The sequence below is a fragment of the Euprymna scolopes genome, chromosome 24 (genome assembly GCF_053919585.1).
Source record: "Euprymna scolopes isolate OS-2025 chromosome 24, ASM5391958v1, whole genome shotgun sequence".
In the NCBI taxonomy this organism is placed as follows: domain Eukaryota; kingdom Metazoa; phylum Mollusca; class Cephalopoda; order Sepiida; family Sepiolidae; genus Euprymna; species Euprymna scolopes.
This window is the reverse complement of record NC_136505.1, coordinates 21,332,680-21,404,768: the sequence shown is the minus strand read 5'-3', so window position 1 is coordinate 21,404,768 and position 72,089 is coordinate 21,332,680.

Below are 72,089 nucleotides of genomic sequence, written 5' to 3'. Positions count from 1 at the left end.
ATTATCGGCTTGATGTGTGTTGGGTCACTAATGATGCTCACATTGAACATCTGTGAACATTCTATGAAAACTTTGAGATTACAAGCTTTTTGAATATATCAGATGTGTTTTTATATCCTTAATAGTTCTCGAAATATTCAATGTCCAAATTGAGCCCAAGACTTTTGGATCACCCTGTATAATCATCATGAGTTATACTCAATAAACAAACAATCAGCGGCAGCAATAAAACCTGATATTTTCAAATGGTCGTCCATCTGATACTGACCATATTCAACGTTGCTTAACTTCGTTGAGTCAATAAGAATCAGTGTGTTAATTGACGGATAAAATCAGTGCATCTCAAGAATGGTTGCATTCTTGGTTTAATCAATTTGTGAAAACAATTTTCTGAAGTAATGTGAAATTTTTAATTCTAAATATTAACTTCTAAATGCTGAATTGAAAAAGTTCATTTAAATGTTGGCTTCGTTTCTATCTTCGTCCTTTTTCGTCAGATTTAAATAGCATTTTGTAGGTGATGATTTTTTACCATAATTCTTTTAGGAATCAGAACGAATCACAGAAAGCCACAATCAATATTCATGTTTTTTTCTACCACTTTATTATATTCTTTCATTTAGTGAGGACAGAAATAATTTAAACAAATAAAACAAAATATGCTTTTAAATAATTGGAAAAAGAAAATAGATTTATTGAAAAAATGCCAAAAAAAAAAAAAAGAGGATTTTTTTCTCTAAAAATGGTAGTTCCTTCTGATACCCTATAGCCATTTTCATCTTGTTGGAAAGCCATGGAGTAAGGAAGAGAGGGAGGGGTGATAATGATTAGTCATTTTGATGTTTTTATTTTATTTTTCTCATTATTTTTGCCGTTTGCAAAAAGCCTTTCAGCACAATTTCAAAGTTCAACAAAATGTGCAACACATTTTATGTCAAAATTAATTATAAATCTAATAAAAATGTGTTTTTTTTCTGTGCATTTTTTGTTATTTTATTAACAGTGTTGCACAAGCAACACTTTCCAAGCCCATTACCAAGATTTCGAAATTGAAAAAAAAAAAAAAAATTTATGCCGATGGAATATTCTTCTTTAAATCAAAAGGTACCATGCCTTTTGACCACACATCTCCATCATCATTCACCATAGGAAGTTCTTGCAACACACTCATATCTTTGGCAACACCTTGTTCTTTTGGCGACATTGTCCTCGTTTTAATTATGAGGTCCTCTTTAGTTCAGGAATATTTTAGGAGTTGTATTGATAAGCATTATCTTTACAATAACTCAGAAAGGGAGAAGGATGAGGTCGAAAAGTTGGGACTAGCTGATCACATATCGAAAGAAAAAGAAACTCACTTCCCTTTATGGAACGAGGTCAAAATAATTGACAGGGATGCAAGATGGAGAGTTAGACGATTATAAGAAGCGGCACATATGCTTAAAATAAAAGAAATAAAAATTACTAAGCTAACCGAGTATACATATCAGCAGTGTATAGCAACCTCTAATCATAAAGAAAAACAAAATTCGTACAACCCCTCCTTAAAATTTCAACAATAAAAGAGATAATCCTCTGTCAAACATTATTAAAGTTACCTCCCTTTGTCAACCACATGTTTTCACATATACGAAACCACAGCGAAAAAAAAAAACAAGTTACTGGTTCCGTAGATGGTTTTGTATTCTTGGAGTTGGTTTTCTTCTTTCTTTTTGAAGATGGCGACCAACATGCCTAACGAAGGTCGGAGGCAACACTGACCGAAACACTGCAAAAATAACACTCAAGATAAGAACAATAGTCCAATCAAAATAATCAATACAACTCAGTAAGTGGTTTTAGATAAAATCTGGTTAGTTAGGGATTACACATTTTACTGATGTGACGGTCATCAAAGTAAAAAAAAAATGAAAATAGCGGCGAGTACCCTTGCAAGCTCTAAAAAAAAAAAAATAAAATAAAAAATAGATAGTAAGCAGTCAGGCAGGCTTGAACCTGTAAAACTAAAAGGAAAAAGAAGTGTAAAAAAAAAAGTTTAGTCGCCATGCCCACCATGACATACGATACCGCAGCCGTTCAAAATAAGCTTAGTCACTGCAAGATATATGATGACCTTGAAAAAATGTTGACGAAAAACTGACCCCTCCTTGCAAAGAACAGCCCAGTTAACCAGCAAGAGTTTTTAGCCAATTTACGGATATTTGTCATTTGAGAGACTAATATTTCAAACGATACCAATTTTGTCAGTGTTCGTCACGTGTGTCGAAAGTTTTTGGCAGAGATACAAACCTACGCAAACACATTTTGCCTTTTATATTATAGAAGATTATTTATGGGTGGCACTTTTTGAAAATTATATTTTTACTGTTTTTTTTCACACCAAACAAAGCACAGAACCACTTGAATGTAAGGGCTACTATTTGGGACAAAAATTTCAGGGGTACTATGTAGAGAGTTGAGTAGCAAGATGTCTGTTCACATTGCACTTGAACTTCTGTTCAGTCAGGGAATCAGATACCCGGAAGGGGATTTCAAAATCTAGCAGTTCGAGAAAAGAAACTAAGTAAAAGACTTGCTGGCATTTAAGGATCTCTACACTGTAAGGGTGGGATTTTGCTGCTTGTCGGGTTATGTTGAATAATCTAAAATGAATGTTACTTTGATTTCTGTCTGCCTGCATCACTCATCTCTTGAGTTTGAAAGTTGATGTTTAAGAAGTAAATAATTGTTAAGATAACATTAGTCTCTCTCCAGTGACATCTTTTCTCCAAATAAAATCTTTAAGAAAACACTGAGCATTTCCTCTGTGTTTTTTCTTCATGATTAGTTAAGCATATTATAAATAATCATTGTGGTTTTATCAAGCTCATCAGTTGCCTCTAGATAACTGGTTAGGTCGATTGGTGTGTTTTAAAGCTCATTTGTTTTCTATCCTAACTATATTAACATTAAAACCACTACTTATTTAATTTCGATATAACACTATGAAATATGTTTCGGGGGGAGAGAGGGAAATAATTCACCAGGGAAAATAATTGTGGTTAATTCCTCTACATCTCCATATTTGGTCATTAGTCTTAACATGCTTATAAAATTAGGTCGCGTGAATGAAAATCGATATCTTGCGTGAAATCATCACCGTGAACCTTATTTTAGAATACATTTGTTTGCCTCCATTGTTTCGTACTTTCGACATTCTTCGTAAGTCTCACTTTCATTATTTTAATCCTTAAGTCCTCACATTCCGTTAGTGATGTTTCTGACAAAAGGGGAAGAATTGCTATTTCCTGGTTGGAATATATCTCACACTTATCATAAACTAGTTTTTAACCTTGAAGTATTATTTATTTAGTGTTTTTTATTTAAAACTCCTTATATCAAGTGGCTTGCTGTTTTGTCTGGAGCGATTTCCATAAAAAAAAAAGGCAGAAAATTCATTACAGGATTTAGTTTTAAGATTTAAGGAGTTTTTTTTTTTATTCAAAATAAATTCTGTGCTATTCCTATAAGAAGAAATAAATATTTTTTTTGTTTAAAATTAAATGAAGAAATTAGTTAATCTAGAATTTTCTGTTCTTATATACAAGGACTTTGCAAAACTTAGTTTTTCTTTGGTATAAGAAAAAAAATCGCAAGTTTTAATTTTGTCTTTTCAATTTTAATCCAAGCGTGGATATGAATTCTGTTTTTGTTTTCAATCTAGAAAAAAAGTGGATTCTGCTTAAATCACTTGAAGCGTTAATGAGTGTGAGTTCAAATTAAAAAAAAAAAAATTATAAATAAAATTTGTGATGTATCACAAATTGCTAGAGCCGTATCCCTCTTTTTTTTTTTTTTTTGCTATTTGCCTGAATTTAATTTCTCTTTCCCCCTCTTTCTCTTGCTTTGTATTATTTTCGCTTATTTCTCTATTCCTGTTTCTGTATCTATTTTGTCCTTGCCTTCCTTTTCCTTCGCCTGACAGTTCTCTCTAAAAACTGAAAATATTAATTTTGCTGTGAAGGCTAAGACTTCAATTAATTCATAATGTGGACTGGATTATTTTTGTTTCATCAAAAGATGCCTTTCTTTCTTACCCCGACTCCAATAAGCACTCATTGTATTTCTCTTAAATTGTTTTTAGTTTTAATAGTTGCATCTTTTTATCATGCTTACCCATTAGTCCTCACGTTCCATGAATGATGTCTCTGACAAAAGGGGAAGAATTACTTTTTTCTTGGTTGGAATGTATATAACATTTATCGTTAGTTTTTGACCTTGAATTATTTCTTTTTTTGCTCCTTATGTCAAGGATCGATTTCCATTATGAAAAATTAATGTTATATATATATATATATATATATATATATATATATATATATATATATATATATATATATATATAGTACAGTTCAAACACTAACAAACACACTTAAATCTTAACTTGCACATATTTTATAAACAGCTTTTAATAAACGAATATTCTTCAATACAAAGTTGTAATTTTCTTATAACCGTCATGCAAAATGCGCCCTGCCCAACTAACCAACTGCATGGAACCCATTCTTAATCTTTAAGGTCAAATCTTTTCATAACCTGTTTCTTTGTTGGTTGAGTTAAGACAGGAAATAAAAGTTGATGAAATATTAGATTAAAACTGTTATTAATTCACATTTTTATAAAACATCTCTTCTCTACATAGTAATAGAAATATTTTATATGTACAAGTTCGGTACGGGTGAAATGAATGCCGATGTTCAAAATGTATAAACATTTTGACCCCTCCCTTTACTTTAAAATTCACCAAAAAATCAGGAAATTAACCAATTTTAATGAAATTTTCAGTATTTATCAAATAATGATCGCGGAATATTATGAACGTATTATTTTTATTTAAATCTTAGTGGAAATGTATTATTTTGTTTAACCAAAAAATACCTTTACTAAAGTTATTGTTTTCAGTTGTAAATAAAAAACGCAAGATTTTATTTTTGCTTTTTTTATATAAATAAAGCATCGTAATTTGTAACAATTAAAAAAAAAGAAATTTTTTTACAGAAACATTACGAAAAAAGCCCTAAAGTCCGTATTAATGAATTCGATATAACTCGAAGAAAAATGAATTTCTCGAACTACCGATATTACCATTGAATTAAGCATTGTTTATTGAATATTTTCACACAAAACAATTATAATAGCAAAAAATATTTCTACTTTTTTTTTTAAATTACAGATTTCACATAATTTTTATATGCAAGATTTTAATAATTTCCTTGCTCGCAAGAACGTGAAACTTTCGGCGTAACATAATTCTTATATAATCTCAAACAATAATTAAAAAAATTTAAAAACAGGAACATAAAAAATAATTAAATTAAGAAATGATAAAAATTGATACAAACGTTCAGAATAGGAATGTATGGATGACTGTCTGGGAAAAAAAAAAGAAATCTGACACCCCTACCTCCTTTTACTATCATGACTTCATTTTGAAACAGGGTTTTGATTCACTGAAATTTTGGGCTTTCCTATACTTATGTTTATAAACAGTTATCGGTTGTGTTTTGCCGAACGACATAATTACTTGCTTTTTGAGGGCTAATTAAGCTGTATTTTGTAAAAACAAGTTGTTTTTTTTTAATTTAATTCAATATATTAAGGACTTTACTTTACTAATAATCTTTGAAATAGACCCAGAAAACTAATATTTATCTTTTAAAGGATTTTTACAATGAATTTATTAAGCTTCAAAATTTAGCTGAATTGGTTAGCTCGCCGTGAAAACATTTTCATAACGATTTTTTTTCACGTGTACAAATATTTTTTCCTTTAAGAAATTAACTTTAGTTTTTAATCTTTCAAATACAATCAAAAAGTAGTCGGAAACCAACAAAAAAATTCTGATAAATCGGCTTTCAGAACTAGGTCCCCCTATTTTTGCCCGCCTATTTTTGTCTGTACCTAGTACAAGTTGATTTACACCGCAATAACTCCTTTCACAAGGACCCGATCTTAAGTAAACCACCATATAGGTTTTCCAGTCAAATGAACAATAATAAGCAAGGGATATCACTCTAAAAACAGACCTTATTTAGAAATAAAGGGAGATAACTTATCACATGATGTGTCACAAGGTAAGCAATGTTTCTCCTTGGGAGAAATTAGATCGGTGGCAATTTGAAAATAGCAACGACTTATATACACTGCCAATATACGTTTAGGTTTATGAAATGGTCTTTTTTTTTATTTATTTTGTTTTGATTAAATTTTCACCCCAAGCAAGGCATATTGCCACGTTGTTGTAGGGGGCTACTATCAGGGACATAGGCATCAGGGGTACTGTGTAGGGAGTTGGGCAGCAAGATGTCGGTTCACGGTGCACTTGATTTTCTGCATGTCAGTACAGTTGGGGAAGCAGGGACCCGGCAAGGAATTCCAAAGTCTAGCTGTCCTGGGGAAGAAATTACTGGAGTAGAAGGCTCTCTTACATCTAGGGATCTCTACTGTGAAGGGGTGAGATTTAGCTGATTGTCGGGTTTGTCAGGGATACTTACGTCGAGAGGGCACAAGTGCTTGCAGTTCATCAGAGCATTCACCATTAAAGTACTTATAGAAAAGGCAGAGGGATGCAACATTTCGTCGATGGGACAGGGGCTGAAGTTTAGATGACAGTTCAGGACCTATCAGATTGGCGACTCTCTTTTGAACCTTGTCTAGGAGCGAGAGACTAGTGGCAGGTGCACCAGACCAAATATGGCAACAATACTCAATACATGGGCGAATGGTGGCCTTATAGAAGTATAGGATACTTTCGGGCATTAGTATCTTTCTAGCATGGTAGAGAGAGCCTACCTTCTTCGCAGCGGTCCTGGTGATACTCTCGATGTAATTGTTCCAACTCATGTTTCCTGAGAGCGTTAGGCCGAGGAGTTTAAATGATTTACTTTCAGATAAAGAGTCACTAGCCATTGCTATTGGTGTTAGAGAAGGTTTCTTGTAATTATTGAAGGAAACGAGTTTACTCTTGGCAGCATTGAATGTGACCATTCATTTATGTCCCCATTCCACTGTAGATCAGAGGTCATCCTCTAGTGTTTCTGCCATTTCTTTAGATATGTGTTCATTTGTTTTCCTGTTGTGCCTGTTATAAAGTGTGGTGTCATTAGCATATATACCCATCTCACAGGCAATTTTGTCAGGTAGGTTATTTATGAATATTAAGAATAACAGAGGTCCCAGGATAGACCCCTGAGGCACTCCCGCATTTATATTGTATTGTTTAGATGTACGACTGTTGAGGACAACCTGGATTTTTCTCTTATCTAAGAAGGATTTAATTATGTCATGTATTCTACCAGTGATACCATATGATCTGATTTTCCTTAGAAGACCTTCATGCCATACCCTGTCAAAAGCCTTAGATATATCTAGAGCTACTGTTCTACCCTCCCCCGCTTTGTCCAGTGACTGGTATATATGTTCTGAGATTACAGTTAGGATGTCTGCTGTTGAACGGGCTTGTCTAAATCCATATTGTTGGTCAGTCAGAAGTTTAGCATCTGTAAGGTAATGGACTAGAGCTTGGTTAATTATTGTCTCAAATATTTTCATAACACTTCCTACATTCACCATGGCAATATTCACTGAAGCTTTAAGACTCTAAACATTTCATGGAACAGCAATAAAAGCTGGCCATAAGATACAGAATTACTCTAGAAACTTATTTGAGTAATCACTACAGGAGATTAGATGCAAGTTCAGGTGTTAAGTTGGAAGCCAGCACACTAAAAACTATATTTTGCAATCTCACATGATTAGGGAAAAACTAACCCTTCTTGAAGAAAGTAAAGCCTGGGAGGGTTGATCTCAACCCAACAACAGCAAAGTCACTGTCAAAGGGATTACGTACATTAAATCTGTTGCCAAGGTCGCTGGAAAAATGATGGGATCCTTCTATCAATCCAGTAGAAATCTCACTGCTGATGCAATTCTCTACATATAGAAAAGCCAAGGATGGAGTATTATTGCCACATCTGGGCAGGAGCTGCTAGAAATACCTTACCCTACCTTGACAGATGTAGAGTTGAATGTAATAATCAAAGAAGAAAGCGCCCACATGTATGTGCATTATGTGGCTATACGACTTACCTTCAGGTGGGATCTGAGAGAGAGAGAGAGAGAGAGAGAGAGATTAAAGATGGTGGCCGTGGCTTTATAAGGTGTGGTATCATGGAATCACACAAGACCACACCGCTCACTGCACACATATGCAAATAGAATAGAGACAGCGTTTTTAATAAAATGCATGCTGGCAGAGGTGAGCAGGGGAATGCATGCTGGAAGTTGAGAGAGAAAGTTGACAGTGATGAACAGTTATGAATTCTTAACTTTTTATTTATTTTATTTTTTGCTGTTTACCAGCCCAGTTAACTGCAAGCTATTTCGGCATGATGGGAGACAAGTTCGATCTTAAATTAATTCCAGAATTCGATGGCTCAACCCTGGTACTTGAGTGGGTGGGGAAGGTGGAACTACCTTGCCTGTTGTTTAGCATGAAGAGTATTGAACACGTGGTTCCTCTACGTCTGTCCGGCGGCGCTTTTGCGGTATATCAACAGCTTAATCCTGAGGACCCCCCCCCCCCCCAGGATTATGAAAGGATCAAGGCAGCACTATACACGGCGCTTGATATGGACTCCATCACAGTTTGGGAGAAATTTGAGGCAAGAACCTTTCATCTCGGTGAAACTATCAATGTTTACCTGGTCAAGTTGACAAAGCTGACGGTGTTGTTTGGTGGGCTTCCTGAGTGAGCCTTGGCATACAAATTTCTGGCAGGGCTCCCAACCAGAACAAAGCAACTCCTGCGAGCTAGCTCAAGCATAGCTTCGTTGTCCCTTAATTTTTTTCTTTTTTTTTTTGCTGTTTACCAGCCTATTTAACTGCAATAGAGTTCAAAATAGACTTCATAGCCTAGTAGCGGATGCCCTTTTCTCTTCTCTGCAATCTCTTTCTCACAGAAGAGACATTGCGAGACTATATCGTTATTTTCATGGCAAGTGCTCGTCTGAGTTCGAATCTCGCAGTCCCTCTTCACTAAACTTTCATAAGAAACACTCGTCTAGTTGAAACTACTAGCAATAATTTCCCCCACTCTTTATCCAGGCCTAAACCTAAACATAAATTCCACAAACAAAGCTTCTTTCTTAGAACTGCACACTTGCAGAACTCTCTTCCATTTGCCTGCTTTCCAGCTGACTATAATATAGTCGTCTTCAAGTCCAATGTAAACAAATTCTTGATGAGCTGTTCGCCTTAAGTAATCCAATTTACCAAATTTCCAATACTAACAATTTCTATGATATTGTCCCATTGACTACTGTACACTCTTTAACACTTATCCTCGAGTGGCCTCCAAGCCTTGATAAGTGGTGACTCCTATGTAAAAAAAAAAATTATCCCAAAAATAATGCTTATGCTTTGATAAAAGTAATGACATAGCTGTAAAGATCCACGGCATAGTGGATAAGGTATTTGGTAAAATTCAGTTGTATGCCTTTTCTCTTCCCTGCAACCTCTTTCCCACAGAAGAGACATTGTGAGCCTTTCTCTGCTTTATTGTTATTTTCATGGGAGATGCTCATCTGAGCTTCAATCTATGGTCCACCCCCCGCCAAACTTTCACGAAAAACACTCGTCTAGGTAGAACCACCACCAATAGTTTCCCACACTCTTTATCTGTACCTAAACCTAAACGTAGATTCCATGAGCGGAGCTTCTTTTTTAGAACTGTATGCCTGTGAAACTCTCTTCCGTTGGCCTGCTTTCCAGCTGACTACAATATGATTGCTTTCAAGTCCAATGTAAACAAGTTCTTGACGAATCGTCCCCCTATGTAATCCAACTTACAAAAATTCCACTACTTATGTTTACTGCACTATAATCACATTGACTTATGTATACCCATAATCCTTAACTTCGGGTGGCCTCCGGGCCTTGATAAGTGGTGATTCCTTTGTAAAAAAAAAAAGTTACACTTTTCCGGAGGTTAATGGTTCAGTCCTCAGTGTGGGTGACACTCAAAATACAACTGCGAATTACTTAAAACTTCTGTCATGGCTGGAGGAACGAGAGCATGTTACCTCCAATAAATTGAATAAAGGGCTTTGTTAAAAAATCCATGCAGATTCCAGAGTTCGACAAGAAGATCCCAGAGATGGATAAGATACAATGACGAAAATGTTGTGAAAATAGCACTCAACATGAGAACAATAGTCGAAAGAATCCAAATAATACGAATAATCAATCCTCATCTAAAAATAAAATTAGAAACATGACATGTCAGGCTTTAAATGTTATTAAAACTAATGTAAGCAGTAAGCTTTCTTCTTTTTCTTCTGTACTTGATCCAACAGTGCTCCTCACTAAAGTAAATGCACGTATAAATATTTTCATACTAATGTATTTATTTTCTACTAAGGGGACCTGTGGAAATTCCACAGCCGACTCTTTCATACGCAATATATTGATGTTGTCATTCTGTGGATGTTCATCGTACATAGAGACACTGATTTTATTGTACCTATTTACAATGCCTTCCCACGGGACAGAGTTAGACACCAGGGTCGTTTTTTAACGTGGAGAAAAGGTACAAAAATAAAAATTGTCTCAATCGTGAAGGACTGTTCCTCCACCGAAAGAGAACAAGAAATAGAAGTGCAGCATCTGAAGAACAGATACTACACACTGATTTTATTGTAGCTCTTTTGTGAAAAGCTAGCAGAGACACCCAGCGTAACCCGGTCGTAAAATATGCTTAAATATATTTTAATTGATGCAGATTTCATAAATAACAGATTCAATTTTCTATCCATTCTGATATATTATAAAGTTGTGATTTCAAAATTTTAAAAACATATCCATATGGCTTGGGTGCATCAGCTTGAATCAAAACCGAAACCACAACTTATGAAGAAACACACACACACACACACACACACACACACACACACACACACACACACACACACTATCTAACTTGAGTTCCTTCAGCTATAATAGAAACCGAAATCAAAACAAAGAAATCTTCGTAAAATTATTTATTACAAGAAATAGGTCATAACAATTAAACGACAGCCACTCAGAAGAGAAAAGATGTAAACATGACACACAAAATAACACACACGCTATCGTATTAATATATAGATCTTTACTGTATGTATAACTGATGCTACCAGATAAGGCTGTCTGAAGATATTGGCTTCCTGAGACGAAATGCACTTAACATTGATGCTTTTTGTTTTTCTACTTCCTTTTGCAAAACTTAATTATGTCCTGCAAAACCAAAAACAACAACCAAACTTTCCCTCTTTTCCTTCTTCATATTTCCCCGTTCTCTTTCTGTTCCCCTCCTCACTTCCTGACTGGTTTCCTAACTTAAAATGTACCAAACATTAATACTGTAACCCTTTTTCCTCTCACATTGCAAAACTCATTCATGTTCTGCAGGGCAGGGAACAAAAACGATAAAATCCACTATAAAACAACCAAACCAAACACAATAAATTAGCGATTGAAGTTACAAGGAGCTTGAAGAATAAAAACCTTCTACAAAATAACTGGATGCAACATGAATACTATTTCCAAAATAACTGCATTTGCTATTAAATAACCCAAAAAGCGTTGATATGCCGTAAAACAAAACAACCAAACCAAATCAAGCCAAGCCAAACCAAACTGCTGTATCAAATATTCATTCTTCATAGAACTTATAGGCTGTGGGCAGTCGTTAGGCTTCAGGTCTTTTTGCATGGCTTTAAACTTCCTTGTTTGCTTTCTCCCGTATGTGTAAGCCCTTAAGGAAATTAAGGTAACTCTTCTTCAACACGACGCCCACCGCTCTCATCATGACCACCGGCAAATCTCAGCTTCAATGTTCTCTCTCAGCTGTCAAATATTCAACTGCCTCCATTCGTTCTTCTTAAAGTAACCGCTCTCATATGCAAATGAATGATATCTGTAATAAAAAAAATCTTACTATAAAAAGTTCTTTTTAGAATGAAACATCCAGTTCCAACATACGAAACGATTCCTGTGCTTCGCTTATAGAATAGGTAACACTTAATTGTACTTTTATATTTTCAACCACAGAAATGTTACATTTTCCAGTAAGTTACAGAATAGATAATCAGAAGCAAAGAAAAATATTTTATCATATCAATGCATTCGTATTATTGGGATACTTTCGATTGCTGTTCTCATCTTGAGTGTTATTTTCATGTAACCTTCGACCTTCCTCACTTGCATTGTAAATAGTAGATATTACTATATGCATTTATATATGTTAAGTAGATAGTAATATAGACATAGAGTAATAAATAAATAGTAATATATACATATACTAATAAGTAGATAATAATTTATATATATAGTAATAAATAGATTATACATATTTAGTGATGAATAGATAATATATACATATATACTAATAAATAGATAATATATACATATATACTAATAAATAGATACTAATTTATACATATATATAGTAAAAATATGTAATACTAAACATTGATATATAAATATATAAGTAATACGTATTTACATCTAGAAACAAAATAGGTTTAAGACTTAAAATTCGCACTAGAATTGTCTTTTAATTGTCATGCCATATTTCCCTTGATAAAATTCCGTTTTAAAGCTACATTCTTCTGGAGGTTGAAGGCTTAATCCTAAAAAAAAAATACAATCGCGAATTGCTTAAAACTTCTACCCAATCATGGCTGACAGAAGGAGAGCATGTTACCGCTGGGGATTAATAAATGGTTCCTATAGAAAAATTCCAGCGTTCGACAAGATACATCTGAAAATGAGCAAAGGTTATGTTAACCGAAAATGTGAAAATAACGCTCAGGACGAAAAGAGTAATCTAAAGAATCCAAAAAGCATGAATAATCTTCAATTTTCGTACAATAATTAAGGGGAAGTAACTCTTATGACATTAACAATCTCTATCTCTTATCAATTACGCAGCATATTCTCCAAACAATTAACCTTTGATTTGTAACAGGTTCGGATTAGAAATGGCATCAAGCTGTGAAACGCTGATTCTCCCTATGACTCTTCTGAGTTGATTTTTCCATGATGACAGGAATGTTATGGGGCGATTCACTTTATACCCACAAAGTTAAAATTAAATTAAGCGCATGCGTCATCATCCAAAAACGAGAGCATTAGAGATTACCGTTTCACAGCTGATAATACTGAGATGCTATAAAAGAAGTGGCTTTGTATTGTCTCTGAAATTGGTTAAGACAAAACATCTTGTTCAGAGGGGGGGGGGAGAGAGAGAGAAAGAGAGAGAGAGAGAGAGAACTAAGAAGAAACAAGACATTTCTATCTTTATAAAGTGCCTGCATATACTCGGCGTTTCCAGGTCAAAACAATATACATCATATATGATCTGCTATGACGTCATATATGACGTTTTGTGAACACAAACAAACATATGACATCATCATATGATATGTATATAAAATAAATGAATATCATAATCTATGATGATATCAAATATAATTTTATGTCATGACCATATGTAATGATGTCATATATGGTAACGGCATCATGACTAAATATATCATATGACATCATATGCTATGACGTATGTAAACAAAGGAATTCAAAACTAATTAACCGATCATTATAATCTCTCACACTTGACAGTATGCTTTATGAGGGAAAAGAGAACGCCAAAAAAATATGTATAAATATGTTTATATATATTTATATTACACGTGGCAGCACGGTCCTGAACAAGTTCGTCCAAGCAATCCCGAACACCCCCGACGATTCAGCACAACATGATCCATTGACTCAACACAATCTTGAACAGCACTGTCATCAACACGACACAATCCCGAACAACATCGTTAAATTGACATGCCACGACACAATCATGAACGCAGTAACACAGAGCAATCTTTTTCAACTGCTCCCGAATGACCCATCAGCTTATTTTTTTTATAGGCGTTGGGCGAAACTCAATTTTCGCTTTGGAGTAAGATGGATGTAGCTTATTAGTAGACTTTTGATTTGCAATCGAAAGTTCCCGGGTTTACTTTTTGCCGCAGGTAGGCCAGACTCATATACTGGTGCACAATTCTTGCGTGCTTCCGCGTATGCTCATTACAAACAGTAATCTTTTATAATTTATAATGATTGGTTAATTAGTTTAAAAGTGAATATTTTGCATACGAATTTGAAAACATCTGTTATAATAAAGTCGTATTCTTGTCTGCTTGTTTGTTGTCAAACTAAATATAGCCCACTTTATGATCATTTATGCTTAACAGTAGTCTTGAATAATTTATAAAGTGAGCTATATTAAGTTTAATTTATTTTAATTATTAATAATTATATAATATCTATTAGTTTTTTTTGGTTTTATTTTACAAAAATCGAATACATTTAAATTTTTATGAGGTACTTCAAGTATTTTTACATTCTTTGCCTTTCTCCAAATTACAATTTCTTAAAGATATTGTAAACATTTTCCAGTTCATAATTATCAGATTTACATTAAGTTTTATCTATAGTTAATAAACAAAATTCTTTTGATGGCAGTTTGTTCTTAAGACCCCTTAAACCTTAAATTTAAAACACTGTCCTGGAGTCAGAATTAATGGATTTTAATCAGAATTAGAATAAGGATTCCAAACATAAGGTTTAATATCATTATTTGTTTAATTTAATATTAATAAGACTACATGAAAGTTCTACTAAACTAATTTGGTTAAAATTAATTTTACTCGCCCTTGAACGAATATTCTACTAGAATATATATATATATATATATATATATATGTTTGAAAATTTTTCGGGGGATACAGAATTTAATAATGGCTAAATACAGACCAATCAACATAATGATTTAAAATATAAAAAATGAAAATAAAAATTAGCTAACCATGTTCTGAATAACACGTATGGTTCTGCGATTTGCGACCACCTTATAAATAACCATGCGTGTGCTACGAATTTCAATGCTGACATGTTTACGATCTTGAGTAAGTCGCACTCCCCTATCATTTAAAAATTCTAGAGACTATTTTTATTAAGTCTTTGAGACTTTCTTGTTGCAAGCAACAAGAAAATCTTTTAGGATTTAATTTAGTCTCGATGTAATTTTTCCCCCGTTTATTTTTCTCCTCCCCCCGCCATATTCATGACTTTTTTTATCATATTTTCCTCGATTTAGCTCTGTTGAGCGAGGAACGAAACCTGGTTAGCTAACCTTTATTTTCATTTTTTATTTTTTAAAATCATTATGTTGATTGGTATGTATTTAGCCAATATATATATATATTTATTTATATATATATATGTGTGTGTGTGTGTGTGTGTGTGTGTGTGTGTGTGTGTGTGTGTGTGTGTGTATAAAGAGAGAACGACAGACAGATAAACACACATATATATATAAAGAGAGGGATATACATATATTTTTATCTTTCTCTTTATATATATAGAGAGAGAGGGAGAGGGAGAAGAACAGAGAGGAAAAGGAACAGAGAGAGAGAGAGAGGGAGAGAGAGACGGGGGAGAGAATTTCGTTAGAAATAGTACATATTCTTAGAAAAGTCTGAGAATTAATTCACTTTCCACTATATTGCAATTCAAACATTTAGGAACTGAAGTGACTTTCAGGACGAATTTAAATTCATTTCGAAGTACTGCTGCATCATATTCATGTAACTCCGCGAGTTCTTATGCTGACTAGATCAAATATGGTTGCTATGGTAACAGAGTAACACATTACATAATGAAACTATGCACTCGAAATATTTCCAATGATTAAACATTGTGTTAAAGTAATTGTGCTGATGCGGTGGCTGAATGCGGTTAACCCATGGAAGCAACCCAGACGTTACTTGATCCAATATAATCTGGATGCCGCTCTCTTCATCGTCCATTGATCTCATCAATTATGATTGCTATGCTCGCTAAACTGACAAAGTCCAAATTGCCCAAAATGAGATGAGTCTTTTAATCGCTTCTGGCAATGAAAAGTGGAACGGAATAATGGTAAATAAAGACAATAAAACACACACGGACATCATCAACAGTGACAAGGCAGGCGATCGAAAATCGAGACGCAAATAAAGTCCAGGAAATCAATTATAAGGCATTATGAAGAATCACAAAATAAACTAAACCAAAGAAGCAGTCAAATGCACTGTTGATATTTCTATGTTATTGTCTGGTGGCTTTATCTGAACTCGACATGGAACCACATGTGACCAGCTTAGATTCTGCACTTCTGATCTGGAAACTGTCTTGGAGAGAAATAGAAAAACACTGACATATTAACTTTTCATAAGACATTATTAAATTTACAAATCGATTTCTCCAATATTTGGATTCCGATGTTTATTCTGAAAAACATTCCATTATCTATACTGTCAGTGTTTGTGTATATTGTTGATAATGTTCATTATTTATGCATGTTGATATTTTTGTTTGGAGGTTCACTTGATATACTCAGCGGTCTTTAGGTTTATTATTCATGAAAAGCAAACGAAATTTTGTATTCTCTCTGTAGAGCTTCGCTACATACTTGAAAACAGAATTTCCACCCGGAAGGTGGCTGTGGGGGCCATTGTGCAAATACATATGTGAATTAGCACCTTATCTCCAAGGCCATTGTTTTTTTTTTCGTTTTCACATACAGCATTTAGTATATCCGAATAGTCACCCATTTAGAGGGGTTCACCTTCGTCTAATTCAGTGATCTAATGAAAACTGATGTGTCAATGATTATGTTATTTATTCATTTTGCTTGTTTATCCATATATAGATACAATTGTAATAACTTAACCTTATGAGTCTGTAGAGAGGAAGTACCTTTCGTGGCAACCATAACTAAACTGTGTCAATCGCTTTATTGCAGATTAGTAAAATATCAATATTTCACTAAATACACATCACAAAATAAAAAAATGAAAATTGTACCATTAAAGGGCTGCTTTAAGGTTAGTTATTTCCCAAAATTTTATTGAAATTCATGCGATATTCACAAAAGTATGGCATTTTATTTATTATCAAAGAAATTTTACCGTCCATCGCTTTGTTGCAGATCTCTTAAAATGCCAAAAAAAAAAAAAAATCAGGCGATTAAAGGTTATCAAAAAACAAAGGATAGTTGCTGGACTCACAGAAGGATTGTCCATCAAAAATTTAACCACGGAGCTGGAAAGGGATCCAAGAACCTTGGGCTCATTCTTGAACAACCCGTACACCAAATCTAGAAAAATAAGGGCACCAGGAGAAACCTTTCAGATCGTGATATTCAGAAAATTCGTAGGGAAATCAACTGAAACACAAACAGCACCAGTGCTTCCGTTTTTGAAAAAGCAGGCAAGCCGGATATAATGTGTTGAATGAGACTGCAAGGAAGATCAAACTCCTTCCAAGGCCTCCATTGAGCAAACAACATAAAGACAAACGAATGGCTTGGATACAGAATTACATGAAAAAGGATTTCCAACAGATCCTATTTAGAGATGAGCCCCATGCTACTCTTGACGGTCCAGATAGATGGACCAAAGTTCAAAACCCGAATGGAACTCTGGCCCCTTACAGAGTTCATCGCCAACAAAGAGGGGGAGGCATCATGTTTTGGGCGGGAATCAATGGGGATAAGTTGGTTGGACCATGCCGAGTGCCAGAGGGTGTAAAACTCACCAGCAACACGTACACAGGCTTTTTGGATAATCATTTGTCGACATGACTAGATGACGTGACTAGACTTACCATTGTTACATCGCTTTCAGATGCTTTTTATTCATGACAATGTACCATCCCATTCTGCTAGGGACGACTGCAGCCTTCCTTGAATCTATGAACATGAGCAGACAACCGTGTTCTCCAGACCTTAACCCCATTGAATATCCCTGGTCAATATTAAAAAGATGAGTTTATGAGGGAGGAAAGCAAATTACTTCAAAGTATGCCTTGTGGAGCTACATAGTTGATGTTGCTAGAGCCATAACTCCTTTTAAGATCAAGCAATTGACTTCCTCGGGGAACAAAAGGTTGTTTAAAGTTATTTAAAATGGTGGATACGTCGTTAAATAATTAATTTATATGAGATATAGGATATGCTTTTGTTTATTATTCTTTGACAGAAAAATATAATAAAAAGTAAAGTTTGCAAGATAAGACGTTGTATTTTTGTCCTAAAACAACATTTTAAGAGACCTACAATAAAGCGATGGACAATGGAAATTCCTCGATAAAGAATTAAATGTCATAACTTCGTGAATATCGCATGAATCTGAATAAAAATTTTGGAAATAACTAACCTTAAAGCAGTCGTTTGGTGGTATAATTTTCATTTCGTTGTGACGTATATTTAGTAAAATATTGATATTTTACTAATCTGCAATAAAGCGATTGACACAGTATAGTCTTTATAAATACAACCTAGCAATATAATGCACAAAATAAAACTAATCAATTTATTAAAAGTTTATTGCACTAGATTTGCTGGAAAACTTTGCAGCTTGCATTCTTTGATAACATGAAGTTGCACTGTCCCAATGAGTGGAGAATTGTTAAGTGTATAGGTCTGCTGAGTTGTATTGTTATCCAGCCTAGAAGATGCCTTTAACAAGTTTCATTCTCCCGTGTGTGCCGAAGTTCTCCACGTAAGCACACGGATAAAGGTTCGTTTGTTGCTTTTGTTTTACGGCATATCAATTCTTTTTTGAGTTAGTAAATGCCGAATCTAGTAATTTTAGAAGTTTTTATGCTTCAAGATCTTTTCTTTTTCCCCCAAATATTTATTCATGGAGCTTGGTTTGGTAGTTTTTTTTATGTTTTACGCTATATCAACTCTTTTCAGGTTATTTAATGCCAACCCCAGTGATTTTGGAAAAGTTTATGCTCCAAGTTATTTATATCTTCAAATATTTATTCATGGTGTTCCGTTTGATTGTTGTGTATAAAAAAAATTGTTTTGGGTTTTTACTTTATATAACGTGATTAAGTTTTGCAAAGGAAATGAAAAACAATAATATCAATATTTGGTGCAGTTTTGGATATGAAACCGGCATCTTCAGATACTACGATTTAGTAGTGCCACATACTCCAACAGGTATTATCCCTCCGGGGCAAAGTGGATCTAGGAACAATGGTAACTAAGGGACAACTCCTTACTCTCCACTGCCCCAAAATAGGGCCTTATCACTAAATGACTTTGAAGGTCATACTGAGGACAATAGAGAAAGGAATGTTGTTTATTTGCATATGTGGCTATTTCAATTTCGACTACATTTTAGACCAAAGATCAGCAACTGCGGATCATGCTATAATTACAAGTTGTAGGCTGGAAAAAGTCATTAATAAAAAAATAAGGAAAAATTTATATTCAGACTCTTGTTAGCCTAAATATTTAAAACCATAATGAAAATAAAGTTTAAGTAATCAGGAAAACAAAAGAAAATCGAAAATTTAATTTAAAAAAACACCTCAAATAATGTCAAAATATTTAAAAGTGAAAAAAAAAATAAACCGAAGTGAAATGGATGAAATTATGACATGTATGTTTGAAAGTACTATTGAAAATTGTACCACAAACGCCCCCGTCCATGCGCACACAAACAAAAACGAAACATATACATATGAGTAAAAATAGTTGCAAGCATTTTCATTTACATATATACCCATATGGTAACATCAGCATCTTCATGAGGCACAAAATAGAAAGTTGACTAAGACAACATTGTTCCTTTGAAGTTGTCCCCACCATATGTGTTGCAATCACGCAGTCAAATTGGCTCTCAGTTTGTGTTTTATGCTTATTTTCTTTCTTAGTTTTGATTGTGTTTTTGCTGTCATAGTATTCAAATTCTGCTGGGTGGATGAGAGGAAAACAACAGCCGGGCTTTTAGTGGATTTGAAAGCCTCGTTTCTCATGTTAAAAATTGAGTCATCGGTAATCAGGCTCGTGGGTCAGTCAAAATAGTTTCAGGGCCTGGATCCAGCCCACGGGCCATAGGTTGCAGACCCTTGTTTTAAACAAGCAGTTTGATAGCAGGATAAGTTGGCAGGAAAAGGTCAAGGAAAACATAGGAGGAAATGAGAAGGATAGATTTCAAAATAAGAGGGATAAATGAAGATCTGGTCAGAGATAGGTTAGTTTGGAAGCCAATTTCTAAAAAGTCCATATCAGCATGTAAAACGAATATTACGATAAAGTTTATATATAATACTTAAATTCCTCAGCCTTTTGCAAATATCTGAAGGTGTTTAATAGAGAAGAATAACGTTTTTCTAGCGAATCAACTTGACAAAGATGATTTGATCAAGGCAGAACAAGTTGCCTTAATCTCGAGATTCAAACGAGTAATTTCCAGCTTTGTGGAAATCAAACACACACACATACACACACGCAGAAACGAATAATGGATGAAATAAAATATTCGCATGTACACACGAAAAAAAAAAAAAAAGACAGCCCAAGGTGAAAAACAATAATGAAAATGAAGAGCTGAATAGCAAATAAAACATTTTTTTTCTCCATTTCGTTTTTGTATGAACTGATATTTGTATGAATCAGCAGATCTTAAATAAGAGTCTACAGCCATCGTCAAAAATTATGTAGAAAAAAATTATGCTTTTCCAGTGTTCGCAATAATCTCTATACAACGTGAGACATGTTTATATGCTTATATATTTTGTATGTATATACGGCATAATCACGTTGACACAGCTGTTCTTATTAGATCGCCGAAATTAAGCAACATTGAGCCTGGCTAGTACCAAATGGCTGACCATTTAGGAATTCTAGACACTGTATGTACTCTCTGCTTATCTCGGCATAATTTCCAGTTGTCCTGAACCTTCACTTGCTACTGGTATTTAACAACGCCAACTCAGGGGAGGCGTGGTTAGATATTACACAACTCTTGCCACAAAAATTTCACGCACAGGCGCCCTTAAAATGAGTATCCATAGTCTGTCAAGACTGAAAGAAGCTACCATATTTTTAAGTATAGTATTCGTTCCTAAACTAATTAACTGATCATTATGAATTTTTGAACACATTTGCTAGGCGTAAGAGATCATAATGTGAGCTATATTTTGTTTGATTTAATTTTATGTAAAGACTAGCGGGGCTATCCAGCGTTGTTCGGGACCATATAAACAATGAGAAAATTGAAGTTGATTTTGAACATATTTGTTATTCTTCGGATAGAGGAATTTTTAATGTCTATGTATCATTAGCTTTTTCGAGCAAAAGAATATTTTACCTAGCCTAGGACGGGTATTACACGTATCAAATAATTGTACCTTATCTAGGATAAGTAATTTATACCATATATATGAAATAATGTTTCCTTTGTGGGGATGGGTAATATATAACAGATATTTAAAATAATTTTACCTACCCTCGGACAGGTAATTAAAATACATACATGAAAAAATTTCACATACTATCGACAGGTATTGTACATGTTAAATAATTTCTCTTACCACCAAGGCTACCATAATTTTAAGAATACTGAAACAGTTTTTAGAAAGTAGATTATTAGACTTTCCAAATTAGTACATAAATACATCATCTTGGTTAAGAATTAGGCAACCGTTGCTTCATCATAAATTTCAATATTACTGGGTGTTTTCCTTCGTCACTATCGGCACTAAAATTGTAAGAAAAATTATGACATTTTTTAACGATATCTCAGTAGGATTTTCAAATTAATGCATAAATACATTGAAACAGTTAGTGATTAGACAACCCTTGCTTCATTATCAAATTCCACAGTACTGTGTTTCATTTTAATTCCCCACTACCGAAACCAAATTTGTTTTGAAAATACTTCATTTTCTGAAGATTACTCAGTAGGTTTTACAAACAAATGCACAAATGTGTTAAGTTTAGTGATTAGGCAATACTTGCATCACAACAAAATTCCACATTACTGTGTTCTATTCCTCCCGATACCGATGCCATATTTTTAAGTGAAATGATATCATTTCTTGAACATAACTGAGCAGGTTTTCCAAGTAAGTATAGAACTGCATTGACATGGATTGTGATTAGGCAACTTTTACTTCACCACGAATTTCAATATTAATGTAGTTATGCTCTCCCACATACCAACAACATAATAGTAAGAGAAATTATGTCTTTTCCGGAATATGATTCCACAGATATTCTATATTTGGAATATACGATTGTGGGGCATTGCTTTGTGACCCCAACACAACCTCAAAAGAGAACTCAAGGGCTCGTTTAAAATTAACATAAATTGATGCTTCTTTCTACCCCCCACTATAACCATCACATCATTCCCGAATGATAACATTAAAAATTCAAAAAAATATCAATCACCCCCTACAGAAACTGGCCTAGTAAATTTTCATAGAAAACCAACAATATATATGAATTAATCTAATTATGGGATTGTAAACTGTTTCAGCCATATCAAGAATCGACTTCACAAATAAAGTAATTTTGAGATTGAAATTGCCATTTCCAGGACAAACTTTACATTCTACCACTCTCATTTAATCCAAGCGACGCTGGGTATTCTGCTAGTATATATATGACCAAGACAATGTTGCTTCACTTTGGTGATCTACATAAAGCATTGGGTATTCCCAAGTAGTCACTCATCTGATAATGACCAAGAACATTAAAGCATTTTGTATTCTCAATTAGTAACCCATCTGATAATGGCCAGATTCCATATTGCTTAACTTAAGTGATCTATAAAAAGCATTTGGTATTCCCAAGTAGTCACCCATCTGATAATGACCAAGACAATGTTGCTTAACTTTGGTGATCTACATAAAGCATTTGGTATTACCAAGTAGTCACCCATCTGATAATGACCATGCTACATGTTGCTTAACTTTGGTGATCTACATAAAGCATTTGATATTGCCAAGTAGTCACCCATTTGTTAATGACCAAGACAATGTTGCTTAACTTTGGTGATCTACATAAAGCATTTGGTATTCCCATATAGTCACCCATCTGATAATGTTACATGATGAAAGGGCTGTACCCTTTTCATGTAAGTAAAAAAAAAAATAGGGAATTAGTTAAATGTAAATATGAAATAGGATAGTCAAGCATTCGAACTTGCGAAGCTAGATTTGGAATTGAAAATTCCAATCAAGTGTTGTGATTCAACAGAAAAGGTATTGTCCATTTATATTATAAAAACTTTGTGAAAATCATCATCTAAAAAATAGGTAAGAAATATATGTATCAATATGTATCAATATTTATAGAAACACTCCCGTTCATACAGAACTGTCTCTCTTTATATATACCTGTTAATGTCTCCATCTCTTACAACATGAAGAAAAAATGAACACACATACACACAATAGAACAAAAGTATACAAGAAAAAAGGCCGATATGCTGCAAATAGAAAACATACGTAATGAATTGGAAAAAAAAAAATTTTTGTTCACCATGCATTTCATTCATTTAAAGATTGTTTAAATATACACACATACGCAGAAAGTTTAAGCAGAAAAAAAAAGAGATTGTTATGTTCATTACTACGGAGACGAACAATTTTGTTTTGATAATTGTTAAATTCGGTTAATAAATTGTTTTGAAAATATGAACTCACACGAACACAGAGAAAGAAAAAGTAAGTCAATATGTCATTTATAAAAATTTGTATAAAAAATGTCTTGCTGGATGAATGTTTACATATGCCAATCAAAAAAATTTCAAAAGTATTGTGTACTTAAAACTGTGTTTCGTTCGGAAACGAAAATACGCTATTGTCAAAAAGAAGGATGCAGAAATGTGAAATAATTGAACTGTCTAGCTTTTAATGTGGTTAATTATTTTGTCTTTGAAAAAAGAGACAATTTATTGTTTTTGTGTAACGGACTTTGTGTTATAGAAAAGGAAACAAAATTTTTTCTTTCTTTTCTTGAGAAAAGTTACAACTGTTTGTGAAAATCATAGATTAAATGTATAATGTAACATTTTTTTTGAAAATGTTTTTATATTGTAAAATGTCTTAAATGTATGTAAATGTTATGTTTTTTGCGACAGGAATTCAAAGTCATTATTAGGTATATACATTAGAATTGAAATGATCTAGGAGAAAATAAGATTAATTAAGACGAATGCTTGGCTTATAAATCAGTTAGAATTTTAGATAGGGGACAAAATAAATTACGTAAACGGGTATTTAGAGAGTTTTCAGATGTGATAAGCCGAAAGAAAGATATTTTTTTGACAATTGTTTTTTGTTTTTCTATGATGCCCATAACATTTTTCCCAAGAAGAGTTAATTGGTAGGGAGATGATAAGCACTAGAGGTGCCCCTAATTCGAAAAATACAGATGGGAACCTGCGATATTGTGTGCTTTTAAAGCAGGCCGCATGTAACGGTTTTGAGCAAAGGAATAAGTCTCGACACAATAAGTTAAAAATGCAGGCTTTGGACAGATACGAGAATTCTTATGAAAAAAGGGCTATGAGAGCCCGAAGGCTAAGCACATATAGCATAATGAAGTGAGAGAAAAGTAAAATATACCGTAAGTACGTAGGAAGATATAATCTTTTATTTTTTTTTAGAGACGCATGAATGTGGGATATCTCTGCTGGATCATTGGAGGTTCTGATGAGAGAAAGAGAAATCACAAAAAGTGGGCCATTAGATAGAATTTAGTGTGCAAATAGGTATTGTGGCGCAAAAGGTGTTAGTTAAGGGGGATATTTCTAGGTCTTCATCAAGTTCCAAGGGTCCAAGCAAGGAAATCCGAGCGAATCAGTGGATGAAGGGGATATCTTAAACTTTGGAAGCCAACCACAAAGATAAATGAGCTTTAAGACTGTCCCAGAAAGATAAGTTAATTACAAAACGAAAACAAAGCTCAAATTAATAGAAGAACCATGCAGAAGAAAGGATAAAGGACACATTTGGACGGAGAGTCGTCGCTTTCGTAAAGAAGTAAAATGAGACCTCAGTTTACAGCATAAGGGTGGCTGGATGAAGCAGCTGACGTGAGTTATAGGAAGTACTACTCTACACCCAAAAGGAATATGCCAGGGAGATCAGATAGAGAGTCTGGTCTAAAAAAAATAAATAAAATTATGAAGTCAGTTAGAAAAGGGCTGACTTGGAAAAAAGTTTCGTTTTTGTTTTATAGTGTCTGATCTTTCCTAGCCAAGTGGTTATATAGGAAAAAATGTACTAGAATTTAAAAATGCGTGCATTTTTTTTTTTGAAAAATGAGACGAAGGGATGTTACATGATAAAAGGGCTGTCCCCTTTTCATGTAAGTAAAAAAATAGGGAATTAGTTAAATGTAAATATGAAATAGGATAGTCAAGGATTCGAACTTGCGAAGCTAGATTTGGAATTGAAAATTCCAATCATAAATTAAAATAAATACAGAATGTTATTGAAATAAGGAGTTGCAATTGTTTAGCTTACATATCTGTATATGGAAGAGGAATGTAATAATGAAATTTGTTTCCGTGAAAATTAAAAAAAAAAGAATTTAATCGTCAATTGAAAATTGAAACATGTTATTTGAAAAATAGATTACTGAACTAAGGGTCATGTCAAGTTTGGCAACGTACTTTATGAGCGCATGTTTAATCATGCGATGACGCAACGTGTTCTCAATATAGGAAAGAGTTCGAAGTTAGTTAGGGGAGTTAGATCAGTCAGATCAGAGGAGCAGAGAGGTTCAGACCGATTCTCGGCACCCTCTGGAAACGAGGGGGGGTTTAGAGATAACCATGTAACAAATTTGAATCTCTGAAATACAAAATCATGTCCGACCGGTCGAAGAAGAAATAAACGTATCTTTATGTGGTTTTGTATCTTCGCCTTCTGTGTCCATCATTACAACGAGAAAGGTAACGTGTTTATATTATATGCACAGCTGTCAAAACGTAAATGTCAAACGCACTATCTCTCGGTCTATCTATCAAGATATTTATAAATCTCCTCTCATTGAATTGTTTCTCTTGTAGTAACATGTACACTGTCTATTATATATATACAGAACTGTCTCTCTCTCTCTTTATATGTACTCTGCCTCTATATCTTACCAATGTCTCCATCTCTTACAACGAAACATACACACATATTTGGTACTCTAAAAATAAAACCACTATGCAACAAAATTGACCAAGAACATGTTGCTTAATTTGGTGATTTACATAAAACATTTGGTATTCCCAAGTAGTCTCTCATCTGATAATGGCCAGATTCCATGTTGCTTAACTTAAGTGATCTATACAAATAATTTGGTATTCAAAGTAGTCACCGATCTGATAATGACCAAGACAATGTTGCTTAACTTTGGTGATCTACATAAAACATTTAGTATTCCCAAGTAGTCACACATCTGATAATGACCAAGGCAATATTGCTTAATTTTGGTGATTTCCATAAAGTATTTTGTATTCCCGAGTAGCAACCGATCTGATTATGATCAGACTCACTGTTGCTTAACTTTAGTGATCTATACAAAGCATTTGGTATTCCCAAGTAGTCATCCATAGTAATAAACAAGACAATGTTGCTTAATTTTGGTGATCTAAACAAAGCATTTTGTATTCCCAAGTAGTCACCCATCTAATAATAACCAAGATAATGTCGCTTAACTTTGGTGATCTACATAATGCATTTGGTATTGCCAAGTAGTCACCCATATGATAATGACCAGGCTACGTGTTGCTTAATTTTGGTGATCTACATAAAGCATTTGGTATTCCTAAGTAGTCACCCATTTGTTAATGACCAAGACAATGTGGCTTAACTTTGGTGATCTACACAAAGCATTTCGTATTCCCAAGTAGTCACCTGTCCAATAATGACCAAGACAATGTTGCTTAAATGTGGTGATCTACATAAAGCATTTTGCAAGTAGTTACCCGTCTGATAAGACCAAGCTCCATGTTGCTTAACTTTGTTGATCTACAGAAAGTATTTGGTATTCCCAAGTAGTCACTAATCTGATAATGACCAGGCTACATGTTGCTTAACTTTGGTGATCCACATAAAGCATTTGGTATTCCCGAGTAGAAACCCATGTTCAAAATTGTCAAATCGAACCTATACTGCACAAGCACTTTCAAAATTGTCAAATCGGACCTATACTGCACAAGCACCTTCAAAATTATCAAATCGGACCTAAACTGAACAAGCACCTTCAACATTTTCAAATCTGACCTATACTGCACAAGCACCTTAACACTTCTCAAATCGGACCTATTCTACACAAACAGCTTCAAAATGTTCAAATCGGATTTATACTGCATAAGCACTATCAAAATTGTCAAATCGGACCTATACTACACAAGCACCTTCATAATTGTTAAATCAGACATACTGCACAAGCACTTTCAAAATTGACGAATCGAACCTATACTGCACAAGCATTTTCAAAATTGTCAAATCGGACTTATACTGCACAAGCATCTTCCAAATTTTTCAAATCATACCTATACTGCACAAGCACCTTTCAAATTGTCAAATCGGACCTATACTGCACAAGCACCTTTAAAATTGTCTAATCGAACCTTTACTGCACAAGGACCTTCAAAATTGTCAAATCGGACGTATACTACACAAGTAGCTTCAAAATTGTCGAATTGGACCTATACTGCACAAGCATCTTCAAAATTTTCGAATCGGTCCTATACTGCACAAGCACCTTCAAAATTTTCGAGTTGGACCTATACTGCAAAAGTACCTACAAAATTGTCAAACTGGACCTATACTGCACAAACACTTTAAAATTGTCAAATCGGGCCTATACTGCACAAGCATATTTACAATTTTTTTAAAATCGGACCTATACTGCACAAGCACCGTCAAAATTGTCAAATCGGATCTATACTGCACAAGCACCTTCAAAATTGTCAAATCGGACCTATACTGCACAATCACCTTCAAAATTGTCAAATCAGACCTATACTGCACAAGCACCTTAAAAAGTGTCAAATCGAACCTATACTGCACACGCACTTTCCAAATTGCTGAATCGAATCCATACTGCACAAGCACCTTCAAAATTTTTGAGTTGGACCTATACTGCAAAATTACCTTCAAATTTGTCAAACTGGACCTATACTGCACAAGCACCTTTAAAATTGTCAAATCTGGCCTATACTGCACAAGCACCTTTACAATTTTTTAAATCGAACCTATACTGCACAAGCATTTTCAAAATTGTCAAATCTGACCTATACTGTACAAGCACCTTAAAAATTGTCAAATCGGACCTAGACTGCACAAGAACTTTCGTAATTTTTGTACACATAAATACATTACCTTACTTTGGCAAGTGAACATTGTATGTGATTTTTGAAATATGACATCTATAGACATATGCAAACATACACATTACATATAATTCATAATGATCAGTTAATCAATTTTGAAGTTTATCCAAGACACAAAAAGATATAATCATATACACATAATTAAGAGTAATAATGATCGGTTAATTAGTTTAGGAGTGAATCTAATACGTAGAAATATATAAACATACACACATAATTAAAATTCATAATGATCGGTTAATTAGTTTTGGAGTGAATCCAATAATAGAAACACATAACCATATACACATCCTTAAAATTAATAATGATCTGTTCAGCGATGTGCTTTTTGGGATATGACGTCTTGTCTCAAGTAAGTACACGCTAAATATAAAAATATGTATCTTTTTTTAATAGAAGCTAATGTTCGATTGGAAATTACACTATATTATACGGTTACTTGGTCTTTTGGCTAAGATCCAAGTGTAGTATCTGTTCTTAGAATTCAAGCAGTCCTATCTTTTCCAAAGGGGGGGTCACACACATATTATAACAATGATTGTTTATTAATCTAATGGTATTCGAAACGAAGCTACATCTAAGGGAGGTCACTCGCATATTATAACAATGATTGTATATTATTCTAATGTCAAGTCTTAGAGATACAAACGTCACTCGAAAATAAGGAGGTTATGCATGATGACTGGCATGGCAAGCTTTAGAGAAACAAACGTCACTCGACAATTATTGTTTCTAAAATAAAAAAATAAATAAACACATCAAGGTGTCTAGACATGTCTCTCTCTCTCTCTCTCTCTCTCTCTCTCTCTCTCTCTCTCTGTGTATGTGTGTGTCTCTCTCTCCCTCTCTCTCCCATAAACAAAGAATAATGGCCGCTTGTTATCATTTTGTAAACAGTTATCGTTTCGTCTCATCGGTCATTATTTTTAAGCGTATTTTTTGTTGTTGTTCTGGACAGTTTTGCTTATAATTTTTCGTTTAACTATCGTATTTTACTATTTTTAACCCGATAAAAACTAATGGATCGGTTTTATAACGTAAGTTTCACTTTGTAGGATACTCGCCGTTTTGCCGATAATTATCTCTTATTATATGCATTGTTTTGCTTGCAGACATAGCCATTACAGCGAGGTGACGTCACGTCACGTGAAATTGACTAAGCAATCTTTCAATTACGTATAAATATCATTAGATTATTACTTTATTACTACTTAAATGCATAAGAAAAACGAAAAAATGTCACTTTTGCCCCCCCCCACCTGCAGAAAAACGGCCAGCTTACCAAAAAAAAAAGCTCGAAATCGAGCTTTAACATGATACCAAATTTGTCAAGTTTTGTTGTGTCTGTCAAAAGTTTTAGGCGGACATACAAACATACATACTAACAGACTTTTGAGATTTATATATATAGAAGGTTTAAAAAAAGGTGGAAACTTTGTGAAAATGTAGATACATCTTTTTTTTAACGTTTCTGAATTTTTTAGATGAGGATTGCTTATTTGTATTATTATTTATCGGACTACTGTTCTCATCTTGAGTGAGATTTTCATAATGTTTCAGTTTATATAACCTCTGACCTTCAGGTATATCTTGTTGAACTCGGGAATGTTTCTGTCAAACTCGGGACGGAATTTCGAGCAGAACCGTTTATTTACTTCACGGGGGTAGCGTGCTCGTGTTCCGTCAGCCATGACTGGATAGAGGTCCTAAGTAATTCACAAATGTATTTTTCGGTCGCCCTCACTGTTTATAATTACTGATTTAATACAATATGGACACCAATAATTATAAACAATAAATAATATATACAAGTGATAAGTAAAAACATTAATATACACAAATAATAATTATAGAGATAGATATACATTAATATATAGTAATAATTAGTAATAAATGGTGGGATTTACAACTAGAAATAAAAATAGGTTTAAGGCTCCTAAAATTCGTACTAGAATTGTCCGCAAGGACCCGTGGCGCAGTGGTTAGAGTACTGGGAAAAATCGATTGTAAACATGATATTCTCAGAAGGTTCAATCCTCAGTGTGGGCGACTGGAAAATACATTTGCGAATTACTTAAGACCTCTATCCAATCATGGCTGACGGAACAAGAGCATGCTATCCCCGTGAAGTAAATAAAGCTCGAAATTCCATCCAAATTCCCAAGTTTGACAAAATACATCTAAAGAAGGTCGGAGGTTATATCGACCGAAACGTTGTGAAAATCACACTCAAGATGAGAACAGTAGTCCGATGAATAATAATACGTCTTTTTTTCTGTGATATTTTAACAATAGGTATTAAACATCAATTAATAAATATTCTCATAATTTCAATTTCGTTGAAATAGTCTAAAGAGTTTTAAGAGGTAGTATATGGGGATAACTTCTCATTTAAAAATTGAAATATTTTGATTTTGTACAATATTGGATTCATAGTCATAATATAAAAATTAAGCAAAATTTCCTAAATTTAAATAGTTTTTATGATCCCTTAAGCTTAAGCCCTAAAATTTAGACATTTTTTTTAGAACCAAAATTGTTTAATGGATTTTGACGAAAATTGAGATAAGTATTCCAGATATAAGGTTTAGTATTATTATATCTTGATTTTTATCTTCGTAAAGGCACATGAGAAAGATACAAAACTTTTCTGTTTGGTAAATTCATTTCTCCATCCTGGAACTGGTATTCTTTTAGTTTTGATATAAAATACTGGAATTATGTTAGTAATTTATCATAAAATATTATCATTTTTGACGACGGAAAAGAAAACAAACCTTCACCACTAATATTTTATTTAGATTTCTTTCAGGCTTCCTTTCAGGTGACAGAGGTTGTTTGGTTCGCTATCTGCCTTCTCATTTCCTCCCTCAGAAATTATAAGGGTTTCATTCGAAGGCTAGAGAAAGAGGTGTTTTTTCTAACTTTGTGTGACGGTACAAATTAATATTTATAAACAAATAAATAAACGTTGATCTTTATTATAAAGTTGAGGATCGGGAGGGACTCGCAGCAATATTTTGCAAAAACATCTGAAAGAATTAAAAAAAAAAAGAAGAAGCCCGAAGCGATGAACAGTAATAAATATAAACAGCAAAAGAGAAAGAAAAAAATGAAAAATTATTTGGCTTTTTATACAATTTTGTTTTTGCATAAATTAATATTTTTTAAGAATCGGCTGATATTAAATATTTACAGCAATATTATGCAAAAAAAATCTTTCAGATCTTTAGTGAAATACATAAATACATTTCTAATATATATATATATATATATATATATATATATATATATATATAAGTCACAGATTAAAGATCAAGTGAATTATCCTGTCAGATATTACATTGAGGTAATACTAGCCAAAAAGGTAAAGCTCAATATATTACTTCTACCAACGTATCTTTATATCGCCGACGAGCACGACCATTTCGTATGCCCTTTGAAATAACAGTATGGAACAACCAAACATTCTTGATATATCGGATTACTGATTTTTCCCCTGGATTACTACTCCTCCGACCTGGCAGTAATACCCTGGAAAATATTGAATTCATTCTGATAATGGACTGCCCAGGTTGTATGAAATTTCTTTTTCTTATAACTTTTATTCACCATTCAAATAACATTTTCAATATATGTGCTGACAACCAAAATACTTGTTTATTCATAGCTGAACATTTTGCTAATTGCATTTCATTTCCTCTGATGATGTGAGCCATTATTGAAAATCTAAGGATTAAGGAAATAAACAATTTCTCTATATATTCCTTGTTTCAAACAAATTCTTCACTCAAATATATATGTTTATATTTTGATTTACAGAAATTAACATTAACCATTATATCTATAATATAAAGCTGAATGTGTGTGTGTGTCTGGTCACGAATAGGCTCCTATATGGTTGACTATTTTAAAAAACTGATTACATATAATGATAGATGTATCGAGACACAGGAATTGGTATGTTTGTTCTGGCAGAACAGTGGTTCATTAAAATTGTGGGGTCTGCGTTCGCGCCTGGTCCACAAAGTATGGAAATAAAAAAATTTTAAATTAAAAAAAAAAACGTTTACAAGTGTTTTTGATATAGATGTACATAAGAATTCTTTGATAAGTATGTTTTAACTTAAATAGGGATGGTATAATAAAATTGTGGGGTCTGCGTTCGCACCTGGCCTCCATGGAATTGAAATAGGCGCAAACTTTAATAAAGACTTTCCATATCTATTTGCGTAAGTATACTTTGATAATTATGTTTCAGTTTGAAGAAATATTGTATAATAAAATTATGGGGTGTTCGTTTGCACCTGGCCTCCATAGAATGGAAATATGTCACAAAGTTTAACAAGGTTTTTTAATATAGATCCACAGAATATTGTGATAAGTGTTTCAGTGTGAACAGGTATGGTATAATAAATTATGGGTTTTATCTATTTTATTTTTACTTTCATCATATTTTGCTTTTGTTACCCCCAAATTCGAAGCTATCTCTTTACAACCCTTCCTTTTCATAACCTATCATACTTTCATAAATCAGAGTCCATTTGCTGTAGGCTGTTTTTGAACCCAGTCAATGACGGGTATTTTTGCTAGTATATATATAATTACAAAATGGTACATCATCCTTATTGATTATTAGAAACATTTGCAGAGAAATGTATTCATGGCCAAATGGATACCATCACATGAACAAGAAATTTCACTCCAGTTATGGGTAAAATAGCAATTTTGTAGCATTTTTTTTATATGCAGGTGTCTAAAAATTAGGTTAGAAGCATAATTTTCCACATAACGTTAAAATTAAGTAGAATTTTCTATCAGTAGTCTAGTTAGAGCTAAGTATCCAGGCAGTTATATCACGGACAGGCAGTTGCTAGTGAGACGTGGTGAATGAGCAGATGAGATCTTTATTTTATTTTCCATCTAATCGACAGAGAGGACACTTAAGACTTCTGATATCCGCTTCTGTATTATTCCAAAAGTAATGCCTTCTACTTTTTTATTTTCATTGAATGGATCAGAAGGGATGGTAGATGATGAATAGGGCTAGGACAACAGCATATTCTTTTCATTGTTTTAATTCTCGAGTGTGTATCTGTTGATATCTTATATAGCTTTTATATAGAGTGATGTGGTTCTCGGTTGATTAACTGTTTCTATGTCGGATATGGGATATGTATTCGAGAGTCAAAACAATGAAAAGAATATTCTGTTGTCATAGCCCTAATGATGACTGAATTATGCATTCATGACCTAAAACTGTCATCTGTGTTGCGGATATTTACGGTGTAAGATTAAAAAAGCAACTCCTGTCATAGACGCGCATCAGAAACAGAGATAAATCATTGAATTCCTAGCAAAAGGGCATTGAGAATGGTGGTGACTATGTAGAAAAATAAATTATAGAGCACAAAAGGTCGCTCGTTTTAATAGTACCACTCCCGTCTTTGTAGCTCTTCAACTTTTTAAGTTAAAAAAATAGAAGTCTTTTCTTTTGGAATGACCCTGGTATGATAAAACCCACTCCAAACGCCCATGCACAGCCATCGTTTGATGCTATTGAGAATAGTGGTGACTATATAAAATATTAAATTCTGTAGCACACAAGATCGCTCGTTTTAATGATAACACTCCCATTCTTTTTAACTTTTCAACTTTTTGAGTTAAAAAAAGGAAGCTGTACTTTTTGAATGACTCTCGTATACGTATACTGTAAAAAAAAATATACCCCCCCCCCACACACACAATAAACAAAGATTGTTAAACGCCAAATAAATTTGTGGTGTCCTTTATTAATAATGTTTATCAGAGGGGTAATTAAAAAGAAGATATCTATAAGAGGAAAGAAGAAACGAACTGCTGCTATGTGTTATCAAGCCAACACCACTCAAGCTGTCTATATGAGATATTGCTACGTTTGTATAAAAAACAATGATAGAATTTGTGTTCAATTAATCGTCTCCAATGAACCATTTATGCTGAGTAGTTGCTGTCATCATCTATAGAATCAAGCATGCCAAGTTCAAACCTAATTTAATCTACTGTGACCATTTGCAGATAAATTCTTTTGCTGTAGAACCAAAGTAACACTTAAAGGCACAAGAACTTCAATTACTGTCCAATTGACACAAATATACGATGGATTGCTAATTCTAGTATTGCATCTACAAGAGTTTTGATGACGCCTTCCACAATCAAGTCTGTACAATTTAAGCCCTTACTCGTCTATTTCCTTAACAAATCTTCTCCCAAGACATCCCTTTCTCAGTAAAAGAAAATAGATGCTGTAGTGAAAGTAGCTGTTCTACAAACAATGACAAAATTATGACTATGAGATTATTCTATCAACTCGACAGCAGTTGGAGCCCTTTTGCCGGCAAATGTTTATTAAATTCTACAGTTGAGAATGGGTTGAACCAGCAATTCCTATAATCAGTAAAGTACCCATCCTAAGTAAATCCTGCCTTCATTCTCTTTCCTACAAAAGAAACGTTGTCAGCGTGTCTATGCTCTATTGTTATTTTCATGGCAAGTGCTCGTTTGAGCTCCAGTCTATTGTACACCCTTGCTGGACTTTCACAAAAATAGCTCGACTGCTTACAATTACTATCAACAATTTTCCCATTTTTTTATCTGTGCCTAAATTTAAACACAGATTCCAGGAACAAAGCTTCTTTCCTAAAACTGTTCGCCTGTGGAACACAGTTCCGCTAGCCTCCTTCCTGGCCGACTATAATAGCATACCTTTCAACTCCAATGTAAACAAGTTCTTGTTGAACTGTCCCTATTAAATAATAAAATTCTACCCAATCTACGTCATTAACAATTACTACACTACCACCTTACATTCATTAAGGCTTATCCTTAAGTGGACTTCGGGCCTTGATAAAAAAGTAACACTTTGTATTGAATTAATTACATGAAGTGATTGGCTTAGTTAACTAAAACGATTTATTTCAAATTTCTTTTTAATTTTTATTGTTCCCGTCTCTCCAAAAAGGTATACTGCTACTGATGTTACATGATAAAAGGCCTGTCCCCTTTTCATGTAAGTAAAAAAATAGGGAATTAGTTAAATGTAAATATGAAATAGGATAGTCAAGGATTCGAACTTGCGAAGCTAGATTTGGAATTGAAAATTCCAATCATAAGTTAAAATAAATACAGAATGTTATTGAAATAAGGAATTGCAATTGTTTAGCTTACATATCTGTATATGGAAAAGGAATGTAATAATGAAATTTGTTTCTGTGAAAATTAAAATAAGGAATTTAATTGTCAATTGAAATTGTAAACATATTTTGTAAAGAAGTTATTTGAAAAATAGGTTACTGAACTCGGGGTCATGTCAAGTTTAGCAACGTGACGCATGTCATCCAACATGCTTTATGAGCACATGTTTAATCATGCGATGACGTGACGAGTTCTCAATATAGGTAGAGTTTTTAGATGCAGTCTGAGAGAGAGTCGGAGAGAACCAGAGTGGTTCAGACCGATTCTCCGTTAGAATCAAGACACCCTCTAGAAGTGAGAGGGTTTTAGAAATAACCATATAAAGAAACTTTGAATTCCTCACGCGAAATCATGGACTGGTCATGAAGTAAAGGACGTCATCATCTTTGTGTATCTGCATCTTCCGTATTCATCATTACAACGAGAAAGGTAACGTGTTTATATTATATGCACAGCTGTCAAAACGTAAATGTCAAACACACTATCTCTCGGTCTATCTATCAAGATATTTATAAATCTCCTCTCATTGAATTGGTTCTCTTGTAGTAACATGTACACTGTCTATTATATATATATACAGAACTGTCTCTCTATCTCTTTATATGTACTCTGTTTCTATATCTCACCAACGTCTCCATCTCTTACAATATGAACATCTTAAGACATATGAACACTCAACACATGAACACTCTTAAGACTGTCTCTAGATATCACCCTAAGACTCTCACAAATATGAACAACAACAAATAACATCAGTCCTCTTCGAATAAGAATTACAAACGTATACGAATGTTTGGGGCCGTATTTGGTACTTCTAAAAATAACACCCCTATGTAACACTAATACATAAATGACTACCATAATAGGGGCCAGATTATAGATTTGGTTGGTTTGTTTTACGGTATATAAACCCTTTTTAAGGTACTTTATGCTGAATCCAATAATTTTGGAAAAACATTTTGTACTTTATATTTTTTTATGATTTTATTCATTTTTTTTGTTGATTTATGGTATATCAACCCTTTTTCCAGATTCTAGTAATTTAAGAAAAACGTTTTTATTTTCCAAGTTCTTTATATTTTAAATATTTATTCACAATATTCAGTTTGATTGTTTTGTAAAAGTAAAATTGTTTTTATTTTTAACTTTGCAGGACATGATTGACTTTTGCAAAGAAAATGGAAAAAAAAAACCAATAACATCAATGTTTGACGCATTTTTTGGTCAGAAAGCCAGTATCTCCAAACAGCCTGATCTGGGAACACCAGATGCCCTAACAAGTATTACCACTCCAGATGAAAATGGACCTGGGAGCAATAGTAACTAATGGAAACCACCACATTCTGCACAACCCCCTAAATAGGGCCATATCACTGGATGTCTTTTAAAGTCATAAACAGAACCAGATTTATAGAGGATAGATGCAAACTGGGTGAAGAGTTTAGCAGCAAGACTTATTATATTATAGGATCTATTATATATATTGCATTTAAACTTCTGCATGTTGGTACGATCAGGGGAAAATAGTGAGCGGTGAGAGAATTCCAAAGAAAAGTGGTTTAAAGAAAGAACCTCTCATAGAAAGTCTTCCGGTATCTATCTAAATACCACTACAGTGAAGGAGTGGGATTTTGCAACTAATTATGTTTGTTGGAGTGATGTGACAGGAGATGTAGCTTCGCAGACGATGTGAAACCTCTTACGTTAGAGAATCAGTTTTTCATTCTGTCCAAAAGAGAAAATGTAGTGTAGTGTACCCCAGCCCTGATGTGGCAAGAATACTCAGCGCACAGGCGATTGGTTGCTTTATAGAGATGTTTTGAAAAATTTTCTACTCTGCCAGACTTGGGAACATCTATGTACTTATTCCATTTCATGTTGTTTGAAAATGTTAGGAATGTGAGGAATTTGAAGAGTTCAGTCTTGGGAACAGTAACAGACCAAATAAACCAACATTTTGGAAAACAGCTTAAGATCTACTAGTTTAAGTATCCGTTCCACTAGGTAACGATTATAACAATCAAAAGGTACATAACTTAGTTATTTATATAGAATTTTACTCAACAAAATATTACATTTATAATAAACTAGCTTGGGTGCCTGGCGTTGCCCGGATATTTGGAGGTGTGTGTTGAGCAAAAAAGAAAAAAAAGTAGTAGTCGGCAGGCAGGCTCAAATCCGTACCATGAAGGAGAAAAAGAACATGAAAAAAAAAAAATGTGAAGTGGCGAAGGTTTAAATTTAGGCTAGTAAATTGAAAAGAGGGGATGACTTCCGAAAATGTCGGCGAAAAAAGCGACCCTCCCTGTAGAAAAGTGCTCAGTTGATGGTGAAGCAATTAATGCTTTTGGCCAATTTTTTTATATTTGTAGTCCGAAGGGTAGAACTGCAAAACGATACCAATCCTGTGAAAATCCGTCGCCTCTGTCGAAAGTTTTAGGCATACATACATACATACATTTAAACAGACAGGTGAGATTTATATTATAGACAACTTGACATCGGTGTAATGACAAATCTATAATTAGACAAACCTGCAATGTAGAACCAGACCAAACGCAACACATCAGGTTGGAAGATTTGTTGAATTACTACATTTTCCCAGCATATATGTTATTCTAAAGCCGAATAGGTCACACTAGTACGGTCATAGAGTGTTGCAAGAACATGGATGTCTTGAATTGCAGGAAGGTTAGCCAGTCCAGGAAGTGATTGGACAAGGCCGTTCAGCTGAGAGACAGTTAATCTGAAGAATCAAGAGATTACGAAATATAAAAAAAAATATCTGACGCTTAGACAAGGAAAAATGAGGTTCAAAGAGAGATATGGTGAGGAAAGAGATAGGCGGAGACTGACGGAGGAGGGGAAGACAGAGACGGAGATGATGGTAAAAGGAGAGAGAGAAACGAAGATAGGGGAAGAGAGAGAGACAGACAGACAGACAGAAATGTGGGGGAAGAGAGAGAGAAATGTGGGGGAAGAGAGACAGAGAGAGAGAGACACACCTACAGAGAGAGAGACAGACACACAGAGACAGAGATGTGGGGGAAGAGAGAGAGAGAGAGACAGATGTGGGGGAAAAGAGAGAGAGAGAGACTAACAGAGATGTGAAGGAACAGAGAGAGAGAGAGAGAGAGAGAGACTAACAGAGATGTGAGGGAAGAGATAGAGAGAAAAAGATATGAGGGAAGAGAGAGAGAGATAGACAGAGATGTGAGGGAAGAGAGAGACAGAGAGATAGACAGAGATGTGAGGGAAGAGAGAGAGATAGACAGAGATGTGAGGGAAGAGAGAGAGATAGACAGAGATGTGAGGGAAGAGAGAGATAGACAGAGATGTGAGGGAAGAGAGAGAGATAGACAGAGAGATAGACAGATGTGAGAGAAGAGAGATAGACAGAGATGTGAGGGAAGAGAGAGAGAGACAGACAGACAGAGATGTGAGGGAAGAGAGAGATAGACAGAGATGTGAGGGAAGAGAGAGAGAGATAGACAGAGATGTTAGGGAAGAGAGAGAGATAGACAGAGATGTGAGGGAAGAGAGAGAGATAGACAGAGATGTGAGGGAAGAGAGAGAGAGAGACAGACAGACAGGGATCCGAGGGAAGAGAGAGAGACAGATGTGAGGGAATAGAGAGAGAGAGACAGACAGAGATGTGAGGGAATAGAGAGAGAGAGAGAGAGAGACAGACAGAGATGTGAGGGAATAGAGAGAGAGACAGACAGGGATGTGAGGGAAGAGAGAGAGAGACAGACAGGGATGTGAGGGAAGAGAGAGAGAGAGAGAGACTGAAGAGATGTGGGGGAAGAGAGAAAGACTGACAGATGTGGGGGAAGAGAGAGAGACTGACAGAGATGTGGGGGAAGAGAGAGAGACTGACAGAGATGTGGGGGAAGAGAGAGAGACTGACAGAGATGTGGGGGAAGAGAGAGAGAGAGACAGATATATGGACGAAGAGAGTAGACTGACAGAGATGTGGGGAAGAGAGCCAGACAGACAGAGATATGGGGAAAAGAGAGGGACAGCCAGAGATGTGAGGGAGGAGAGAGACAGAGATGTTGGGAAGAGGGACAGATGTGAGGGAAGAGAAAGAGAGAGAAATACAGAGACGTGGGGGGAAGACAAAGAGGGACAGAGAGAGGTGCGGGGGAAGAGAGAGAGAGAGAGAGAGACAGACAGACAGACAGAAGACAGACAGACAGACAAAATGAAGACTAAAGGAGGTAAATAAGGAATGCAAGTGTTATAAGTTTCTGAAAGTAAATCCAAAACCCACATTTTACTCTCCAGAATATTTGAGTATTTAAGCTACTCTTCTCACTTTTATTTTATTCTTACAACGTAACACTACCCATTAAAAAAATAGTTTAAGACTTCACAAATTCATACGAGAATTGCACTCATGAACAAATTACACAAGAGATAACGGTATTTATTTCTCTCCCACTGTGATAAATGTGACACTAGGATCGAAAAGTGGGACCGAAAAGTCGGCATTCTGATCAATAAAAAGTGCTCAGACCACCCACTCGGCGTTCCTCAATAGTGGCGCCTTAGCAATAAACTCTCTCTCAAGAAAAGAGATGGCAAAGACTGGGAGGTTGGACTTCCTAGAACTGCACAGAGTCAACATTACACTGCAACTAACAGGAACGACCTAATCTCTTGATTTGGAGGCCAAAGTAAAGCCAGAGATTAAAATGTTAAGCATTTATCTCTGGCTTACTCTAAACTCTGGACCCCAACTTGAAGAGCTATTGCTCAAAACGACAAGGTACTATGATAGAACTGACTGGGATGCCATTAGAGATCGTATCAGAGATGTCCTATGGGGAAATATCTTTTCTATTCCTGCAAAACAGTGTGCAAATGAGATCATTGAATGGTTCAAAGCAGTAATTGAAGCACATGTTCCCACACGGAAGTTCTATAGCAAACACCACTTTCCCCAATTGTTTACTTCTACTTGCGCAGCAGCCATTGCTCAGAAGCAATATGCATACCGCAGATTTATCCCACATAAGTCCAGTACAAACAGACAAAGTATATAAAAGCTAGAAATAATTGTAAGAAAGAAATAGCGACAGTTAAGAGAGAATATACCTAAACCACCAGAAAATGCATCAAAGCGAAGAAATTAGGAACTCGTGATTTCTAGAAAATTTACAACAGTGTAGTAAATAATGGGCAATCAACAATTTCCCCACTATCCAACAATCATGAGGTTGTTTACACAGCAACCGAGAAAGCTTATATGCTTGCCTGTCAGTTTACCTCAAACTCTATTTTGGACCCAGCAAACAACTCCCTCCCTAATTTTCCTTTGCAGACAGAAACCACACTAGATAATCTGAAAATTACCACTTCTCAAGTACATGATATTCTAAAAATCTAGACACCTCAAAAACATGTGGATGTGATCTCATCCCAGCTGTACTATTTAAAAAAGTGCACCACTGAGGTTGCTCCAGTTCTCTTCAACAAATGCCTTAACGAATCATATTTTTCTGACTACTGTAAAACTGCTTCTGTGGTACCAGTTTACAAGAATTCTGGCGAAAGAACTGACCCAGTAAATTATCGCCCCATTAGTCTCCTCCCTCTTTTCACCAAAATATTTGAGTCCATAATTAAGCACTAGTTCACCACCTTACAGTTGCTTAACTTTTGTCTGATCATCAATATGGATTTAGGCAAGCCCGTCTTACTGCAGATATTCCAACTAATCTCTGAATGTATATACCATGCACTGGATAAGGCAGGGGAGGTGAGGGCAGTAGCCCTAGATATATCTAAGGCTTTTGACAGGGTATGGCACGATGGTCTTCTCATGGAAATCAGATCCTATGGTATTATTGGACGAATACTTAACATAATTAAATCCTTAAATAAGAGAAGAGTCCAGGTTGTCCTCAACTGTCGTACATCCAAATATGATATAAATGCAGATGTACCTCAGGGGTCGATCCCTGGACCTTTATTATTCTTGATATTCATAAATGACCTACCTGATAAAATAGTCTCTGAGATGGCTATATTCGCTAACAACACTATGCTCTATAACAGACACAAGGAGAAAAAGAACGATCACATATCCAAGGCAATAATGGAAACCGTTGAGGAAGACCTCCAGTTTGTAGTTGAATGGGGTCTAAAATTAGTTGGTAACGTTCAATGCTGCCAAGACTAAGCTTGTTTCTTTTAATAATTACAAAAAACCTCAACGACTAATAGCTATGGTTAAAGATACATTACATGAAAGTACTTCGTTCAAACTCCTCAGCTTAATGTTCACAGGGAACATGAGTTAAAACAGATACGTCGAGAGCATTGCCAAGGCTGCTGCAAAGAAGGTGGTCTCTCTTTCTCCCGTCCTAGAGAGTTACTTATGCCTGAAAGTATCCTGTATCTCTACAAGGCCACCATTCGCCCATGTATGGAGTATTGTTGTCACATTTGGGCTGGTGCATCTGCTACTGGTCTCTTACTCCTAGAGAGGGTTTAAGAGTCACCAACCTGATAGGTCCTGAATTGTCATCTAAGCTTCAACCTCTATCCCATCAATGAAATGTTGCATCCCTCTTCCTATTTTACAAATATTTTAATGGTGGATGCTCCGACGAACTACAAACCATTGTATCCCCTCTATGTAAATACGTTTCAACAAAACCGACAAGCAGCAAAGTCCCACCCCTACACAGTAGAGATCCCTAGATGTCAGAAATCCTTCTGCTCTAATAGTTTCTTCCCTAGAGCTGGTAGACTTTGGAATTCCCTTCCGGGTCCCTGCTTCTTCAACTGTACTGACATGCAGAAGTTCAAGTGTAATGTAAACAGACATCTTGCTGCTCAACTCCCTACATAGTATCCCTGCAACTTATGTTCCTGATAGTAAGCCCCTACATCAAAGTAGCACTCTGCCTTGTTTGGGGTGAAAATGTAATAAAACAAGCAAAAAAAAAGCAATAACTACTTCAATATTACACTCTTTGATATGTTAACAGCGATACTCAGAATAAAATTAAGAATGAATTATGACTCTTACCAGGATATGGCTCGCAGAAGAAGAAGAATTTACCTCCATGGATTAAATAAATGATTCATTTCAAAATTCCTTCAGTGTTGATGTACTTGCTAAGTTCTCTCTCTTAAACACGGTTCAAAAAAAGAGTTTCCAACCTAACAATAATCATAGTAATAATCATAGTAATAAGAGTTTCCAACCTAACAATAATCATAGTAATAAGAGTTTCCAACCTAACAATAATCATAGTAATAAGAGTTTCCAACCTAACAATAATCATAGTAATAAGAGTTTCCAACCTAACAATAATCATAGTAATAAGAGTTTCCAACCTAACAATAATCATAGTAATAAGAGTTTCCAACCTAACAATAATCATAGTAATAAGAGTTTCCAACCTAACAATAATCATAGTAATAAGAGTTTCCAACCTAACAATAATCATAGTAATAATAGAGTTTCCAACCTAATAATAATCATAGTAATAAGAGTTTCCAACCTAACAATAATCATAGTAATAAGAGTTTCCAACCTAACAATAATCATAGTAATAATAGAGTTTCCAACCTAATAATAATCATAGTAATAAGAGTTTCCAACCTAACAATAATCATAGTAATAAGAGTTTCCAACCTAACAATAATCATAGTAATAAGAGTTTCCAACCTAACAATAATCATAGTAATAAGAGTTTCCAACCTAACAATAATCATAGTAATAAGAGTTTCCAACCTAACAATAATCATAGTAATAATAGAGTTTCCAACCTAACAATAATCATAGTAATAAGAGTTTCCAACCTAACAATAATCATAGTAATAATAGAGTTTCCAACCTAATAATAATCATAGTAATAAGAGTTTCCAACCTAATAATAGATCGCAAACTATTAACTAAGCATCATTCCCTTTCATATCATCACAATGTTGCATTCTTGTTCGTGTTTCACAAGTATTTTAATGGAAAGTGCTCTGACTAATTTGCAACACTTATGCCTCCTCAACGGAAATATCCCAACAAGCAGCAAAATTCAACCCCTTCACTGTAGCGCTCTCTAGATGCCGAAAATCTTTCTACTCTAATAGCTTCTTTCTATGAACTGCTAGTCTTTGGAATTCCTTCCCGGTCTTCTGCTTTCTTTATTGTACTAACATGCAAAAAATTAAATGTAATGTGAATAGACATTTAAACGCTAAACTCCTATGTATTTGTAAACATGATGCTTAATAGTAGCCTATTTTGACCAAGTGGCTATATACTTTGTTTGGAGTGAATAAAAGTTTTTTTTTAAAATATCAAAACATTTCCGAGTTCAACAAAGTGCATCTGGCGATCGAAGGTTACAGAATTATGAAGATAACATCCAAGAATAAAAGAGTAGTTGGAATCATCCAAATAACAAAAATTATTAATCCTCATCTCAAACTTTGCAAAAGACATTGTGTCTCTGAATTTACTCTTTAAACAACTGTTATCATGAAAGACAAGTTATGCTAGCCAAAGGGTAATGTTAACATGTGAAATTAGTTGATGTCATATTTGGGATCGCTAAATAGGCCACAGGGTCCTTCAGATGTCTGGTAGACCGAGATGAGAGCTTGGCCTCAAGGTTAAGATTATGACAGAAGCTGCAATCCGATTAAAATGTTCCTCTTGCTATTTGATTGTTGCTTTGATTTTTCGTTTCGTTAATCTGATCAGTTCCGTTCTTTTATTGATTCTCGTTTTATTTCGTTTTCGCTCACGTAATTTCACTTTACATTTAATTGATATCTAATTTCGATTCTAAATAGCTCAAAATTTCATTAAACATAAACGTGCCTCAAGGGGTTTTGAGAAGTGAAGTATTTGAGGTCAATCAAATTTTACAGCAATCTTGGAAGATGAAACAAATATTTTAAGAATTTGGATCAAAATGCACGACCGATTCCAGTCTGTCTGTGATAAATAAGAGTCATTGTATATTGATTTAACTTAAATTTATCTTCTCTAATCTTAGAGGAAAAGGTTTTTGATCTTAGGTTGCTCTATTATAAAAAAGTTTGGTCTAAGGTTGTACTATTATAAAAAAGGGTTGGTCTAAGGTTGTACTATTATAAAAAAAAGGTTGGTCTAAGGTTGTACTATTATAAAAAAGGTTGGTCTAAGGTTGTACTATTATAAAAAAGGTTGGTCTAAGGTTGTACTATTATAAAAAAGTTTGGTCTAAGGTTGTACTATTATAAAAAAGGTTGGTCTAAGGTTGTACTATTATAAAAAAGGTTGGTATAAGGTTGTACTATTATAAAAAAGGGTTGGTCTAAGGTTGTACTATTATAAAAAAAAGGTTGGTCTAAGGTTGTACTATTATAAAAAAGTTTGGTCTAAGGTTGTACTATTATAAAAAAGGTTGGTCTAAGGTTGTACTATTATAAAAAAAGGGTTGGTCTAAGGTTGTACTATTATAAAAAAGGTTGGTCTAAGGTTGTACTATTATAAAAAAAGGGTTGGTATAAGGTTGTACTATTATAAAAAAGGGTTGGTCTAAGGTTGTACTATTATAAAAAAGGGTTGGTCTAAGGTTGTACTATTATAAAAAAAGGGTTGGTCTAAGGTTGTACTATTATAAAAAAAAGGTTGGTCTAAGGTTGTACTATTATAAAAAAAGGGTTGGTCTAAGGTTGTACTATTATAAAAAAGGTTGGTCTAAGGTTGTACTATTATAAAAAAAGGGTTGGTATAAGGTTGTACTATTATAAAAAAGGGTTGGTCTAAGGTTGTACTATTATAAAAAAGGGTTGGTCTAAGGTTGTACTATTATAAAAAAGGGTTGGTCTAAGGTTGTACTATTATAAAAAAAGGGTTGGTCTAAGGTTGTACTATTATAAAAAAGGTTGGTCTAAGGTTGTACTATTATAAAAAAAGGGTTGGTCTAAGGTTGTACTATTATAAAAAAGGGTTGGTCTAAGGTTGTACTATTATAAAAAAGGGTTGATCTAAGGTTGTACTATTATAAAAAAAGGTTGGTCTAAGGTTGTACTATTATAAAAAAGGTTGGTCTAAGGTTGTACTATTATAAAAAAGGTTGGTCTAAGGTTGTACTATTATAAAAAAGGGTTGATCTTGGCTTGCTCCATTATAAAAATTAGTTAATATTCAGTTGCTCTATTATAAAAAAAAGAGTCGATATTCAGTTGCTCTATTATATAAAAGGGTTGATCTTAGGTTTCTCTATTATAAAAAGGGTTGATTATAGGTGGCTTTATTATAAAACGTGTTGTTCTATAATAAAAAGGTTTAATTTAAGGTTTATTATAGAAAACAGTTTGGTATCAGGTTGCACTATTATAAAAAAGGGTTGGTCTCAAATGCTATTATAAAAAGGGTTGGTCTCAAATGCTATTACAAAAAGGGTTGGTCTCAGGCTGTGCGATTATAAAAAAGCTTGGTCATAGGTTGTGCCATTATAAAATGGATTGGTCTCAGGTTGCTATATTATAAACAGGTGTTTGATTCTAAGTTACTCTATTAAAAAAGATAATTGATCCTTAAATACATGGTAAAGAATGATGTTTTTGATCCTAAGTTTCTCTATTATATAAAAATATACTTTTTCTATCTAACATCACTATTAGAAAACAGGCGTGTTCATTTAACTTTGATCAATTATAAAACGTTTTTACCTTAGATTGATGCATTATAAACAAGTATTTAATTTTTGGTTTGCAGACTATGCAAATACCAGTTTGATGTTTGGATACTCTATTATAAAAATAATTATTTTATCTTAAGATGCTCTATTATAAAAAGCCAACTGTAATTTTGCTTTGAGCATTGTAGTGAGTGTTTCTTTCTTTTTTTTTTTTTAAGTGTTACAGAAATCTTGAATAAAATGTAACATAATGCAGATCTGTGTACATCTACAAGGAATTATTTATGATTATCAGACTTTTTGTAGCCATACCAAGCCTTAATAATAACTAGGGTTATGACAAGAGAATATTCTTATTGTTTTGACTCTCGAGTATATATCCGACAGTTAATCAACTGAGAACCACATCACTATCTAGAAACATATATTAACTGATATAAGCTCGAGAGTCAAAATAATGAAAAGAATATTCTATTGTCAAAGGCATAATAATAAGCCCAATTGATTATATTTCTGAAATTTTGAGATGAGTATTGGTTATTCGTATTATTTGGATCCGTTGGACTACTTTTCTCATCTTGAGTGTTAATTTCACAATATTTTGGTCGATGTAACCTTTAACCTATTTCAGGTATATGTTGTCAAACTTATGAATCCTTCTGTCGACCACTGGAATCTGCACGGATTTTCAAACAGAACCCTTTATTTAATCCACGGGTTAGCATGCTCTCTAGAAGAACGTGACAACTTACAACTGAGTTTTCTGCCTCTCGGACTGTAATTAGATGCAGGAATTTAAGTGTAATGTGAACATACATCTCGCTACTCAACTCTCTACATAGTTTCCCTGTAAGCATGGTTTCAGTGGCAATATGCCTTGTTTGGGATGAATAAGAATTCATAAAAAAATTAAATAGCAAATGAAATTTGTTGTTAAGCAATAATTTAATGACAATGTCTCATCGCGGATTTGAACAAAAATAACACTTTAGGTTTCTGATTTTTTTTTTTAGATGAGGATTGAGCATTCGTGTTTCAGACTATTGCTTTTTTAATTTAATTGTTATTTTCAGAACGTTTCAGTAGACCTTCTCTATGGCGCTGAGGCATGGACTCTTACAAATGTGCTGAAGAAGAGACTGGATGGCTGTTACACACGGATGCTCAAGATGGCCCTCAATATATCATGGAGGAACCATGCAGCAAACCAACAGCTTTGTGGTGACCTACCACGAGTATCACTGAAAGTACAACAGAGAAGGATGAGAGTAGCCGGTCACTGCATGAGACACAGCAAAGAGGAAGCCAGCAAGCTAGTTCTCTGTATACCAAAAGATGGACACCCAAACTGTGGTAGAAGAAGAATGACCTCCGGGCCCTGTGGGGCTTGACAACAAAGTGTAGTATCTGTTTCAGCAGATGCTGCAAGCAAAGACCATTGACCTTATGGCAATGAGTTTCTGGTCCATGTAGGGGTAACACTATCCAGCTCTCATTTCCCACCTCTCCGGAACTGGTGCCCATTCTTCTTCCCCTCTCCACATTAAAAAACGGCTTCATGCCTAATTTACACTCGTGGGGAAGCAAATAAATACAGACCTACATCGATAACCTGCTACAGGAAACAGGATTGGAAAGTGTTCAGGGCCTGCAAACTATCATGCGAGGTCGAGAAAACTGGAGAAGTCATGTGGATTTGGTGGTGAAGCGTCTTGATAGATGACAGAAATGAGATTCGATGATTCAGCAGATGTAACTTCCGACCTTCTTCACATTTATCTTATCAAACTCCAGAATAATTTTGTCAACCTCAGGAATTTGCACAGAATTTCGAAGAGAATCCATTATTTAATCCTCGGGGGTAGCAGGCCCTCATCCCATCAGCTATGACCGAGTAGAAGTCCTAAGTAATTTGCATAATTAGGATTGAACATTCATTATCCAGAAGGGAATAACATTACAGCTGAATTTCTTATAATCTCTACTATTATATAAAAGTCACTTTGTGTGTGTGTGAGTTACTTCCTTATAGGTTCCGAAACGGCTGTGGTTATCTTTTGCAAATTTCACACAAAGGTAATTTATATGTCTCACAGTGTTCTTAGATATGTTTCGTACATATTCATCCGATAAGTATCGAAAATCGAAAAACTCAGATCTTGAAAAATAGTCTTTCTCTTTTATAGATAAAAAATAATTTTACAGGGGAATATTTTACATTACACCGGTCAAGAGAAATAATAAAATCTCATCAAATCATAAAAAAAAGAAAGATTTATTGTCATCTGGAGATGTAGCTCAGTGGTAGAGCATTCAACTACAGACCAAAGGATCCCCTATTCAAGCCCGGGTGTACCTCAACATTTTATTTTAAAAATTTAATTTTTTCTTGTTAATGAGTTCAGTTTATGACAAAAGAAGGAGTACCATTTAAAATTAACGCAAATCATTTCTCGTTTGCATATTTTCAAACTAAACATTAATTAGAAGTGGCTTTTCTAGATCATTAATCGTCACGCCCAAATATCAGCTGATGTAATATTGTAAACACAGACAGAATTTGATGGAAGACATTATTTTTTTTTCTTTGTGAATTAGTCCACTGAGTAAATTAGTCCTCATAATATATAATAATCAATAGAGGACCAATTCTATAATAATACATAAGCAATCTGAATAAATTAAAATATCATGTTTAAGCATATTGTACGACCGGACAACGCCAGCTTGTGTTTTACAACAAAGTTGATATCTGATGATCTTAAAGAAAGATTAAATCTGGACAGTCTAGGGAGATGATTTGTGAAAAATAAATAAACAGGAGACTGAGATTACGTCTACGTTGAAAGGATGGATGAGTTCTTCGGGGAGTGGATGTAAAATAGTTGAGTTAGCAGGTCCAGTTCACAACGGAAGGTCAAAGAAAACTTGTGATAAAAGTAAACTTGACAGAAAGAGGAATAAAGTTCTGGCCAGAGACAGGTTACTTTGGAAATCAGTTTCTTAAAACTCTCCAATGAATACCATGAATGAAGTGATATGAAACAGATTATTATTATTAGGGTAAAAATCATGTATAGACATGTATGCAATGATTAAGAAAGAAAGCAGGTAATCTTAATATTACACTGAAATTTTGAGGAAACTAAGAATAACAATCCCCAGAGATAAACTGCTTACAAAAGACCAAAAAGGGTCTTAACTTAATAAGCTAAATCCATGTCATAAAATATAAGTTATTTGGGATGAGAGAAGACTCTCTGACTAGTTTACTTGGCTGCAGTGTGTGTATATAATTTGCAGGACAGAATTAGTTTTTACAGCTTTCAAGTATAAAATGGCTGACTTGTTTACGAAATACCAAAAATTCATATTTGTTTGATGGCAGTGTAAATATTTTTTAGAGGTAGGTGCTTTGTTTATAAATTTGTAGAATGGGATTGCCACCTTCAGAAGTGAGTTGACTGGAAACGCTTGGAATGACTTTTTTTCCGACAATGTTAAATTATTTGCCACGATAAAAAAACTATGTGTACATAGTTTTTGTGGTTGTGTGAAAGGTTTGATGAATATCGACACAGACTATGAAGTTGTTTGAAAAAGCAGTAGCAATGAATGACTTTTTTACATATCGACTATCGATTAGCTAAAATCTCTGATGAGCATCTTTACGGAAAACCAAAATATATTCACTGTTGAAAAACATGCACGTACTATAAAAACCCAATAACACAGCTTTTTCTTTTTTCATTAGTTTTCTTTCAGACACACAAATTTGGGTACGTCCTTAAAAGCTAACCTTTGCTGACACAATGAGAGACTTTTGCAGAGTACTAGACATCGCACTAGAAATATGTATACCGGTAATTGAACTCAATTAGCACACAAGTTAGTACACACATTCCCTCACTAATGAAGTGAAAACAAACACTGTATTCGAAAATACCAAGAACGAATAGTGAATTTATGAAATGTCCTGTTGTATAACAATATGCAAATTAGATAATATTTGGACGTTGATTGCATACAGCTAATCACTATATTAGAAAAAAATATTGTTATTCTATTTTGGACATGAATTTGGTGTTTAAATCTAATGTGTGACAATGCATTACAACCCTAATGATACTATGTAACTGATGATAGAGCAGCTATTCGTAGCACTACCTAAGAGTTAGGGTTCCTATATTGTCAGCCGGAAACAGCGCCAGACAATCTATCAAACTGGTATCTTCAACCAGTCAGATATGAGCGGACCAGACTAATCACGTTAACATGACTGGCAAGCAAGAATCCCCAGTTAATTAGCTAACAGCACATTTTTCCCGTTGATATAATACTCCTGACCATCAGAACACATTCAAGTAAAGTACTTTTAAAACACAGGGATGTGACATTGCAGTGATGGGACAGAAGTTGGAGCTTGGTTGACAGTGCGGGACATATCAGATTTAAGATTTGTTTTTGGATCCTGTCTAAGTATTACCTTTGCAGTTTTGTTCCGGCAAAAAATAATTTAGTTTAGAATTGAATCAACCATCAAACAAATTTCTCTTTCATAAACCGTTTGAGAACTTTTGGCAATTACATTCACATTTAATTCAAATTTAAGGCTTCCAGCATCTTGCAAGATAACATTAACGCTGTGAAAAGATGTTAATTAATGAGCTGTCAGTTTTAATGTCTTTCGAAATTTATCTCTTTCTATATTAGTAGATTTTCATTGTCCAAGAAAGTAGATGTGTATGGTCAGTCAGCAGACAATATGAACCAACCTTGTAATAATCATGTTTAAATGAATTAGATTTGCCGATAATGTGTTTCATGTTTAACAACAGAACGAGTTCAACTGACTTAAAGAGGGACAGTTATGACTGTGACACATGCCGGGTATAATAGGGATAATGTCATTATTACTCCTGTCACATAAGGATAATATTATCAGTGTTCCTGACACATAGGCATAATGTTATCATTGCTCCTGTCACACATAATATTGTCAATGCTCCTGTAATATAGGGATAATGTTGTCATTGCTCCTGTCATGTAGGGATAATGTTGTCATTGCTCCTGTCATGTAGGGATTATGTTGTCATTGCTCCTGTCATATAGGGATAATGTTGTCATTGCTCCTGTCATGTAGGGATAATGTTGTCATTGCTCCTGTCATGTAGGGATAATGTTGTCATTGCTCCTGTCATATAGGGATAATGTTGTCATTGCTCCTGTCATATAGGGATAATGTTGGCACTGCTCCTGTCATGTAGGGATAATGTTGTCAATGCTCCTGTCATGTAGGGATAATGTTGTCAATGCTCCTGTCATGTAGGGATAATGTTGTCAATGCTCCTGTCATGTAGGGATAATGTTGTCATTGCTCCTGTCATATAGGGATAATGTTGTCATTGCTCCTGTCATATAGGGATAATGTTGTCATTGCTCCTGTCATGTAGGGATAATGTTGGCATTGCTCCTGTCATGTAGGGATAATGTTGTCAATGCTCCTGTCATGTAGGGATAATGTTGTCATTGCTCCTGTCATATAGGGATAATGTTGTCAATGCTCCTGTCACATAGGAATAAGGCTATTTTTGCTCCTGTCACATAGGAGTAATATTCTTATTTGTGTAACATAAGTATTATTAAACGAAATACAAGTAAATAAATCCAAACCGAATAGAAAAATAATATAGAGTAAAGAACAAAAGGAAATTTTGTATCTCATATCTTGTTGAGGAAAGTATCAAAAACACATCTGCTTCCATTTTGTGAGAAATTTAAATAAAATCACATGGCTGACGTTACAATTCAAACACATAGATTTAGTTCCATCCTCTTCTGGAGATGGGGCAATATTTTGAAAAGCAAGCACATAAGTGCACACTGGCCTACAAAAAGTGCTTGAGCAGCTCCGTCGACATTCCCTGACAGGGGCGCTGCAGACGATTAGCAATAAAATCAATCCCTTCACAGAAGGTAAAGACTGAGAAGGTAGACCACCTGGGACTGAACAGAAACATACCTATAAAAACAAAGGTCACATATACATATATATATATATATATATATATATATATATATATATATATATATATATATGTTATATACACACAGTTATTCACTACTTATCAAGGCCTGGATGCAACTCAGGGATAATGGTAAATGTATGTAAGGTGGTCAATGAGACAACAGCATAATTATAGGTAGTGGTGAAAATTGAGTAGAATTTAATAATTTAAGAGGACAACTCAACAAGAACTTGTTTACACTGGATTTGGAAACATCCATATTTTATCAGCTTGAAAGCATATCTGTGATACAGAGAGGGGCAGTTCTAAAAAAAAAGAAACTTAGTTCATGGAATTTGCATTTAAATTTAGGCACAGATAGAGAGTGGGGAAAATTGTTGATAGTGGTTGTAGTAGACGAGTGTTTGTTGTGAGTTTTGCAGAGGTAGATCATATATTGAAGCTCAGTCGAGCACTTGCCATAAAAATAATGATAGAGCGCCTCTTCTGTGAGAAAGAGGAAGTAAGGAAGCGAAAAGGGCATAACCAACTAGATTTTGAAGCCGGTTTTGAACCCTGTCAAGGCAGGAAAAGGGTGCTCTAAGCATGTTCTGCCCTTATGTGACATATTCGAACTTCTTTGCATTTTCGTATTTGTCCACTACATGGATAAATATTTTCAATGAACTCGCTAAGCCAAGCGAGGTCTAATTTGAATGCTTGCAACAGAGAAAGCAAGGCCCCTTTTCGTTTAAGCTTTCTTTTTAATTGTTTGTTTCGATTCCGATGGACAATAATGACACTCCAGAGTGTTTTTATTATTTGTATTGCACAAGCGAATGCTTTAAAAAGGAAGGGAAAAACTATGATGTCATTGTGATCGTGTTGAGATATAATTAACTTACACACTGCATAGTGCCATTCTTGTTATCAGGTTGGATCCCTTCACGTTCTGTACGAGGAAATGCAATTACTGCTGGTATTAGAATGTTATTGCTTTCATAGCAGAAGCAGAATTGCACGCATCAAAGGAATAATACGTGTATACCGCTCTTGTTGATGTAGCACACGCATCAGTCTATTACTTGTACAGAGTTGGCAATGTTGTGTGTATATCACACACGGATAATAATGTATCATTAGCAGAGTTCTGTGGAAATTCTACAGTGTTTTCTAGACCAATCTGTATAATTCACTCGAAATAATATTGCTTTAGAAATAATAAATGTCTGTGAGGGTCGCTACTATTAAGAAGAAATTACTCTTTTCTTTTCAGTTGGAATAATTGTCGTTGTTAGCTAAATATTCTCGAACTAAATAGAACGAATATTTATATATTAATTTATTTTTATTTCGGACTATTATTCTCATCTTTATTAATCGTTGTTTTTTATCTTTTATTGGTTTTGTTTTATTCACAACGTTTCGGCCAACTATTCCACCTGACGAAGGCCAGAGGAATAGTTGGCCGAAACGTTGTTAATAAAACAAAACCAATAAAAGATCAAAAAACAACCACTAATAAAGATGAGAATAATAGTCCGAAATAAAAATAAATTAATGACATAATCTTCTTTCTTGCTGTAAAAATAATTCGAATCAATCAAACGAATGCCCCTTTTTGCAATGTATTTCTTTAAGATTGTACTGTTTTAATTGTCAAGATGACATAATTTGATTTTGGAAAAATTAATTTTAAAATGATTAAAGTTGGAATCGTTTACCTTAGCGACATCAGATTAATCGCCACTCACCTTTGTTGACTGGAAGGATGTCAGTTACAAGTGAATTTTACGTAGGGCTCTTTTGAAAGTTGAAGATTCAATCCTCAGTGTGGGCGATACTCAAAACATAATTGAAAATTACATAGGATTTCTACTTAGTCATGGCTATCTCTGTGGATAAAATTAAAGGTTCTATTTGAAATTCTATTCAGATTCTAGAGTTCGACAAGATACACCTGAAGAAAGTCAGAGGTTATATCGACCAGAACGTTGTGAAAATAATACTCAAGATGAGAACAGTAGTGTGAAGAATTCAAATATGAATAAGTGTGAAAGATTATAATGCCTGAAAGTATCCTGCACCTCTATAAGGCCACCATTCGCCCATGTATGGAGTATTGCTGTCATATTTTGGCCGGTGCATCTACTAGTCTCTCACTCTTAGACAAGGTTCAAAAGAGAGTCGCCAACCTAATAGGTCCTAAACTGTCATCCAAGATTCAGCCTCCGTCCCATCGACGCAATGTAGCATCCCTCTGCCTGTTCTACAAGACTGTTCCGACGAACTGCAAGCACTTGTCCCCCTTCTACATAAATACCCCTGACAAACTCGACAAACAGTACAATCCCACCCCTTCACAGTAGAGATCCCTAGATGTAAGAGAGCCTTCTACTACAGTAGTTTCTTCTTCAGAACTGCTAGACTTTGGAACTCCCTGCCAGGTTCCTGCTTTCCCAACTGTACTAACATGCAAAAGTTCAAGTGTAACGTGAACCGACATATTGCTGCCCAACTCCCCACCTAGTACCTCTGTAGACTGTGTCTCTAATAGTAGCCCCCTACATCAAAGTGGCAATGTGCCTTGTTTGGGGGGGATTTAATAAAAAAAAATAAAAAAAAAATAACGTACGTATGAACATGAAATACTTTATATATAGAGAAGTTGTTTCTACGATAATCTTGTTGACACACCAGTTCTTATTAGAAAGGTAAGCAATGTTGAGCCTAATCAGTTCCAGATGGGTGACTATTTGGGAATACCAGGCACTATATCTTGTAAGACGACAACACCTCCCTGCAAAAGCGACAAAAACCTAACATTGTCATTTCCCCTGACAGGGATATATATACGACTGAGGACTGCTTGTAAATTTTATGCTCCCATGAAATTTTCTCGTTCAGAGGAAGCCAGTTCAACCCGCTAAGGATTATTGCCACTTTGGTACAATACAATATTGTTGAGTTTCTTTATATGCTTACATCAAATTTTACTTTCTCATTTATCTAGTTAGAGAAGACGTTCAGACCAAAAAAAAGTCATGTTTTACTTTTTAAAATCTTTTCTTTAATTACATTTTCACCCCAAACAAGGCATGTTGCCACTTTGATGTGGGAGGCTACTATCAGGGACCTCAGTTGCAAGGTTACTATGTAGGGAGTTAAGCAGCAAGATTTCTGTTCACATTACACTTGAACTTCTGCATGTCAGTACAGTTGGAGAAGCAAGAAACCGGAAGAGAATTCCAAAGTCTTGCAGTTCTGGGGAAGAAGCTATTAGAGTAAAAGGCTTTCTTACATCTAGGGATCTCAACTGTATAGGGATGGGACTTCGCTGCTTGTCGAGTTTGTTGTTGGGGGTATTTTCGTCGAGGGGGTACAAGGGCTTGTAGTTCGTCAGAACAGCCACCATTAAAATACTTGTAAAACAGGCAGAAGGATGCAACATTTCGTCGGTGGGACAGGGACTGAAGTTTTGATGACAGTTTGGAACCTATTAGGTTTGCGACTCTCTTTTGGACCCTGACCAGGAGCGAGAGACTAGTAGCAGATGTGCCAGCCCAAATGTGACAGCAGTACTCCATAATTACGACATGACAAAGTAGATGGAATTTTTTTTTAAAGAAATTTCAATTTTTACTATGCAGTATGCATAGCGTAGGCAAAATTGTGGCTTACCATTAAAATGTCCGTGCATATATGCAACATGTAGAGTAGAGCTGACGGGGGGAAGGAGGAAAAAAATCAAGATAGCAGCGACCATGGCTTTTATAAATGGGTAGTCTTGCAAAGTAATGGAAAGTCTTGCGGCTCATGTGCAAAATCACACGGGTCAGCTATATAAAATGGAGGCCATGGGAAGAATGGGGATGATTGTTGATGAGAATCCTTGGAGACTGACTGTTGCATGTTACTGTCTTATTTTATTACTATTTTACCTCTTCCTTCCGTTCTTTGTGTTCTTGTTTTCAAAAAGCATATCATTATAATATACACATAGTTTATAGCAAAGCAACGGATGCGTCATCTGCATCTTTCTCATATTTGCTAATGCTCAAGTTGCAAGGAGAAATTTAAGATGACCAGAACGAAGACAAGCAGAGGAAAAAGCATTTTAAATTTCAGAAATTTCCTTCTCGTTAGACTTGTTACATATTGTTGCAATACTTTTGATATAATAATGAGGTATAGTTGAAGAAAATTGGAAGGTTCTACTTATAGAAACTGGTGATAGGAAGTGACCAATCAAATAGAGCCGCATTCTGTTAGCGACCAATTAGAAACCGGAATTGCTCCATAAAAATATTGCATCCTTTAGAATTCCTGCACTTAATTTTCGCATCCACATCAGAAAGATCTTTGCTCTTGGTCTGCAAAATTTTGAACTAGGACTTATACAGATCAACTACCTACTGAAAACTCTTTAATCTCCAGGATTTGTGTATTATTAGGTTAGTACAAAAATAATGTCGTTTTTTGACGTTCAACTATATATATATATATATATATATATATATATATATATATATATATATATATAAGTGAACGTGTCTGCGTGTCTGTCTGTCTGTCTGTCTGTGTGTCTGTGTACATTTCCCTACGCAATAACTGTCAATTTTTAGTCTACAGACTCAAAATTTGATATGCAGGGTACTGAGATTTGGGAAAATCTATGTGATCGGTTTTCGGCCAGAAATTTGTCTATTAAGGGGGTTAAAGTTCAACAATTTGACCTTTGAGAACTCTACCAAACTCTTCCTACAATTTTGGGTCTACGCAATTGAAATTTTAGATATAGGTTCTTTGGACATGGATCTAACTTAGTAACTTGATTTGAGCCCAAAACAATAAATGTTAAGGGGTCATAATAGGGGTCGAAGTTAAAAAAATTGACCTTTTTTGTTTTTTTTGCTCAGCATACACCTCCAAACACCCGGGAAACACCTGGCCGAAATGCTAGTATATATCAAATGACATTATTTTTGCACCAACCTAATAGTTTTTTTGAAATTAGACATGGCTTTCAAATCAAAACATTTCAAGGTGTAAGAATACAATCTATTCCACTATTTCATTATACTTAAGAAGAAATATATATTCATACTTTTTGGCAATCACTTAAATTTACAGCATTTGGTATTTTCAAATTGCTACCCACAAAAGTGCTGACCACGTACAATGTTGCTTGACTTAAGTGGTATTTCAACGTGAAAGAGCTTAGGTTTTGTATTATCAACGTGAGGAAATAGAAAATGCATAAAAGTTTTGTCACATATTTTTCAAGACACTTTCCAATTTCGGTCGCCATTTTGTTTCTTTAGTAAATAGTCACGACTTATCAAAGTTTAAAAACACTCGAGGATAAGATGGATAGATTGATAGATGAATAATGACGAATGCTATGCAAAGATTGAAAATCTTGATATACCAGTCACTTAAAACAACAGCTGACTCCGAAAGCCACAATTATTCCACCCTTATTATAAAATCCCCCTGTGGAATATGAGGGCCAAAGACAAAATATTGGGAGACAAAATATCAGGAACTGAGAGTTACGAAACTTCTGAATGTAAATCCCCGTTTGACAAAATATGCCAACCCCAATGTTGTGTGCCATTGTCTTCTTTTTCATCTTATGGTCATGTCATTATCTTTCACATTGGTAACTGCCGATGAGAGCACACACTAGTTCACAAGTATAAAAACTAAAACAAAAAGCACAAACTCTGATATATTCTGCAAATATTAAGTACACTGTGTGTGTGATACCATCACCATTTTACGTGCTAAGATCTACATCTATGTTCCGTCGGGGTCATATTCGTCAGTTGATATCAGCTCATCTATCTCTTAAAGCTCTCTCGATCTGGTCCAAACTATTACCTGTTTCCCACTGTGTCCAACTCGCAACTGTCCCCAACTCAAAACTGTCTTCAATCATGGCAAATCCCAAACTGTTCCTAAATGTCGTAAATTGTCTCAAAATCCGTTGCTACTCCTTATAGTGTCCGCAAACTAACTCTAAATATATCTACATTTATGTCTTGTCTTTTGTTTGTTACACCTTGATTAACAATCGTATTTTAGCTTCCTTTGTGTACATTTGTAAACAACTTCCTATACTTTTGTTCTGCTGATAAACTTATTTCCTCTTTTTGTTATTTTTTTTTTACTCTTTTTTAATCCCTAAAAAAATGGAGAGGGGGGCGTCAACATTGTCACATAAGCTAATGTTTTTAATAACCGAACATTCGTTTTTTAAGAGTGCTGAGTCATAAACAGGGTCAGCTTGACATATATTTTTAGATATAAAAGTTTGATAAAATGAACTTTTCGAATAAATTACTGCATATGTCTAACTTCTGTTATTAATGTTAAAAGTGATGCTATATCATTTGTTTTGACAAAATTCTAACAAGACAAAAAACAAATTCAGGAAACCTCCAGAGTTCTGCTAATACCATTTTTTTTTTCAGATGTCTGATTGTTGATTCAATAAACCCTTTATCTTTAGAATAATTTAAACACCAAGTTAGTCAACAAACGCTGCTAGACTTACCAAACGAACACTTACTGATAGCTTGGTATAAATATGGATTTACAATCGATATTTATTATTTTGCGACTGTTTTGCCTGTAAGCTGATACGGGTTGGAAATAGAAATCCATTTTCTGACAACTAATTCAGGGCTGGAGACAAATTTGGCCATCTTTGAAGAAAACAACGCTGAAACTTTCTTTTCTGAATCAGACCCTTAATGTATATTTTCTTTAGATATTATCAGAAGTTTTTGAATTCATTTTTTTTATTCCGCTAGAAGCAAGATAAAAATAAAACAAAAAACGTGAACATCTAGAGTAATATTACTTAAAAATACCAATATTTAGTAGAACCGACGAGATGATGAAGCGGAACAATAGTGAAAGGGACGCAAAGAATTTAGAAGATGAAGCAAAAATAAAAAGATGGTCACAACTAAACAGAAACGCAATCAATAAGTAAACAAATGAGACGAATATAAACTTAAACGAATCGGAAGATCATATAAAAATATTATGTTTGGGTCAAAGGTTTTAGAAGATTATATTTTCAGCCACAAAATATTTATGAGAAATAGAGCATTATGATTCAATGTTTAACTGTATTTGACAATTAGATTTTTGAACTGATTATACATTTTATAGAACAACAATAATGGATGACGTTGTTTATTTAGTACAGCCAAGATACTTTTGCTAATGTATTATAGGCAAACACTGCGGCTTGCTTATATACTGTAGGGATAATGCTTTTACGAGGATATAGGCTACATTGTGGCTGATCCAGTCCACAGGTAACATTGTTACTAATACAGGCTGGGCCAACATTGGTTTTTATTCAGTCTAAGGGGCAACGTTGTTTTTTTTATTCTGTCTAAGGGGCAACATTAGTTTTTTGTGGTTTGTATTACTGTACACATAGATCCGAAAAAGTTGTCAAAAAACAAAACAAATATATAACAAATAAATGTTATCAAAGACAAGATAAGTTACTTTTCTACCAAACTTTATATATTTTTCGTGTTTTTAGTCAATGTAACCTGTTTATTCAGCCCCAGAATCATACAGTGTTTACCAATGTATTGGAAAATTTAAGATGGCGCCCTACTCTCTTTTTAACACAGTAAGTTTGGGAAAAGGTGTTATAAATAATAAACTAGACAAAATACTATTGAAAACCCACCGAATATATGTCAACCTATGTTACGGTAACATATATTGAGCGAGTTTCTAACAGTATTTTGTCGAGTTTTATATTTAAAGCACCTTTTCCCAAACTTACCGTGTTAACGAGAGAGTCGGGCGCCATTTTGAACTTTTCAATACATCGGTAAACACAGTATATTTTTCGAGCTGAATAAACATGTTGCATTAAATAAAAATACGAAAAATTATCAAGTTAGGTAGAAAAGTAACTTATCTTGCCTTTAATAACATTTATTTGTTATATATTTGTTTTTTTGACAACTTTTTCGAATCTATGTGTACAGTAATACAAACCCGTTTTTTTATTAATTCAGTCTAAGGGGTAACATTGTTTTTTTTTATTCAGATTAAGGGTCAACATCGTTCTTTTATTCAAATTAAGGGTCAACATCGTTTTTTATTATTCAAATTAAGGGTCAACATCGTTTTTTTATTCAAATTAAGGGTCAACATTGTTTTTTGTTGTTGTTTTTATTATTACCCTCCCTTCATCATTCTTATTTTCCTGTTTACATCCAACACTCCACAGCTCTCAAAAAAAAAAAAAAATATATATATATATATATATATATATATATATATATATTTATTTATTTATTTATTTATTTCATGTTGTGAATGCGTTTGTGAGAGACATTCCAACATGTGGTTACTATAAAAAAAGTTAAAACTCGATAAACATGTTACTATTTTATAATCGTACTAAACGTTTTAGCCAGTTAAAAACGGGAAAATGTTATAGGCTGTTGACTTAGAATGAATGCTTTATGCCAATTTGATCGGTGAATTTTTTTAAATTCGTGCTTATATTAGCATTAAATACTAATCTCTATTAATCTCCAACTGTACATTGAACGGACACCATAACACTTAGTTCGCTGCATAACAAAATTTCAACCAGATTGGCCCAGTAGTTTCCGAGAAAAAGTAGAACGGAAGGCTAAGAAATATAATATAGATTTCTAAGATTAACACTGAAGTATATTTTTATTTCTACTTTTCTTCTCGTATCGAACCCCTATTCAAATTGGTAAATCGACACAATATCTAAACTAATAGAATCTGATTTGTATGGGTCTTAGGAGTGCATGACTGGTCTAATGCATACTGTTTAAGACTATGGAATCGGCAATGCTGATTTAAAAATCCAGTCGAATCTGTTTTAATCATTTCTACATTAATATTATTGGGAAAGTCATAGGTCGGCAATTTTAATTCTAACTACGAATAAAACAGAAACCAGAAATGAATCATCTCTTACAGGCATTGCTCTTCAACAGTAAAGGTTGATGTGCTTTTAAAAGCCAAACTAAACCGTGTGTCCAATTGTTACCAGAATATGGTCAGCCAAGATTTGACACCGACTTATCCTAAAAGAACTGTCGGTCTTTCAAAAATATAAACTCATTTATTTGTTATCTCAACCAGAACCATTCCCACCCAACACACAGTTTGCCACATAGAAATATCTCAAAGTTGATACAATGATGTCTACCATCTTTGAATGTTCTAAAACCAACAAATATTAATGGATGAACACTCCAGCCACATCTTTTGCAATAGATTCTGTTGAAGTGGAATGTTATCAGACCCAAGTCTTGAGAAGTCTACAGAAAACCAAGCGGCTTACTCTTAAGGTTTTGTTATTCAGGGAACCAAATTAAAATGGTACCATTTTGGTGGCTGCTTTCTTATGCTAACCATTGTGTGAATACAAAGCTATTGTCATAGTTTGTATGGATAAGACATGGACATGAACAAAACAAAAAATAAACAATAAAATAAAAAGAGAGAATTAGAATGGCAAAAACAGAAAAAAAAACTTGTAACAAAAATATATAAATAAAAATATAAGTATGCTAATATGTAGAGAATTAAAAAAAATGACATGCGATGTTCATAGACTTTATTCTGAAAATGTTTACCTGCTATTAAAGAGAATATTTGTATTTTTACTTCTGTTTTTTTTTTGGAGGGTGGGGGGTCAGGAAGGTATGTCTCTTTGTGCTTTGTGCGCATTTCCTTTCTATCATCCTCTCTCTCTCTCTCTCTCTCTCTCTCTCTCATAATTATCTTGTTTCTTTACAACTCTCTTTTGACAAGTCTTAAAAGATTACACTCAACCTCGATGGATATTTGTCCAACCATACTTTGATGTAAAATGTGTTTTCGCATTTCTTTATTTACCTCCTACAGATAGGTTAGACACAAGGTCATGCGTTAGTTTAATGAAAGCGTTTCTCTGCAACGAACTGGATTCGAATTTCGAGGTTTTCTGCCCTCGTCATGAACTACTTAGCCACCGTCACTTTTTTTTTGTGTTTATAAAGAAAGCAGAAAATGAAACCAACAAAACCATTCAATCTGTATAATAACTGATTCTTATTACTTTTAAGCTCGAAAGCTACTTGACCGAACTGCACACAATTTAGCAGGAAACATCCTTGAGATACTGAGTACGCCATTAAGGATGGAAGTTTTACTACTACTATGACGACTAGTATTTATATACTTAAAGCCTCTATGCTGAGTATAATTACATTAAATTTATAAAAAGAACTTAGCACCGGGGGGGGGGGGGGCAAACACTAACAAATACTAATAATGATTAAGAACACCTCAAAGCTTCTGAGCGTTTTATAGCCGATGGGGATATATAATCGATCGGCACTAATCCTATTCGGGTTTAACTGGCTTCCTTCAAAGGGGGGAGTTTCATGGGAGTATGAAATTCACAAGCGGTCCTCAGTCGCATGAATATCCCTGTCAGGAGAGATGACAACGTTAGCTTTTTGCAACTTTTGCAGGGAGGTGTTGATGACCTTCTACATACAGCGCCTGGAATCCCAAAATTGGTCACCCATTTCAGGAATGACCCGGCTCAACGTTGCTTAACTTCGGTGATCTGATGGAAACTGGTGTGTCACCGTGATTATGCCATATGGGGGTAGTGTGTGTATATATATATATATATATATATATATATATATATATATATATATATATATATGCATATATACTAGCATTTCAGACCCGGTGTTTGGAGGTGTATGTTGAGCAAAAAAAAAAAGAAAAAAAAAAGCGGTCAATTTTTTTTTAAAATTTGACCCTTATTATGACCCCTTAACATTTAAGGTTTGGGCTCAAATCAAGTTATTAAGTTAGATCCATGTCCAAGGAACCTATATCTAAAATTTCAAGTGTTTAAACACAAAATTGTAGGAGGAGTTTGGTACAGTTCTGAAAGGTCAAATCGTTGAATTTTGACGCCTTAACATCCAAATTTCTGGCTAAAAACTGATCAAAGATTTTCCCTAATCTCAGTACCCTGTAGACTAAAAATTGACAGAGTTATTGCGTAGGGAAATCTACGCACACACACACACACACACACACACACACACACACACACACACACACACACACGTTCACTTTTATAGTTATACTAACATTTCAGCCGGCGTTGCCCGGGTTTTTGTATGTGTATGTTGAGCAAAAAAAAAAAAAAAAAGTGGAAGTAGGAAGGTAGACTCGAACCTGTACTGCAAAGGAGGAAAAGAACGGGAAAACCCTGACGTCTATGTTGTTACGACCACCGCCAAACCAGAAGTGACATTTTTTTAATTAAGGCTAGACAATCGAAAGAAGAGGATGACTTTAAAAAATATCGGCGAAAAAACCGACCCCCCTGTAGAAAAGTTCCAAGTTGAAGGTGATGATATTAATGTTTTTAGCCATTTTTTTTCGATATTTGTCGTATGAAATGTCGAACTTTCAAACGATACTGATATTGAGAAAACCCGCCGCTTCTATCGAAAGTGTTGGGCAGATATGCAAACATACATACATTTATATATTGGTAACTAAAAATTTTAGACCCAAACTGATGAAAAAGCTTGTCCTGTCTTTGAATACCCTTTATGTAAAATTTCAAATGTTTAGACCAGAAATTGTCTGAGTAATTTGGTAGAGAGCGCAGAGGTCAAATTTCTATTAACTCTGACCCCTATTAAGACCCCTTAACATTTATTGTTTTGGGCTCAAATCAAGTGACATTAAGTTAGATCCATGTCCAAGGAACCTATATCTAAAATTTCAAGTGTTCAGACCCAAAATTGTCGGAAGAGTTTGGTAGAGTTCTCAAAGGTCAAATTGTTGAACTTTGACCCCTTAACAGCCAAATGTCTGGCCGAAAACCGATCACATAGATTTTCCCAAATCTCAGTACACTGTATATCAAATTGCGAGTCTGTAGACTAAAAATCGACAGAGTTATTGCGTAGGGGAATGTACACAGACACACAGACAGATACACACGTTCACTTTTATAAATATACTAGCATTTCAGTGTGTGTGTGTGTGTGTGTGTGTGTGTGTGTGTGCGTGCGCGCAGAACGGTATTTGCCAATTTAAAACATCAATTTCAACTTTTCACCAGCCCAATATCACAAGTGCATTTGGGAAGTTTTATTCCTGCACAAACAAAAAGACTCAGTATATAAAATCAAGAGTAAGTTCTTTGATAGTACAGCGGCAAGTTCAAGATAAATGTTTCTGTTTAGAGCACAATTAAACCATTATACTTTTGCACTTTAAAATTTAATTGAATCCATTAAATTTTTACAAAATTCAAAGTAAATTCTCTACAGTGAAATGTAGATTACAATATATCGTAGACCAAGTTTCTGTGTTGAGGCATGTGAAGCTTCCTCCCGGTGCACCACGGTGGGTCTCCAACTAGAGCAGGCAATCAATCGATTTGATTGAAAAAATAGTTGATTTCCCCGCTTTTGGAGAAAATTTTTACACTTCCAATGAAGTGTAAGACATTCATTGATCCTTATTCGATTGCAGAAAACCATCGGGTCTCCCTGCTAGTTGGTTAATAAAAACAGTTAAAATTAAGTATAACAACAAAACAACACAATGACAAAAATACTTAATAATAATAATCTATCCCTCCATCATTGACGAATTTCTATATAACTTCAATTGAGGGTTGTATACACATGTATGCTAATCTGGTAAATATATATCTGGTCATATTGAAAGGATAACGCCAACCTTATATATATGAACTCACAGTCCAATCACCCCATCAATTATAACACATTTTCCTAGTTTTATTGAATGTGGGCCTATCAATAACTCGAACAATAAAACAGTATTTAAGAATCCAAGTAGTATTTAAAACACAGCCGTTAAAATAGTGTTCCTAAAAATATCGAGATTTAACGTGATTAGCAAGATACTAAAACTAAACTTTATTAATCTATTAAAAAACTAAAAACAATTCAGAAAACTCAATAACAGTAATGTAACCTAAAATATAGACTAAATACTTAATAGCTTAAAACATAAACACTGCCTTTTTTTACACAGGCATCACCACATTATCAAGGCCAATAGGCCACTCAAGGATAAGGGTTAAAAAGTGTACAGTAGAAATTGGACAATATAATAATCATTAGTAATGAAAATTTGTTAAATTTGATAACTTATATGGAACGGCTCATCAAGAACTTATTTACATTAGACTTGAACACAGCCATATTGTAGTCAGCCGGAAAGCAGGAAAACGAAAGACAATTCCACAGGCGTGCAGTTCTAAGAAAGAAGCTTTGTTCAGCGATATTATATATATATATATATATATATATATATATATATATTTTTTTTTTTTTCTTTTTTTGGCTAAGTAGTTATTTTCTTGTGGACAAAATAAACGAGTTATAGTTTTGCTTTCATTATTACTTTTCTTATTTCTGTTTGGGATATTACTATTAAGTAATTGCCGGAATAGAAATTTTAAAAAATTAATAATGATTACTATTAAGCTATCACCCAAATAGAAATAAGGAAATTAATAATGAAAATAAAAGTATAACGGACGAATTCGTCCATTTTGTCCACGATAAAATAATTACTTAGCATCGTTTAGCAAGGCATAATATTTGCAAAGAAAACCTTACAAACAATATCACGTAGAAGTAAGTTCCCTTGATTATTCAACCATAATCAACAATAATATCACATTAAATCACAATAAAAAAGACACACACACACACAGATTCAACACATTGACCGGTTACTGGGAGCTCAAAGAAAGCGGAAGCCAATAATCAACTGTAAAATATTATGAAGGATCAGTACATGTAAATATTTAGAATCTCGTAGATTCTATTTGAAGCTTTAGGGTAAAAAATTTTAAGCACCTTAAAACTTATTAAACTGACTCGAAACAGCAATCAACTGTAGACGAAGAATCATCCTTACATTATGATAACCATACATAATTAATGTAAAAATATAACGTAAAGGAAAACCAAATCAACATATACAAGAGGAACGAATAACAAAATTGATAAAAAATTATTTCAATCGCACACATCTTAAAATAATATTATCTGTTGATTTGACAGATTTAAAAAAGAGATGCAACACACTTAAAAGAATCAAAAGGTGTAAAGTTAAGCTGTACCAGATCTTTATTTGAGAGGAGCTCGGCAAAATGGAAAGTGTTCGACTGAACTTCAATCTATGGTCCCCCCTCGCCAAATTTTCACAAGAAACACCCGTCTAGCTGAAAACACTATCAATAATCACCCCGCACATTTTATCTGTGCTTAAACCTAAACGTAGATTCCATGAGCAAAGCTTCTTTCTTAGAACTGCACGCCTGTAGAACCGTCTTCCGTTTTCCTGCTTTCCAGCTGACTACGATATGATTGTCTTCAAGTCCAACGTAAACAAGTTCTTGATGAGCCGTTCCACTTAAGTTAACAAATTTACTGAATTTCCATTACTAACGATTACTATATTGTCCAATTGACCACCGTACACTCTTAACCCTTATCCTCGAGTGGTCTCTGGGCCTTGATAAGTGGTTATGCCTATGTAAAAAAAAAAAAACCCCAAAAAATGACCTGTGAGAGAACGATAAAAACGAATCTACTTGTTAAGTTTGACTGAACACTACTGTGGTATAAAAACAATAACAATCCGTAGACAAATCCTGATGCTTTTCTATTCAGATTAAACATAGACGGCTCTGTGCAACTTAACTGCCATAGATATATTTTCATATTACTAACATTTGTACATACTTAGGCATCATTCTTTCTTTTAAGCATACTTCGTTTAATAACATATACAATTCATATCTACTTATGTTCGTTTGGATCCTTTTAAATCTATTGTCTTGCTTCAAGCTAGAACTGACTGATGTAGTTGCCATAGTCACTGTTAATCCAAGTACTTTCCAATCAGTCTGGATTCGTCATCAGGTCTAGTTAACAGAACAAATTTTTGAATATTTATGGAAGTGTTTTTGTTTTGTTTTGTTTTTCTTTAAAAAACGTCGCCAAGTATTTCTCAATAGAAAAATTTGCTTGCACCTACGATGAAAATAAAACAAAAAGAAATGTGGCAAGCGATTGTTAATGAATGCAATTTTACAGGGTTGAACGATAAATTTCTTGCCCTAAAGAAAACATTACCGTTTGATTTTAAAACTTTTATTGAAAAAAACAAAACAATTCAGGTAACTTGATTATGTAGGAGAGCTGACATCTATTCAATGTAGCCGCCTCAATCACCCTCAATACAGGTCTGGAACTGAAAGCATGCCTTTTTCACAAGCGTCAGTGCGAGCTCAGTGATTACTTAGCGGATGGCGGTGATTAGACTGGCTTTGGTGTTGTGAAAGGTCAAGTTGGTGATGTTCTCGATGTATGACCAAACGAAGTTGTTCAGCGGCTTCATGTCGGAGTAGGAGGGGGTCTAGTGAAAGAAGAGTACAAATTGGTAGCACTCCTGAAGCCAAATTTATGTCTCTTTGGACTTGTGGGTATGATGTAGCACTCACTTGAAACAACACTAAAGACAATAACCGTGGCTGAAAACTTTGTTTTCATCACCCTGGTCACATCCCTGTTATTCGTGGTAATTCAGGGATGCATTTTGAGGGAGCTGGTAATGGTCCTGTAATCATAACTTTGATCGCTAGAGAGCATGAGTTGTACAGCGGCGCATCTCCGATCTCGTTCGGCGAATATTGTGTCACTTTCATTCGTGATAGAACGGTCCTATCGCTCTGGGAATTTGTACACAACTGCCCAACTAGTAGATGGTCTGCAACAAAAAAGAAAACCGGTCTTCATCAAACGGAAATGAAATCATGTCATCTTGAATTTTGAAATTTGTGAATTGAACTTTGGATTTTATATATATATATATATATGTGTGTGTGTGTGTGTGTGTGTGTGTGTGTGTGTGTTCTGAATATCATTGTGCATCAAACAAATGTAGTATAGTTGGTATTGTACTATTTATATTATATTATTGCCTATTCTGCTATAACTGGAAAAAAATTACTCTTCGAATATTTACAAGAAAACCATAAAAGTATATATTATTAGATTATCTGATTAGATAGAAGCTTGAGTAGGTACTGATTATCTATAAAACTTTCATGAAATATAAATTCATGCAATACGCCTGGTGATTTTCTTTGAAATAGAAATGCATACATTTTTGTGTGGCTTAAGATAAGTATATTTTCATACTACCCTTTCCCGCTTTCACACACACACACACACACACACACACACACACACACACATATATATATATATATATATATAGAGAGAGAGAGAGAGAGTTAGATATGAAGTTGTTTATGTTATGCAAGAGTCACATAGCCATAAATCAGCATTTAGAATGTCTGTTTCTGAAAACAGAGTAAAATCATCCGTTAGCGGATGTCTTAGCAAATGTATAATTATTCAAAATCTTAGATATTTGAAAAAAAAATTACAATATTTGGCGCTGTGCGGTAATTATGTTGGCGCCATGGCAATAAATTCAAATTGATAATGACTTTACTTTCAGAAAACAAGAATCTATAAAAAAAATAAGTTTGTTTTGACTTGTACACTTCAAACTAGATACTTTGTTTTAAAGCATCATACATCAAACTTGTACACATTTAAAGTCAATGAAGCAGATTTCGCTACAATATGATTTGTATTTTTTAACGTTTATTATGATTCTAGGACATTCAAATATTTGATTTGCATTGAATTTGATCTATTATATTGTGGTTTCCACATAGTATCGTATATTTCGGCGTATACGACGGCCCTTAAAGTTCAAAGATCATCTTTAAAAACCAATATTTAATAAATTACCAGGTGCTGCAATATCTAGTCTCGGCTAAAGAAACATGGTATCTTGATTTAGCAGTCGTCCTATACAACCGATATAGGATAAAATTATAAAATTTGCTCCAATTTTGTACCTTGTCATTACCTTGTGTTTACACTGTTAAAATATACAATTTTCCGATTTTGTATTCAGATATAGATATTAATAACACAGTATATTTAGACAGCTCAATAGTGTCATACTAGAGCTATAAATATTTATTTATAATATACAGCTCACTAGGAACAGGCACTCATTTTTATGCTCATCTCAAATAAAGTTAAGTTTTATTAGCTATACAGACGTCCAAATATTTCAGAACCTAACTGATATCTTTATATATAGTTTTTGCATATATGTTTTTTTATTATTATTCTTATAGCAGTGAGGGCACTCATCAGCACTAAATATTCACAAGAAAAAAACAAAAAACAAAATAATAAAAGCCACATCGATAATTCCTCTTGATAGCTTCCGATGTATTCACAATTTTAAAAAAATTTTTTTAATATGGAAGTCTAATTTTAATGGAACAGGTTGGCAGAGTTGTAGCACAAGTAAATAGAATAATGGAAAAAATGGAATATACTTGGTGATCGCTTTATTTATTTATTTTACATAGGCATAACCACTTATCAAGGCCAGGGACCACTCGATGATAAGGGTTGAGAGTGTACAGTAGTCAATTGGACAATATAGTAATCTTTAATAATGGAAATTCAGCAACTTAAGTGGAACGGCTCATCAAGAACTTGTTTACGTTGGACTTGAAGACAATCATATTGTAGTCAGCTGGAAAGCAGGAAAACAATTCCACAGGCGTGCAGTTCTAATAAAGAAGCTTTGTTCATGGAATCTACGTTTAGGTTTAGGTACAGATAAAGAGTGGGGGAAATTGTTGATAGTCTTTTCTGCTAGACGGATGTTTCTTGTGAAAGTTTGGCGAGGGGGGACCATAGATTGGAGCTCAGTCGAGCACTTGCCATGAAAATAACGATAAAGCAGAGACAAACGCGCAACATCTCTTATGTGAGATAGAGGTTTCAGGGAAGAGAAAAGGACATCTTATAAGCCGAAATATACGGTATATCCTTTGGACTTCTATATCTATACATTATTTTCTACAAATGACTCCCCCCCCCCCAGTTTTCAATCTATGTGACAACCAGCAAAATTATAGCTTGGTTATTACTGTTTATTTTGCCATAACATAAACAACTTCAAATCTACCTCTCTCTCTTTCCTCGAAGGCGAAGAGCCATTCTTTAAAACTTTATGGAGTAACAAAATTTTATCTGTATCCCTTTGATCGAACAATAACTTCTAATCTACTTTGCATTGATTTTACAAAAAAAATTTTTTTCAAATTTATATTAATGCTCTAACATATTGAGCTGTAGCATATTGAGCTCTGGTACATCGAACATGCTCATCTGGTTAGAATTATCCTATAAATATTAATTTTAATATTACTATTTATATTCTCTTTAAGTTTCCAAAATCATTCATTTTGTAAACTTCAAATTCTGAACTACGTATATAGAAGATCCTTTGTGTGTGAGTTCGTCCCCTGTAGACTCTGAAACGGCTGGGTCTGTTTTTTTAATTTCACACAAATATACTTCATGTGTCTGTAGGTGTTCTTAGATAGTTTTTTTTCTTATCGGAATGCCCCAGACAAATATCGATAATCGAAAAATACGATTAAAGAAAAACAGTTCGATTTTGACAAGCCTAAAATCAAAAGTTAATTTGAGAAATTTTATCACCACACAAACAGAAGGGTACTGAGTATAAAATCAACAGTAGGCTCTTTTATAAGATAGGGGTGCGTTGGAAATCAACGTTCCTGTTTAAAGTACAATTAAACCATGATACTGACTTTCGTATTTTAAACTTTAAGTCAAGCCATTATATATAAAAAAATAATTTTATAAAATCAACAGTAGTTTCTCTACAGTGCAATGTATTGTGAACCACATCACTGCATGTAAAGCTTCCTCCCGGAGCATTGCGGTTGACCTCTGACTAAAGACGGCAATCAATTTGATTGGATTGAAAAATGAACGATTTTACCGATTTCGATGACAATAAAAAGTATTAGAAGTTTGAAAACATTCGTTGATCCTTTTTCAATCCCAGGCAACATCGGGTCTCGCTGCTAGCATATTAGAATAATCTCCAATCCAAGGAAAGGGAAAATTAAGTCGCTGAACATAATTTTCGTACAGACATAAAAGCGGTACAGAAACTAAAATCAAAATATAATGGACCAAATCCAATGCCAATCTAAAACTTTATAACGTTGTACTTTTTTTAATAATCGATATTTATATATATCTTTTTTGCCTACACAACCCCTCTTTATTTGTGGATACAAATATGCTTTAAATAATCAGTCGAAACTGAACAAAATATATTGTATTGTGAGGAAGATGATGATTGTAGATAAAAAACAAACAAAAAACAACTGCGTTCGTACCATATTTTGAGGTTGAAAATCCGAAGTTTGAATGCGTTTTACTTTTCATCTTTTGTGTTTTGAAGTGTGAAATTCGTTGAATATGTTAATAATTATTATCTGTCAGATTAGCAAAAAAAAAAAAAAAAAAAAAAAAATATATATATATATATATATATATATATATATATATATATTTGATTATTTTTCCAGAAAACACTACTTTTAAATCTTTGAAAAATAAATTAATAATTTTCTTTTAGTGAGGTGAATATTACTAATACCATTAAATAGGAAATGCTTTGAAGAATCGATACCAAAAAAGAAAAAAAAGTGATTAATAAATGTGCATTTTGCTAACAATACGATAATTTCTCTCGGTAATTTCTTGTTTATTCATCTACGGTGGCCGAACCGTGATACTAGATTTAGGATATTTTTTCAACAC